Source organism: Manis pentadactyla, chromosome 10 (genome assembly GCF_030020395.1).
Source record: "Manis pentadactyla isolate mManPen7 chromosome 10, mManPen7.hap1, whole genome shotgun sequence".
In the NCBI taxonomy this organism is placed as follows: domain Eukaryota; kingdom Metazoa; phylum Chordata; class Mammalia; order Pholidota; family Manidae; genus Manis; species Manis pentadactyla.
The window spans coordinates 97,633,020-97,703,537 of NC_080028.1; the positions used below are offsets into that span (position 1 = coordinate 97,633,020).

At 43.1% G+C, this 70,518-nt stretch overlaps 3 protein-coding genes and 2 long non-coding RNA genes across 26 annotated transcripts; 1 reads left to right on the top strand and 4 right to left on the bottom strand.

Annotated features, from left to right (window-relative positions):
* Nucleotides 1–1,264: 1,264 nt before the first annotated feature.
* Nucleotides 1,265–14,649, bottom strand: LOC118918324 (zinc finger protein 655). Of its 15 annotated transcripts, none has more exons than XM_057487343.1 (6): nt 12,470–14,648; nt 11,358–11,500; nt 10,105–10,190; nt 9,580–9,706; nt 3,422–3,526; nt 1,265–2,031 (listed from the first exon to the last, which is right to left on the bottom strand). In XM_057487343.1, the coding sequence occupies exons 1-6, from the start codon at nt 12,901–12,903 to the stop codon at nt 1,535–1,537; spliced, it is 1,392 nt and encodes a 463-aa protein (XP_057343326.1). In that variant the 5' UTR covers nt 12,904–14,648; the 3' UTR covers nt 1,265–1,534. The 15 variants fall into 15 exon arrangements, with proteins under 15 accessions (XP_057343326.1, XP_036752910.2, XP_057343320.1 ...); XM_036897015.2 differs by having other exon boundaries at nt 1,265–2,928; nt 12,470–14,644; XM_057487337.1 differs by having other exon boundaries at nt 1,265–2,928; nt 11,358–11,520; nt 12,470–12,592.
* Nucleotides 14,650–15,709: 1,060 nt separating this feature from the next.
* Nucleotides 15,710–23,880, top strand: FAM200A (family with sequence similarity 200 member A). Of its 3 annotated transcripts, none has more exons than XR_005027096.2 (3): nt 15,710–15,825; nt 20,617–20,851; nt 23,533–23,880. XR_005027096.2 is itself a non-coding variant. In XM_036897021.2 (2 exons), exon 2 carries the CDS (start codon nt 18,324–18,326, stop codon nt 20,043–20,045), a length of 1,722 nt encoding a protein of 573 aa, XP_036752916.2. In that variant the 5' UTR covers nt 15,710–15,825; nt 18,230–18,323; the 3' UTR covers nt 20,046–20,610. The 3 variants fall into 3 exon arrangements, 1 of the variants encoding a protein (XP_036752916.2); XR_005027095.2 differs by lacking the exon at nt 15,710–15,825 and adding an exon at nt 18,473–18,599; XM_036897021.2 differs by lacking the exons at nt 20,617–20,851; nt 23,533–23,880 and adding an exon at nt 18,230–20,610.
* Nucleotides 20,783–22,085, bottom strand: LOC130679173 (uncharacterized). Its single transcript, XR_008992215.1, has 2 exons — nt 21,706–22,085; nt 20,783–21,666 (listed from the first exon to the last, which is right to left on the bottom strand). It is a non-coding gene; the product is annotated as an uncharacterized LOC130679173 (long non-coding RNA).
* A 17,101-nt stretch (nt 23,881–40,981) lies between the features above and the next one.
* Nucleotides 40,982–58,763, bottom strand: ZKSCAN5 (zinc finger with KRAB and SCAN domains 5). Of its 6 annotated transcripts, none has more exons than XM_057487332.1 (7): nt 58,618–58,763; nt 57,003–57,521; nt 53,439–53,577; nt 49,465–49,547; nt 49,057–49,192; nt 44,800–45,408; nt 40,982–42,650 (listed from the first exon to the last, which is right to left on the bottom strand). In XM_057487332.1, the coding sequence occupies exons 2-7, from the start codon at nt 57,414–57,416 to the stop codon at nt 41,524–41,526; spliced, it is 2,508 nt and encodes an 835-aa protein (XP_057343315.1). In that variant the 5' UTR covers nt 57,417–57,521; nt 58,618–58,763; the 3' UTR covers nt 40,982–41,523. The 6 variants fall into 6 exon arrangements, with proteins under 6 accessions (XP_057343315.1, XP_036752908.1, XP_036752907.1 ...); XM_036897013.2 differs by lacking the exon at nt 58,618–58,763 and adding an exon at nt 57,855–58,557; XM_036897012.2 differs by lacking the exon at nt 58,618–58,763 and adding an exon at nt 57,779–58,557 and having other exon boundaries at nt 57,003–57,518.
* Nucleotides 58,764–64,167: 5,404 nt separating this feature from the next.
* On the bottom strand, nt 64,168–70,120 carry LOC130679171 (uncharacterized). Its single transcript, XR_008992210.1, has 2 exons — nt 69,955–70,120; nt 64,168–64,760 (listed from the first exon to the last, which is right to left on the bottom strand). It is a non-coding gene; the product is annotated as an uncharacterized LOC130679171 (long non-coding RNA).
* Nucleotides 70,121–70,518: the final 398 nt, after the last annotated feature.

Consider the following 70,518-nt stretch of genomic DNA (forward strand, 5'->3'; position numbering starts at 1 on the left):
AACAGATAATGAAGCGATCATATGGTTAAAATTTTACCAGGAACAGACCTTCCACTCTTGAAATACTCTATATAGAGACACTACATAAGAACAGCAATATCTTTGTTGAAAAGTTGCATTGCCTTACAAACTCTGATTGTTAAGTGTATGTTCTCTGTGTTTTGCCCTATCAAAGGCAGACCTGAGCATTTTGCAGATAACTCTAAATTCTCACATGCAAATAGGTGCTGAATGAAATGTAGTTGGGCCTCCGGAAGTCTGGCTGGCTCCCTGATGTCCTCATCACCTCTTTTAGAAAGGGCTGTGGATGCAGACAAGGCTGCTAAGAACTTTGGCGTTACTTGAAAATGCTTGCTGCCTGCCACACACTCGGGAGACAGGATCATTCATATTCATGGATGGACAGGATGTGGAAATCCAGTTCTTTTAAAGGAAGATGCATCACTTAGGGAAGACACCAGAACAGCAACACCAAGGAGGGACAGCACACCTGCTGGTGAAAAGCTTAAAACTAAGAAACCATCGTTCAAATGTGCCTCGGAAAATGGAGAACTCAACAGGAACCCATGTGCTGTGGCTGGAAAGGAATAGTGAGTAAGGTCCTCAGGAAAAAGCAGGCCTCAGAGTCTGTTTTGGAGAGAACTTGGGCCATGAACAGCAAAAAAGCTAATGAGCTATTTTCAGAAGTTGGTATGTTTTAACACTGGTGTATTAGTGTACCTTAGGGAAGCTATGAACAACAAAAATCAATTCCAGGAAATATAAAAATGTTTATAGGCCACACTGAAATAAAAATAGCTGAAATGAGTCTCTTACCTACTTAAGATACCTTTTACATTAATAAAAGAATGCCATGAGAAAACAGCACTGCGCTCTCCAAGCCACTCCTCAGACTAGTTTCTTCTGTAATAACAATGTCATATACTAACAATGTCATATGCAAATAATCAATTTTCCCTCCAGTATTTTGACACTGAGTAAGTCTGAAATATGGCAGTAAACCATTCCATTTGCATTGTCACATTCTGGCCTGGTGTGGTCACTCTGATGATGTTCAAAGACTTGAACTCCACTGAAAGATCAGTCACATTCACTACACGCATGACTTCTCTTGACCATGGGTTCTTTGATGCTGAATGAGGATTGGAATATAATAGACTCTTCCCCCATGCAAACACATTTATTACGTTCATAGGCTTTCTGCATGAAATGAATTTGATGCTGAACAAGGTAGTTTGTTTGAAGGCTTTTGCACATTCATTACAGTGATAGAATTTTATTCCAGTATGAATTCTCCAAGAGTGACTAAATTATGAAAATAGCCTAAGCATTTACCACATTCAGTAGTCTCAGGTTTTCTCATTGGCATGGGTTTAAAGGTGTCAATTAAGAGTTTAACACTAATAGCTTCCCTACATTCATCACATTCAGAGGGTTTTTCTCTGTGTGGATTCTCTGATGCCAAATAAAGGATAAGCTATAACTGAAGGCTTTACCATTCAGTACGTGAATGATTTCTCCCTGGTGTGAACTCTCAGATGTTGAATGAGGCCTGAACTTGACTGAATGTCTTCGCACGTTCATCGCATTCATAAGGTTTCTCTTTGGTATGAATTCTCGGATGCTGAACAAGGTGTGATCTCTGACTGAGGTTCTTTTCCCAAGCATCACAATCAAAGGCTTTTTCTCTAGTGAGAACTTCTTGTTGCAGGACGAGGTCTGAGCTGTACCTGAAACTTTCCTCATAATCATTACACTCATAGGATTTCTCTTTCCTGTGAATTTTGTGATGCTGAATAAGGCATGAGGTTTGACTGAAAGCTTTTCCACATTCATTACATTCATGTGGTTTCTCTACTGTGTGAATTCTTTGATGCTGAATAAGATGGGAATTCAATCTGAAGTCTTTTCCACATTCATTACATGTATAGGGCTTTTCTCTGAGATGAACTCCTTGATGTTTAACGAAGGTCAGCCCACATTCACTGTATTCATAGGCTTTCTCTTCACAGTGGACCTTCTGATGCTTGCCTGGGTATGAGGTAGGACAGACGTCACTGCCACGTCCAGTACAGTTACAGGGCATCTCTCTGTGAATTCTCTGATGCTGAGTAAGGTGTACACTATGACTGAAGACTCTTTCACAATTGCTACATCTATAAGATTTTGCTCTAGCATGAATCCTCTTATGCTGAATTATGTCTGAGCTCTGACTACAGGTTTTATCAGATGCTTCACAGGATTTATCAGATGTTTCACATTTATAGGGTTTTTCTCTAGTGTGTATTCTTTTATGTCGACTAAGACTTGAGCTCTGACTGAAAGATTTTTCACATTCTTTACATTTGTAGGGTTTGTTTCTAGTATGAATTCTCTGATGTCTAGAGAGAGCTGAGCTCTGATAGAAGATTTTCTCACATGCATCACATTTATAGGATTTCTCAGTGGTGGGAATGCTCTCACATTTAATAAGGTGGGAGAGATCCATTAAGCTTTCCTTATATTCAGTATTCTGAAAATCCTGCATTAGGTTTTGTTCATGTCTACCACCAGCTGAATTTTGGTTTAGGCTCACGTCACACTTATCAGTGTCATCGATATTCTGTATTCTAAGAACTCGCTGATCTGTATCAAGGGTAGAGTCCAGACTGAAGCTTTTTTCAGGTTCATTGCATTCACTGTTATTCTCACTGGTGAAGGTTTTCTTGCTGATTGTTATTTGCCTAAACTCTCTCTCCAAGAAGAGAAATTTCCTTAGGATTTCCTGAAGCCTATCTAATCTGTCCTCAGGTTTATATACTTCTCTAGTCTCAGGAGCTTGGACAATATCCTTTTTGAGTCTTCCTACTCTCACTCTGTATGAATGTACTTCTTCCGAAATTTTCTGCTTAGGAATCAACAGCTTGTTCTCTTCTCTGGTCTCTCCATCTGATTCAATATATAAATAGAAAATGCAAATATAATGTGTACCCTGTGCTTAGAAAAAGAAAACTCAGAGAGAAAACTAAATAATCTAGTATTTACCAGGATGAGAGAAGTTTATTTACTCTGAAACTTAGGCACAAAATCTCAACAGCAGGTATAAGGGCATGAACAAAAGCAGTAAAGCAGGATCCAAATGGTACAGGGTGTGGCAGAAACAGAGGATATATCAGCAGAATAAGATGATAGCCAGTTAAGGTTTTTCAAAGGAGATAATAGGGAAATAGTTCAGAAAATTATAGCAACTTGAACAGGGACTAGTACCACTTGTGGATGACAAGGGACAAAATAAATGCAAAAAAATGAAGGGAAAAGGAAAGAACTCTCCATTCTGGGATACAGACAGCTCTTCATTCTGACAGCTACAGCAGCTACAACTCAGCTGACAACTGGACTTTACTTCCCTACTAATTCCATTTGATTGATCTACCTTACTCACCTGAGCAGTCATCTCTTAAGACTTCTCTATTCTGAGTTTCCAGATCAGAGACTTGTAGATGTTGCTCCAGCTGGGAGATCCCATCAGGCTTGGAAATTGGAAACCCTGCTCACAGAGAAGGAAATGGGATGTGGCGATTTATCCTGGATACTACACCATCCACTTGTTCTTTTAGCTAATGCTTAATGGAGAGAGGAAGTAAATTTTTAGGAGACATTAGGAACTCCTGGAGAGTGAAGAGGCAAAGATCTTCTATGAGGAGGTCATATTTGTCCTCCAGAAAGAGGTGTGTTAAGGGGCAAGTTGATGACTTTTGGAAGAAATATTCATTTAACCATTACCTGGACAAAGGAATTTGTGCATGGGTCTGTACCTGTCCCTGTCTTCATAGGAATTATTATTGTCACTCTTCATCTGTTCAATCTTTGTATTAGACCTGATCTACAAAAATCAGACCTTGTCGAAATTGAGGTCATCAAAATAAAACTGCTGGACAGGAGAAAGGTGAATACTCAAGCACCTGTCTACTGTGAGCTAAACTACAGCAACCTAACCAGTTGAGACTGAATAAATATTCCAAGGACCAACCTCAAGAAACAATTCATTTCAGTGCACCTGAAGAAACAAAGAGTAATATGACACATCCTTACCCATTAGGTGCTTATAATTTTTATTTATTCAACAGACATTTATGGGGTACCTCCTGTATGCAAAGTATAAGGGGATAAAGAGCCCAAGCAGATAAAGTTCATCTCCTCAAGGACTTTACACGCTTAACTGCAGAGACAGATATAACAACTAATTATGTGATATAGTGAGGAAAGTGCATTGAAAATGCATCTTTACATAAAACAGCTTTCACTGGCTTGCATAATGGACTGCTAGGGTCTAATCTCTTTTAAAGGAAAAGTAAGAGGCACTTGGCTTCTGAGGGAGCAGAGCTATTACAGAATCAAAAGGGCCGTGTTTACACATGTTCATCCAGAAAGCTTCTAGTAGCACACATACAAGGTCTAGCTCAAACACCTTGCCTACAAAAGTCCTTTTCTCCACTTACCAAATACCTACAAGATTTACTTTGTTCCCTTTATTATGACATGTCAATATAAACAGAGTCTGTAAATTTTTTTAAACTGATAGCAGTATTACCATCCCTACTTGACTTATAAACTCTTTGATAGCAGAGACTATGTATTTTACATCTTGCACTTTTTATTTTCTTACTTAAGCGCTACATGGAGTGCCAATTTTGTGCCCAAGTGTCAACATATAATAGCCAGTGTTTCAAAGAGGACATTGGGCCTGAAAAGTATTTTGATAAACCAACAGTGCCATCTTGGGATTCCATGTAAGAGCCTATGAGCAGGGAGATCAGAACAGATATAAGAAAGGCATTTACTGTGTTTCTGAATTCCTGCTGGGCATCAAGATTTGATTCTCCTTTTGGACACTTACTTAGTTAAGGTCCTCCATAGCAAATGGAATAGTTTTGCAAGTTAAAAACAAAGTTAGTGTGGCATGGAGCAGCAACTATACTGCTCAGAATTCTGGTAACACAATTTGCAACTTTAACAGCGTTATTTATTAAAGTGTTTTTATTTGATAACTTAAACAAATTTTGGTTATTTACTCTGTATCTACACTTAAATCACATATGTACAACAAAAAAGATCATCTTCATGTGGGATGATGAGTTTGATTTTAGACTTATGTTGAAGGTAATGTAGAACAGTGTAAGAGAACATGACTAGAGCAGGCAGGTAGAGATATAAGGCTACAGTTTAGAAAAGAGAACAGGGTTTAAGATTTTGACTTAAAGTCATCTGTATCATCAAAATAGTAAGTAAGCTAAGATTTATTAAGCATTTGGTAGGTGCAAAGTACCATGCAAGGTGCTTTATCGACTCAGTCACCCAATACTCACCACAATTTTATGAGGTAGGAGCTCTTACTATAGCCATTTTACAAATACCCATTTAAGATTCAGAGAGGTTAAGTAACTTCCCTAAGATCATAATAACTGGTGAAGCTGTGGCTCAAATCCAAACAGTCTTATTTTAGAAGCTGGCTTTTAAATACTCAACTAGTAAAAAGTAATGATGAGGAATGAAATCCATCCCTTCCTCCACAATCTATACAGAAAGAGAACAGAAGACCAACACACAATGGAGCTCCAACAGACAATAGAGCAAAAGGTGAGAATAATAAAAAGAACTGAAATAGTGATTAGAACAATACCTGGATAGCTAGGATCCAAAAGGTTTGGAGTATGTATGTTTTAATTAAAAGGGATCTATGAGATTATTTAGTGTCAAACTAATGAAATCTCTTTATAATAAAAATCCAAACCCCTAGGCAACAATCTGAGCAATATTCAATTTATGGAAAGTCCACTATAAAGAAATCATTTCAATGCTCTTTTGAAATATTTGTACTAAAAAATTGGTCTATAGCTCATATCACTTGCTGCCTTTCAAAAAAAATACTTAACTACCATGAACCAAGTACTTTTATACATATATAAATATATATATAATCTACTTACTTATATATTTTAAATTAGATTTATAAATATATATATAATTTTACACATATATGTATATATGTGTGTGTATATGTAATCTAATTTAATCCTAATTTAATCCTTGGCACAACCCAGAAAGGTAAACATAATTTTTCACATTTTACAGATGAAGAAAATGAAAGTCAATTTAAATAATTTGCTCAATGCATCACAGCTGGTTATGTGGAATCCAAGTCTGGTTCCAGTTTATTCTCTTTCCATCTATCACGCTAAGGGTCACAGAAAGCATTAAGGCAGGTTTTCTTGCAATTGGCCTAAATACCTTTACCCTAAATTTAAGTCAAAACTCCATGCTTTCAAAATATGCATTTGCTTTAAATTTTTCCTATCTAAAATTAATTTTTTTTAACTTTGTGACTTTTAAAATGTAAACCTTGACAGTTTTCTAATTAGATTTTTTATTTAACCTGGTCTTTAAAAATAACATTAAAATTTTACCTCATTATTTGGTTTGTTGCCTGTACCAGTTTTGCTAAGATTTTAGCCATCTGGAAGCTTCATGCCTTTCTTCCTGGTCCTCAATAAATATACAAATAAAATCTCTCCTTAGTAATATTGTTCTTGTATATATATCTCTAATAATGGAATGAACCTCTACACAATATTACTTCTTAATGCATGTCCTTTTTGCTCCCAAGCTGTACCTTATGCCTATCTGTCCAATTTTTCATGGCCATTTTTAATTGTCATCAAAGTACAGAGCCATAAGAATATAAAAACACCATTATGTGGCTGGACTAATTGTTCTAAGGCACAAAATACTGAAAGAGCATGGGCTTCAGAATCAGACCTGAGTCCCAAGCCTAGTTCTGACCCTGAGCAGATCACTTTTCTGAGCTTCCATTTCCTCAAATATAAAGTGGAATAACTACCTGCTCACAGAGTTATGTTAAGAATTAAATGAAATATATACAGTGCCTACTAACACACTGGATTCTCAAAAACTAGTACATAGCTGGGTAGTAAAAGACATTCTATACAAAATCATTGTTGTCCTAATCACATCAACTTCAAATAGCAAAGGGCATGGGGCAAAGATTCCTGATATATCACCTCACTTATCAATTAGAGTTTTGATAAGTATGTTTCTAATGCTATCATCTAACAGGGCACCTGCCAAACTGTTCCATAGGAAATGCAGTCTAGGCCTCTTTCCCAGTCTTAATCTCCAGCACCAAGTCACAGATAACTTCCCCTTGGGTATGACCATCAAGCCAGTAATTCACTCACTGTCAAAAGAATATGCTTCTTTTTAGATCTGATAATGAAATTTATGGCTTTTCACTTACTTTTTTACTCTTTCATTAATCTACTCATACTTATTTATTACTATATAGGAAAACACTTAACTGAAGGACCAAAGTTCTAATGTCCAACAAATACCTCAGAGCTACTGCCATGGGAACAAGATGTGAACTGGGAAGTGGGACCCCTAAGTCAGGGACTGAATTATAAAATCCTAATTTTACAACATTAAGCTAAGTTAATTAAGTGTATAAACTTCAATTCCAGGTGGAGTTTGCTGAACTCACGAATATGAAAATGACTTCCCAAGGACTGTAAAAAATAATTACTAAGGAGATGCTGCTGACTTGGTCACAGAAGTGAGGAGGATTTCTTGTATGCATTCATATGTGGGACTGTTCATGTGTGTCCTGTGTATGTGCAGAGATGACAGAGGAAATGGGATAAAATTCAGTCTAATAGCATGCTGTGCTATTAGGCTGATTAAACTGGTAAGAAGTTTCTTTACTCCAAAAAGTAGACAGGTTAACTGTTGGAAATTATGTAATTAATAGATAATTAACAGTAGTTTGCAATTACATATCACTTAGAGTTTACAAAGCTGTTAAATATACATTCAATTTGATAACCTGAAAATAAGAAAATTTAACTCTTTTGCCCTCCCATTTCCCCTCCATCAAGGGAAAAGCTAAAGAACACTTGATCAGAAGAGGTCGTATCAATGCATCAATCTGTATAGCTCCACAAAGAATAAAGGGGATGAAGGCAGGACCTTTGAGGGGAACACACGGACTTAAAGGAAGAAGACTAGAGTGTTAACTATGAAGAAAGCCCAGGGGTTGCAGGAGAGTTGGGTAACAGAACGGGCAGGTTATGTTCACAACAGAAAAGGAGGGGTGCACAGTGTATTCCACATTCCAAAACAACATGAAAAGATCATAACTGAAGAGCTGGAGTTGAACTTTGTGATTTCTCAGAACACAAGTAAATGACCACCAACTGTGGCTTCTGAACGAACCCAGAACCCAGGGTTCAAAATGCATCTGGTGGCAACAGAGGGGTTCCTTGGCCTTTTAGAAATTTAACAAAGGTCACTTGAGGAGCTGCAATTTTACACAGTGGTGACATCCTGGGGAGCATCTGTTCCATCAATCAAATGTAATTAGTATCTTACAATCGTGGAAAAGGAGTTTCCGAGCGGGGACGAGCAATATCGATGGGAAGCCGATACTTGGGCCATCTCTTGGAGATTCCTGCTGAAAGGACTGCAAGTGTTTCTCCAGAGAAAGCACTTGCCTGGGTATGACTCAGGGCCGGGCAGGAATTCACACTATGAATCCGGGTGGTGGGAAGGCGGAGAAGTATGCCTACAAAGATCAAAGAGCCAGGAATGGAAAACACACTAAAAACCTTCCCAGTGGGCAGCTGCCTCCCCATAGGTAAGACCTTTAAATCCTGAATGTAATCAAAGAGCCAAAGCAACATCTTGGATGCCTCCAGCATAGGCAAAGCAAAAGGAGAGAGAGAGAAAAGAAAAAGTGTGATTAAATACGCACATACATAAAAACAAAATAACAGAAGCAGAGACAGGCCAAACCAGAAAGAGGAAAAGGAGCAATGCTCACATCAAGGGGGCTGCCAACAACCCCACTGAAGTTCTGTATGGCACTACAGGCTGCCTAATCTCAGCTGCCTAGGGTACCACCCAAAGACAAAGGAGAGTGTTTCAGTCTGAGACTTCTGCTGTTGAGGGTGAGTTTACTTAGGATTTACCATCTGGGTGACTCACTGAAATGTACTCACAGTGAGTCATGCCTTTAAACGAAGCCTCTCCAATTCTGCCTGCTTAGAGATGAATTTAAGGAAGGTAAAGGATTATTCAACAAGAAATATTTTAGCCTATCTTTAATGCCTAAAAAAGGCATTTTTTCTTCCAGTGAAAATCGTAAAGTCTCAGACACAGGGGCACTGATATACCAGGAAGGAAAGGGTCTGATTGCAGGTTGGGAGGCCCTAGTCTTTCTCATAAAAAGGGAAAAGGGAAGGTGAAAACTTAGGCAAAGCACAAGCAAGTTTCCTTTTCTAACAGGGAGCAGATGTCCCACAAAAGCAGGAAACATCAGCTGAGGATAAGAGGTAGAATATCTCATCTCAAAACCCCCAGAGGAAACCCACTCCCAGAGGAGATTATCTTAAAGATGGAGGATTCAGAGATTCTAAGACCTGGAATCTGAACCACACTCTACTTTTTCAGACCACACACCTACTCAGAAACAAGGTGTTCAATATCCTATTGGGTAAACTGAATAATAAGAAAGATAGTCCTTACCCAGTGAGACCACGTTCCCATAATTCTCTAACATGACTTCTCTGTAGAGATCCCTCTGAACAGAGTCCAGGCATCCCCATTCCTCTCGAGTAAGGTGCACAGCCACATCCTCGAATGTCACAAACTCCTGAAATAACACAGCCTGGCTGCCCCGGGGAATGAAGCCACTATTGCATCAAGGACAGAGAATGAAGGAGATGACAGAGAGGGTCACCGGTGTGTATTTATGTTGGAGAGGAGGGAGAACCGATTCAAATCTAGGGATTACGTTTCACAACCCTTTCACACCTAATAAATGCCCATCACAACACCAGGGATGAAGAAAGAACAGTGTTTACTGGTGGTGCTGGGAAGATGGGGAGGTGGTTTGTGTGAGGTCCAGATCTCTGAAGAGAATCATTTCCCAAACTGGGATCTACTATTGAAAAAAAATTCCAGGTGAGGTTTACAGATGGGATGAGGGAAGGGTCACACTCAATTAGCAGCAACAGTCCCTGAGGAAAAGCAGAGGGTTCCTCAGCTCACCTGGTACCTGGCTGTCAGGAGTGCAGCCGCCTGGTCTCCTGGGCTTCCCTCATGGGGAAGAGCAGGCACCTGGGGAACAGGTGGCGCTGAGGGAGGAGAAAGGAGCCAAAAGTGAGAGCAGCCCTTCCCCAGGGCTCCCTTACAGAAGAGGGAGTCAGCAGGACCCTTCTTTGCATCGACCTTCTAGTAAAGCCAGTGGATGTTTATCAGATATTGAGTGTGTCTACTCTGATCCTTCTCAGCACTTGCATGCCTTTCCTGCATATGTGTAGACCCCTGACAGAGACATGAAATCTCTTATTTCATTTTATTCTCATGGCATGACATTCCTCTAACATAACAGGAAGCATTCCACCTGTTTTGCAGACGGGCAAAGCAAAGCATAAAGACTTGCAGTGACTTGTCCAGGGCCATGGTTATTTAGTACACTTCTGACTTTCCCAGACACTGCTCCTCAAACTTCATTAAACCTTTCTCTTGTGAATGGGCACTGTCTCTGCAACCAGTGTGTAAGGCCCCCAAAAATAAGGAAGACTCATCTTTTTCCTTGCCATCCTTTCCATGCTCCCACCACACCCCACAGCACTCACACACTGGGGCACTCAATCCGTGTTGCTGACACAAGTTATTTCAGGCACAGCAGTTGGCCACGAGTCACCTAAGACAAAGTTCTTACAAAACAAAGGGTCCAAGATCAACCTGTCTCTACAATACATAAAAATGTTTTAATGTAGTTAGTATCATATGTATATATTCATATAGGTGTTGTGCTCAAGCATTAAATGGTTGCTTTCTTGACCAAAATTAGATTAGTCACAAACACTGCAGCTGCAACAGCAAGGTAGGTGGCGAAGCATGCAAGGTCATCAAGGAAGGAAAAAAACTAAGTGAGGGGAACGGGGGCAGAGACAGGCCCTAAATCTAAGAGGAAGTGAAAGTGAAGCAAGGACTGTGAATGCGACAAAGCAGCACGTTTTAGAAATTATTCTGGATGCAGTAACTCGGATAGAGTGAAGGTTGTATGAATGAAAAACAGGCAGAGCATAGTGAGTGACTATCATTCCACCCACTAAAGAAAAACTGACTTTCCTCAATAGAGGGGCTCAGATCAGGACTGAACTGAGTCCTATCTGTCCCTTCCTTCCAAACCTCCCTCTAGGAATCTTCTTTTTGGGGTTCCTGGCTTCTCTCCTACCAAACCCGAGAGTCCCTCTACAACCCCTTCTCCTCGATGTAAGTGCTCTCTGCCTTACCCCCAGTGAATCCCTGTTCCATGTCGGCATCCTGCACGAACTGAGGCTCTGGGGACAGACTCTCAGACTGGGTCTCCAATGACTGAAACTGGACCCTTGGTGATCCTTCTGCTTCCTGGGTCGGTATTTCCTCCATTCCTGTTCTGGAGGACAATGACCATCACTGTAGGGTGAGATTAGGAGAAATCACTGTAATAAATGAAAGCTGCCCATCATTTTATATCCTTAGGAATTAACAAAGTATCTTACACACTGTAGATACCCAATAAAAACAGTTGATAGTGATTACCTACCTAAATGAAACACGAAGAAAAACAGGAATTATTCAGTTTCAAATATTTAACAACCTAATCATATGGTCCAAGAATGCAGGCTTATTTAAATTCACCAAATCAGAGTATGTGGTATTTTTTTTTAAAAAAGTCAAAGCACAATTTAATTGTGTAAAGGTTTCTGTGGAAAGTCTGAACAGTTGAAATTTACAACTTCGTTCAAGGCTCAACTCTGTACCCAGAAAAATATGCTGGCTACGATTATTATTATTTTTTTTTTTTTAAAGCAGGCCGCTTAGGAATTACTTGCTAAACATTGTCAGCCCACTCTGAATTACTGAATAGGCTTGACTAAGAACAAAATGCCACTTTTGCGGTCGGGCCCTCCGCTAACGCAGACTAGGTGGGCAGGCCTTTTCCCAGAATCCTGACAGTAAGCCAGGGAGGAGCTGCGCCTCAAACAGGTCTGACCGGTGTCCTTCAAACCCAAGGACGAGGCCGGGCTCCGTCCCCCTTCCACAGCACTCAGAAAGGGCCCCGGCGCCCGGTCCTCAGAAGGCCTCGCCCGGCGCTGCCCTCCTCCCACTTCCCTGAGGCGAACGCGCGTCCCCAAAGGGCGAGGCGGGCCACAGAAGGCCAGCTCACAGCAGCCTGGTCACCGGTTCTGACGGCGGGGCCCTCAGTCCGCGGGGCATCGGGGCGAACCCTGACTGAAGAGAAACAGGCCCTGGTACCAAGGGCCCCGTCCGCCAGGGCTCGGGGCCGCCTCCTCCTCTTCCCCGAGAAGCTACACAAGGGACCGCAGCCACCACGACCCCAGGACGGCTTCCGGGCACTCACCCGAGGCAAGGGGCGGGCCAAGCGGCCGTCCCGTCGCGGACACCCTGGCTCGCGAGCCGCCCCAGCCTTTCGAGTGCCGCTCTAGACCTCTTGGAGGCCAGCGCGTCTCTGTGGCACTTCCGGAGGCGGAGTCCGATGAGAGCCCTGAGGGAGCCGCCGAGGTTTGCTGGAGTAAGTTCCGTATGTCCTGCCTTCACCGCGCTCCCTGCTACCCCCGCTGGCCTTTCCGTAGCTCCAGCCAATCCTCGAGACTCCCCGCGGGGTGGTGGCAGCCCACATGGGCGGCGAGGAGGAATGGCAGACCTAGTGGTCCGACTTCCATGAGCCCTCAAGTCAAGAACAGCACAGGGGTACAAAACACAACTGATTAGAGTGTGGATTGAAGAAGCTACGGTGATATGAGGACCACAGAAAATCTTGAGAGGAGGGGCCATTGAGTAAGCTGGAGGGGAAGAGAAAACTGCGTTCCTGGTGGGAAAACTGGACTGTGCAGAAACAGAGATAAAGCACGGAGCTCGTGGACCGGCGGGCTGAGCGCTGGAACAGAAGCCCTTAGGACATATGACCTTCTGGCTCCAACATTTACAGTTAAATACAAGAAAAGTCAAAAGAGTGACATTTATATGCTTTTTCAAACTACGTCAGCCTCTTGATGGTTCCTTCCCTTTCCACCTTGAGTATCACTGATCTAATGCAACTTCCTACTATGACACAATCTAGTCAACAGTATCCCTATCAAGGTGGAGCCGGCATCACAGATAGGAAATGTACAGCTTAGTCAATTGCTTGGACAGGTCCAGTTAGAAACTTTGTCTTGCCTTGAACAAAAATATACCCCCAGGTGATGTCTATTGCTCCTGTTGAGATCCCAGGGACAATATCTGGCATATTACTTCCTCCTTTTCATTAACAGTTCTAGTATTGTAGGATAGCTAGAAGTTTAGAGTTCTTTCCTAAGTTGCTATTTCCCCACAAGTTGTACCTATTTGTAGAATGCTGCATTTTTGCAGCAGAGGTGAGCAAACTAAGGCAATGGTGCATTTGTGTCTAAGTTTTAGCTGACTCAGGCAGTTGGCTTCAGTCAGAGGAGCACAGGAGACACCCATTTAAGAATCCACTTCCCACCACTAAATATCAATCACTGACCAAAAGTAGTAAGAAAGAGTAGTTACTATTGTGCTGCTGAGCAAAATTTTCTACAGCTCTTCAGATGATACAAGTGGAAATTAACACAAAATTTGTGATTAACACAAATTATATTGCTGTAAATAAAATGTATAAGCAAATATTCCCAAGGGACTGAGCACTTCATTAATCTTTCTCATATGCCCACCATTGTACCAGGCATGGATGGATAACAAAAGAAGTAAAATACCGTACCAGAATGATACATGCCCTGAAGCTGGGCTTGTGTTCCCTGACTGCTCTACCTCCAACAGCACCATCATCTGAGAGTTTATGGAATGAATACCTTGTCCACTGGACATACCTTAAACCAAGGAACCCATTGCATGATCAAGGAGGTGTGACAGTGTACTCAGAACCACAAAATTCGTGGTGCTTACTCATCATCCCAAAGCAGCTAGCCTCATGGAACTGTGGGATGGCATGTTGAAGACAGTTAAATCACTGATACAAGATGCTGCACCTTAACAAAGTTGGGGAGCTGTCCTCCAAGGTACAATATATACATTGATGTGCATTGAACCAAGATATGCATTGAACATATATGGTATTGTGTCTCTAATAGAAAAATTACATAGGTACAAGGACCAAGGGGTCAAAACAGAAGTGGTCCCTATTACTATCATACCCAGTAACCCACTTGTGAAATTTGTGCTTTCTATCTCCAAACCTAGAATCTGATGGATTATGGTCCTGATTCTCAAGAACATTTCTTCTAGGAGGTACTTGAAGTGTTCCACAGAACTAGAAGCTGAAAATAGTACCAGGCCACTTTGGGTTCCTTGTGTCAGTAGATCAGTAGGCAAAGAATGGAAATATATATATGTTACCATAGTCCCTGCCATATTTTGACACTACATAAGTACAAAAACATACCCGGTCATCTGCATTCAATAACCTACCTTTCCTGGACCCTTTAGGCACTTTAACATAGGAATGGAGGGTGGGGTAAAAGGAGAGGGCAAGTTTGGACAAAAAAATACAATGCATAACAATGTAATGGCTCTTAGAGATAACTTGGAACACTAGAAGGAAATATGAAGAAGTGTCTAAAAGAAGTTCTGGGAATATGGTATCTTCTAGGAGGACCAGAGGTCAGCAAGCCAGCCAGTGATAAAGGAGCAAAGACCTACTCAAGTGGATTATTGAAGATTCCTGGGGACGTAGAAAGACAAAACAATGGCAACTGCAGTAAGGTCAGAATTCACAAGGCTTGGAACTTTATTTAGGGCTTTGAAGGTTACTCAGAGTATCACCTGATCCTCATTGTAGCCTCTGTAGCAGGTAAGCTGTTCCTTTTGTGGGCTTTCCATTTTTGTTTAAACTTATCTCATAACTTAGAGCCATGTCACAGTCATTCAAGGTCTCAGTTACTGTTCTATAAAACACTGAGTTTCTTGATCTCATGAAGTAATGTTTTGTGATAACAATTTTTATAATTACTGTAATGACATTTATCAGCAAAAATGCCTCAAATTCGACTTACTATAGTAATTCCGTTATTGTCACTCTGAAAACTTCCTGGATATATTAGCCAAGCTTAGAATCACTATCGAGTATTGGAAAGAATGTCTGTTGCCCAAAGATCGAATATATGAACATACTGCCCATTCAGGTAGGAACATATAATCAGCGTCCCCAGAGAAGCAACTCCCTCGTTTTTGTGAAACCATTCGTTATGGAGTTCACTTTGATCTTCCTCTGTCTAGGTTTGTTTCAGTTCCTCTGCCACAGACATGCAATCACTAAATATTATTATTGTTTGGTAACAACTAGAATTATTACGATTATTGCCATCATCAAGAAAAAGTTGGAGAAACGTATAAGTATCCGAGCAGGTAGGAATCGAGGGAAACTTAACCTGCCTTTTCCTGGACAGGAAAGCTGAGCTGAGGAGAGATTTCCCCAAAACCGGACCCAGAGATTGCGGAACAGGGACGCAAAGTCCTCCCGCGCTCCTAGAGAGGATCCCCACGCCCAGCCCAGCCCCGAAAGGCGGGCGTGACGCACTTCCGGCTTCTGCGATACAAACAGGCATGCGCGCGTCCACACACTGTTATGTTGCTGGGTTCTTGAGGGCGGAGGTGTTGGGTCTAGTCGCGCTGCCTTTCACTTCCCAGAGTCGCCTCCGTTTTCTAGCCCAGCACCCCCAGACTTCTCCGGGGTTCTCGGTGAGACGTGGGTCCGGCTGGGGAGGACGGGCGGGGACCGAGGTGTATGTGCATGGCTGTGTTACGCGACCCGCTTGCCAGGACCGCCTCCGAACAGGGTGGAGGAGGGCACATGTCGCCCCATCCTGCATCCCAGCCTAGGCCTTGGGAAGCGCCGTCTCCCTGCGGAGACATCCCTAGACCCAAGCGAGAAGGGAACAACGCTTTGGTTTCCTGAGTAGGACGAGATACCTCCGGGACCGGGAAGAGGGAGTCTACGTGCCGCCCCCACCTCACCCCAAGGCCCTTTCGTCCTCAGTTTTTACCCGCCAAGGGGTCACGGACAAAATGACCCTCGTGTAACTTGTATGCCTCTCGGTTGTCCCCATTTTTTAAGCAGACAAGTTTGTTAAGCCTGTACTAGTGTTCGCAGATCATCTGCTCACACCAAAACCCACCACCATTAGTGGTGGTGATTAAAGTTTGAAACCTAGGGAATAAAGTGATTTGGATACAGTACGAAAAGATTGCATGCACTTACCCCTTCTCAGTTTCTGAACTTTTTGACTGCTTTTTACATGTATGGTTTCAGACATTAGGTGGATTTTTCATTTGTCGAGGGGGGAGGGGGTGGTAACTGGCTTGGACCAGTGAGTAGTGAAGGCAGTTCGTGGTGGTGCAATGGAAAGTGTGTCTGGCCATTACGAGACCAGTTGCCAGTGCTCTCTCTGCCACTGATTAGCTGTATGATCTTGAACAAAACACCACTAAGTCTCCATTTTGTCCTAAGAAGAACTAAATTATCTCAAAGGGCCCTCGAATTTGGAACTTCATTAATAGAATGAATCTGAGAAAATTGCAACTAGGCCAAACCTAATACCCTGTCTCCATTTCCTGCAGTGACACTAGTGTGTAGAAAGATACTTTCATTATTGAGAGAGACCATTAAGAGGCATTGGACCAGAGGTAACAACTCATACAGACCAGTCCTAAAGAGATCATGTACAATCAACAAATTGTGGAGAATACATTGACAGCAAATTGAAGAAGGTTTATTTGCTGGAGAAACAGGATGGTTACACATTGTAATGGAAGATATTTATAAGTAGCTTACCCATGGACACATAATTTCTGTATTTTTAACTTGTGCTGCTATAATATTCCTCTAGTCCTAATTCAGGTGTTTCATCAATAACCTGACAGTTGCAATATAGTGAAATCTCTTTAATTTATAAATGACAAGCCCTTCCAAGTATTGAAATACCAGGCCTGTGATGCAGTTGTTGAACTTTTTACAAATAGGCAGAAAATGTTGACATTAAATTCATTTGAACAAATATTTTTTAAAACTGGGTTGCAAGGTTTCTGTTAAGTGACAGGGCAACGAGGAGTGCAAAAGACAGTATTCATAAGTCATATTGTTGAGATAAAGGATGAAAGCATTAAAAATTAAATTTCAGGGTAAAATCTTTCAGTATATTATATACCAAACTAGTGATGGAGACAGTCTAAAGTCAACAGAGGACTAGGTGCTGAGATCATTCAAGAAATGCAAAACAAAACTCAGTCTCTACTGCTATTTGCCCAGAATATGAGCAGGAAAACACTCCAGGAGAGCCTTCCCAAGTCATGGAGAAGTGACTGTGTTACTGACCTGTATCTCTTGAGTTTCACTTCCTTGTAGTCCCTTCATTTTGATGCATATTGCCAATGTGAAAAGAAAGGAGGCCTCTAAAAATGTGCCACTCCCCCTTCCCCATCTTTAAAATTTTGACCTAGAACCAAAAACCAAGATTTCCTTGATCTTCTTAAAAGAGCTAAGACAGAATGAAATTTTCAAAAGATGTATCACTTAAAGGGAAATGAGCAAAGAAAATGCAATCATTGGAAGATGAAGTAAGAACAGCAACACAAATGACAGAGACCATAAATGCTGGAAGATGGAGACAAGGGTGGTTAGAAAAGTTTAAATGGGTTTCAATATTTTTTAAATAAAGTTTAATATTTTTTCTCTGTCCTCAGTGGATCATCTTGCACACCCTACTTTGGTGGTCCCTTTTTAAGAGTGACCACATCACTTTTTTGAGGGTCCGGATGGCAGAATAGCAGCAGTTAGGAATCCAGTCTTCAGACTTGGGTTTGAGCATTGAATCCCCTACACTATGTTGTTACCCATGGTATTTAATCCTTCTCAGCTTTTAAAATCGGAATAAGAATCATGAACTTCATAAGGTTCCCATGGGCATTACATGAGCTGTGTATGTAGTGTACCAAATGTGCCTGGCACAAAGCTAACATGAATGGCAGTTAGTATTTACTGTCTCACCATCGGTTTTAGTGAATTGTCTTCATGAATACCTGTATTAGTAGCATAGCAATACAGTGTTACCTTTTCATACTGCTATTAAATTTTTCTGCCCTGCAGGATAGCAAAAACGGATTTCATTGAATATCTAGGGCAGAACAGTCCTGCAGACAGGCGGTTTGGATCAAGCGAGCCAGTTCTCTGAACCTGAACAATGACTGCTGAATCAAGGGATACTACAGATTTCTCTCCCCAGGCTACCCAAGAGATGGAAGGCATAGTGATAGTGAAAGTGGAGGAGGATGATGAGGATGACCATTTTCAAAGGCAACAAAACAACATAGAAGTATCACCACAATTTCTTAGTCGTTCCACAACTATGAATGAGAGAGCCTTACTATCATCCTATTTAGTTGCATACCGAGTGGCAAAAGAGAAGATGGCTCACACAGCTGCAGAAAAAATTATTCTCCCAGCATGTATGGATATGGTACGTACGATTTTTGATGATAAATCTGCTGACAAATTAAGAACTATACCTCTTAGTGATAATACAATATCTCGTCGAATCTGTACTATTGCAAAACATTTAGAAGAAATGCTTATTACACGGCTACAGTCTGGTATAGATTTTGCAATCCAGCTTGACGAGAGCACGGATATTGCAAGTTGTCCAGCACTTTTGGTTTATGTCAGATATGTGTGGCAAGATGATTTTATAGAGGATCTGTTGTGTTGTTTAAATTTAAGTTCACAAAGAACTGGATTCGATTTATTTACCGAATTAGAAAAGTGCATTGTTGGCCAATATAAATTAAACTGGAGAAACTGTAAAGGAATTTCCAGTGATGGAGCAGCAACTATGACTGGAAAACATAGCATAGTTATTGAGAAATTGTTAGAAGCAACCCATAACAGTGCTCCTTGGAATCACTGTTTTATTCATCGGGAAGCTTTGGTAGCCAGTGAAATTCCACCAAGTCTAATGGATGTACTGAAAAACGCAGTGAAAATTGTGAATTTTATTAAAGGAAGCTCATTGAACAGCCGACTTCTTGAAATACTTTATTCAGAGATTGGAGTTAACCATACCCACTTACTGTTTCATACAGAAGTTCGTTGGTTGTCTCAAGGAAATGTACTGAGTAGAGTATATGAACTCAGGAATGAGGTTTACGTTTTTCTCACTGAAAAGCAATCTCATTGGGCAAATATTTTTAAAGATGACATTTGGGTGACAAAATTGGCATATTTAAGTGATATTTTTGGCATTCTTAATGAATTAAATTTGAAACTACAGGGGAAAAATTATGATATATTTCAGTATCTTGAACATATCCTAGGATTCCAAAAGACATTACTGTTGTGGCAAGCAAGACTTAAAACTAATCGCCCCAGCTACTATATGTTCCCAACATTGTTACAACACATTGAAGAGAACATTATTAATGAAGACTGCTTAAAGGAAATAAAATTAGAGATACTGTTGCATCTCACTTCTTTGTCTCAAACCTTTAGTCATTACTTCCCAGAAGAGAAATTTGAAGTATTAAAGGAAAATCTTTGGGTGAAAAATCCATTTGCTTTTCAAACCCCAGAATCAATCATTGAGTTAAACTTGGTGCCTGAAGAGGAGAATGAGTTACTGCAGCTCAGTTCATCATTCACACTGAGGAGTTATTTTAAGACACTAAGTTTATCTGCATTTTGGATTAAGATTAAGGATGGATTTCCATTGCTAAGTACGAAGAGTATATTGCTGTTACTACCATTCACAACTACCTGTTTGTGTGAACTCGGATTTTCGATCTTGACACGATTAAAAACAAAGAAAAGGAATCGGCTCAACAGTGCACCTGACATGCGTGTGGCCTTATCTTCATGCATTCCCGATTGGAATGAACTTATGAACAGGCAAGCACACCCATCACATTAAATACAATCTTTACAAATTTCTTCGTACTTTTTAGGCTTCTTACTGTATACTGTATTTAAATATTAATAAAATTATACTTGCAATTTAATAGGTTTCATTTTCCAATATAGGAAGCATTGTTTCATGAAACTTGTTTGAGCTACATGAATGTGTGTGTACATGTATATAGGATAGTGATGTAAAAGATATTTCTATGAATTATGGTCAATTTTTAAAAATAGTGCTTTTCACACCCTTAGTTTTATACTCAGATCTGTTCTGTCCACTGCCACTGTTTGTCCAGAACCCCATTCTGGTTCTCACCTTCTATGTCTCTGTGTGCTCTGCCTTTTTTGTTCTAACTCCAGAAAGCGAGTCTTGATGCTAATCAGGGGTTAACATCATCATCATCACCGGGCTTCTGTACACATGGGTGTGTGTCGTAATTGTAGCTAATGAGATATGCAGGACAGTCTGTTGGAAGGTTGTTGTGAAGGTTCCCCCTACTGTCAATAAAAGGGCACAAGAGAGGAGGTAACACTGACGGTAACATAATTTCTGACTCTCCCTAAACTGTTCCTTAAAAACACAGAGCAATGAAGATCGCAAAATGGAAACCCGCAGATGTCATCTACAACAAAACAAGGTGACAGCACCACTGACAGAAAACTAACATGGTCTCAATCCATTGTGTAAAGGAAGCAGAAGCAACAATCTGACAGGTTTGAAAAACACAAAATAACCAGCAGGAACTCATACAAAGTTTCAGTGAGCTATACTGAGAACAGCAGCTGAAACCAGAAGGAGTTTGCCCACTTCCACTGAGAGTAAGTGTTAGGGGCTGGTGGTGAAGTCTGGGGGCAGCACAGGCTCTGACATAGAATCCAAACTGACCAAGATGGAGACAGAAGAGACCAAGCCTTACCTTTGTCCTTGAGGACTATTTGGTTTGGTTTCCTTTACCCAGAATTGGGATCTGTTTGGCTCCTGATTGGGGATGATTTGCTTTTGGCCAAGTTCCACCTTGGAAGTTTGCATAAACACTATCTTTACAGACCATGGCGATTTTCATGGGGTCTCTTCTATCTAAAGTCCTGGCTCTTTTGGGTCAATACCTGCTTCCTTCATGTTTTTTCACTGTAACTAGTATGTATATCCCACCAGTACAATTTCCCCAGGGACAATTTGGAATTGTAATGGCTACTTTGAGGAAACTTGACATTAACAAGATAGTTCATTTGAGAAGTGCCTTTAAAAAAGGAAGAAACCCTCCAGTGTTTCTGTCTTGTCTTGCTTAATGTATGAAACGTGTCCACTGCTGCTCCCTACTCTATTTTAGGGCTTAATAAGCACTGCCTTCTGAATTGTAGGGTTGTTTATCTAAACCTCATTCTGCCTTATTTTTTTCTCTTTCCCTTTCATTTACCCTGTGTTGGGAAACCATTAAAGATTAATTGACAAGGGAAAATGAGATTGTCACTTTCTGTGTACTCATAAAAATACTAGATAGTTAAAAGTTAAGTATAAGTAAGGAAAAGGTATTGATATATGTCTTGCTTTAAGAAAAAAATTTTATGTATTAGTGATTACTACTGAGGGCATTTTTATATGAAATTATGCATTTTTTATGAATAATACCTATCTTTAATATTTCTCTTGTGTGTATTAGTCTCTTGCCTACTGCATATTGCGCACTTTCTTCGTGTCTGTTTTAACTTTGTTTATCCTATTTTTCCTGTACAGAAATTTTACATTTTTTATGTAGTGAAATCTGTCAGTCTTTTCCTTTAAGACTTCTGGGTTTTCTGTCATAATAGTACTTCTCTATACTAAATATATTAGAGGAGGCTAAACTGCCAAAATAAATAGGCCCAACATGTAAGGGCCCAAATAAAATAGAAGTTATTTTGTTCTCTTTATCATCCAAGATTGTTGCTCCAGACTGGGAGGAGGTGGGTTCAAATGGAGTCATTCAGGGACCCAGACACACTGGCTCTATCACCTTCAATATTATGGTTTCCAAGGTCACTCTGGCTATGGAAAGTTTGCCTGAAAGGTTTTACAGGCTAGAGCTGCAAGTTGCATACAGACTTTCTGCTACATTCCTTTGAAAAGAACTTAATCATATGACCACATTTAATTGCCAGGGAGGGTGGGAAATGTAATAAAGCTGGCTGTATGAAAGAAGGGAGAATGAGTTGTGGAAGTCTAGCACTGGCTGCCACAGTTCTTCCCTCTAGCCACCAATACCTGTCCCATACATGAAATACATTTACTTCCCTGAGAGAAAGACCCCAGATTGCAGTTCAGATACCACATTCAGATCAAAGTCCAGGGACTCTGGATGATGTACAGTCCTCTCCAGCAGGCCTGGATGTGATTCCTTTTGGTCCAGTGACCTATGAACTAAACAGGTTATCCGCTCCCTTTCCCCAGCCCCAGGACACATCCAGCCTACAACGCTGGAGCAGGGATGGGGTAAACGGAATAGAAACTCCTGTTCTAAAGATGAGGGTGAGAAGCACAAGTCATTGGTCCATAGCAGTCATGGAACTGTGCTAAGAAGAAAAGGGACTCCTTTGATTAGACCATAATTCTACTCCCTTAAGTGTAATTTCCCTTTCCTGGTCCATGGTCCCTGGGATTCTCCCCTCTGGAGATTCTACCTCATCCTTCATCTTCTATGGCCATATCTGAACAGGATGTTGGACACTGTGTTTTCTTTTTTTTTTTTTAATTCAGTAATTTTTAATGTATTCACAGTATTGTACAAGCATCAGCACTAATTGCAGAACAATTCCAAAACCCCAGAAAGAAACCCTTTACTTCCCAATTTCCCCTTCCCCCATCCTATGATAACCACTAATCTACTTTCTGTCTCTATGTATTTACCTGTTCTAGACATTTCATATAAAAGGAATCATACAATATGTGACCTTCTGTGTCTGCTTCTTTCACTTACAATGTTTTCAAGGTTTATCCATGTTGTAGGATGTATCAATACTTAATTCCTTTTTATGACTGAATAATATTTCACACTATGGATATAACATCTTTGTGGTGTATCCATCAATTGATGGGGTTTTTACTTTTTGGGTGTTATAAATAATGCTTTCATGAATATACTGTACACATTTTTCTATAAATGTTTTCAATTCTCTTGGGTATGTACCTAGATAGAAATGAAATTTCTGGGTCATATGGTATACTGTCTCTAACTTTCTGAGTAACTGCCAAATTGTTTTCCAAAGAGGCTGTCCCATTTTACATTTCCACCAGAAATGTATGGGGGTTCTAAATTCTCCACATTCTTATCAACACCTATTTTTTCTGTTCCTGATGTTGTTTTTTTGAACTATCTTAACTGTCTTTGTGGGCATGAAGTAGTAGCTTCCTTGCCCTTTAATTTTTGTGTGACCCTTGTAAATAATATAGAGCTGAAGTTTGTTTTTGTTCCCTTCTCTGACAACCTTTTTTTTTTTTTCTTTTGACACTGTGTTTTCCTAAGGAATGGAAACTTTTCCAGGGGCCTCCTGTGATGGCAGGTTGAAAAACCCACCCAAGGTACTGGCATAAGAACAGAGCCACAGACCAGTGGAACAGAATAGAGACTCCAGACATTAACCCAAACATATGTGGTCAATTAATATACGATAAAGGAGCCATGGACATACAATGGGGAAATAACAGTCTCTTCAACAGATGGTGCTGGCAAAACTGGACAGTTAAATGTAAGAGAATGAAACTGGATCACTGTCTAACTCCATACACAAAAGTAAATTCGAAATGGATCAAAGACCTGAATGTAAGTCATGAAACCATAAAACTCTTAGAAAAAAACAGGCAAAAATCTCTTAGACATAAACATGAGTTGTCGTGCGCCCCGTCCTCGCCGGCAAGAACAGCACGCAACAACAGCAGGATTCTTCTGCAGAAAGCTTTACTCTTCAGCTCTTTGTGAAACAAATGTGTCGGGCAGGACCCAGACGGGAAGAAAGGGTCTGCTTATATATGCCTCATGCTCTACGCTGATTGGTGCTGTTGCATAAGCCTTAATTAGCATGACACTTTGGCCTGATTGGTTCATATGCTCAGACTCAATTTGCATGGGTTTTTGTTGCACAAGAGGGTGCCATTTTCAGGGTGCGGCAGGCGCGGCTACCAACATCTCCCCCTTTTTTGTTTTATAGAAACTCAGAACGGAACATGTCAGCTGAGGCGGAGATAGAGGCCTGATCTCCAGAAACATTTGATGTCCTATTTTCGGAGAGGGGTTTGTAGACATCTACCCCTATGCAATCAGGCATGTCTCTCAGAGGGGTCCAAAACCTCTTGCAGTGCATTGCCTCGCATCCTCTAGCAGACGTTGGGACCATCTGATGCAAAGGGTCTGGACCTGTTCTTTTTGACCCTCTTGCATCATGAGTTTCTTAGTGAAGGCTGCAGCTAATCGATAAGGTACCTGGGCCTGGTGCAATGCCACGAGGGCTCAGGGTGCAAGGGCTACCTCAAGCTAAAGCTGAGCTTCTTTATTGAGCATGTTGAGCCATACTTGGGGAGAGGCGCCAATATCTACCGCCATTAAAGCTTGAGCAAGGATTACTTTATCTTGCCTATGTTGGGCACGGAGCCTGCATAACAACCAGAGTAGGAGCATGAGACCTCCAAGCATGAATACACCCATCCCAGCCATGCCCGCCCACTCTTTAACGTGGGAGAGAGCTCTGTGGAACCAGGAAGAGAGTCCTTCTGCTACGGAGATATCTAGCCGGGTGGAGTTGATGTGGGTTATTTCTCGCCGTAGCTCTTCCAATGCTCCATCAAAGTCTTGGGACCAGTTTCCTGAAAGATACTGGGACAGGCTTTGTGACAGATTAGCTGCTCGCGTAAAGTTCTCATATTGTATGCTAGTAATGCAGAGAGTGCGAAACTTTCGCTCACATCCTAATTGGGCTAACTGCCAGAGCACATCTAGTTGCTCTTCCACTAGATCTACTCGCTGATTGAGGACCATAATTCCTCCTTTCATCTTTCCTTCAAGTGAGGATTGGCGGTCCAGAGCAGTGGCTACTGAATCCGCAAGATTATTCAATTCTGCAGCCGCTTTAACAGAGGTGTCCAAGGCTATGGCAGCTGCTGTGGCAGCGACGGCGGAGAGAGAGATTAAGGCCACTATGGCGGCGGTGACACCAAAGTCACGTTTCTCGCGAAACAAGGTCATGGAATCAGGTGAATCCACTGGGACAGGGACCCAGCGAGGAATGCGGGCCACTAAAGCATTGGAATGGACAGTCATATTCCAGCACTGAGACAAGAAACAGGTGTCATTGGAGCAAGAGTCAAAACTATCATTGGATAAGACAAACAGAAATGGGGGATACACGCATACTGGAGTTGGAGGGAAGTTAGGAGAAGAGGCGTTTAGCTCGACAGATTTGCATGCGATACTAAGTCGCATAGCGTTTTTATATTGGGCTTGTAGTTGTTGCCAGTTGGTGGTACCGTTGGGGCTGGGTGTTGGCGTTCTTTGTGGGGGATTCTTTTTGAGCCTACTGTACTGACAGGAGACGTTCATTATACCAATCCCTCCTCCCTGAAGGGCTGTAAGAGGGGAGAGGTCAGTGCAGGAGCCGTTGACTCCACATAACATCCATTTGTGGAATGGGTTCATAGATATATCTTGAGGGAATTCTCCAACAGCGTTTGTCCACTTATGTGCCCTAGTCATATCTGGTGACACAGTAAACAAAGAACTATTATCTGCCCAGGTTGCTGCATTTGACTGGCACTCAGTCCAGGGCCACATTTCCCCTTCATAGTCACCTATGCAGTGAGGAGCATATTTGGGTTGGCGGGGGCTAGAGATGTAAGAATTTGGTAGGCCTCTGGGGGGATCTATAAATGTGCCATTGATCCAGAGAACCATCTGGTGAGATGTCTGGTTCCACCAACGTTCTGTGGAGCGTGTGGTAGAACTGCTATTGCTACCGTAGTGCACCCCCCAGCCGACGTCATCACTGAACCATCCATACTTCTGTTGTCTGAGGGAAAGGCAATCTGAGTGGTTGCTAGTGGTGAAGCATAGAGATCCCTTACTTATAAAGGATCGGTTTTCTCCTAGAGGGGCTGTCTGAGTGTCTTCTGCTAGGTAGGGTAGATTCATTCTGGAGTTGGTGGTAAAGAAACGTGGAAAAACCGCTGCATTATAGCGAACGGGCATGGGTTTAGGGAAGGCTGACAATATCCCCCATCTCAGTACTCCCTGAATCGGGGTTCCCATCGACAAGAGCAGGATCCACAGGCACAGAGACGCCATCTCCTTTGTTCAGGACTTTCCTGGTCAGGCGTTCCGGGATCCAGAAGGGGTTTTCTTCACCCTGGGGGAAAACACATACAGCTCCCCTGGATCTTATTATAATTGGATCCGGGCCTTTCCATTGGTTAGATAATACATCCTTCCATTTCACTAGTTCCTGTGGGTCTTTTGGCCACTGATTATGGCGGTCCGCCGCTGTATGGCCTTGAGCATCCAGGTTCAAAAAATTTAGAGTGAAAAGTGCTAGGGCTATAGCTGTTTTGGGTGTGGGGGGTATGTCCTCAATTCCCCCTTTTTGTTTAATTAGATAGGATTTGAGAGTGCGGTTCGCGCGCTCCACAATCCCTTGACCCTGTGGGTTGTAAGGAAGACCAGTGATATGTTTAATTCCCATGTGATGACAAAATTGAGCAAATTTGGCAGAAGTATAGGCGGGACCATTGTCTGTTTTGAGGATTTGGGGTAACCCCCATGCGCTCCAAGCCTCAAGACAGTGGTGAATGACATGGGAAACTTTCTCTCCAGACAATGGGGAGGCAAAGATGACTCCCGAACAAGTATCCACAGATACATGTACATATTTCAGCTTCCCAAAGGAAGAAATATGTGTTACATCCATTTGCCAAACCTGTAAAGGCTTAATACCTCTGGGATTGATCCCAACATGAGGTGTGGGAAGAAAACTGCAGCAATGTTGGCAGCTAAGAACAATGTTCCTAGCTTCAGCTCTGGCTATGCCAAAGCGCTTGCGCAATGTTTCAGCAGTGACATGGAATTGTGAATGGAATTTTGAAGCTGTGGCGACAGGGTCTAGCAGAGGGAAAGCTATACTTCTAGTTGCAAGGTCTGCTAAGTGGTTGCCTTGGGTCATAGGCCCGGGAAGGCCTGAATGTGCTCTAATGTGGGTCATATATAAAGGAGAGCGTCTAAGGAGTAATTGTGATTGTATTTGTTTGAACAGGGTAGCTACCGAACTTGATGCTTTGATCAGTCCAGCTACTTCTAGGGAATTAACTGCATTAACAACATAACTAGAGTCTGACACAATATTTAAAGGTCCGGGAAAGGTTTGTAGTACTTCCAAAACTATATGGCATTCTACTATCTGTGGAGTATTGGGTGTATAGTTTTTTGTCACAACTTCGCCATTATGGATATAGGCACCTGTACCTGTCTTGGATCCATCTGTGTAGACTGTTTCTTCATGTGGCAACGGGGTTAAGCTAGTGACCCGAGGGAACACTAGGGGATGATTTCTAGCAAAATTGATGAGGGGATGTTTTGGGAAATGATTATCAAAGGTTCCTGAGAAGCTATAAGCAAGTATGGCCCAATCATCATTCATAGCACATAATGTTTGTATCTGCTCCATATTGTAAGGGGTTATGATTGTTGCTGGAGCTTTCCCAAAATGTGTTAATGAGTTTTTTATTCCCCTCAGAGCGAGTTTGGCTATGGCGGCCGGGTAGTATTCTATCGTTCTAGCCTGAGAGGCTTGGGGATGGATCCAGATCAGTGGACCTTGCTGCCACAAAACTGCAGTTGGCAGTCCTGGGGTGGGAAGGACGCATAACTCAAAGGGTTCATTTAACTGCAACCTATTTAATTGTGCTGTCATTAAGGCCTGTTCTACTTTGTGGATGGTCTGCACCGCCTCAGGTGTAAGGGAGCGCGGTGATGTTAGTTGTGAGTCTCCTTCTAGGATTTTAAATAGTGGTTTCAATTCAGTGGTAGGTATCTTTAAAAATGGCCGCAACCAATTAATGTCTCCTAGGAGTCTTTGGAAATCATTCAAGGTTCGCACCTGATCATGTCTTATCTCAAGCTTTTGGGGGTAAATAACATCTGTGGAAATAGTGGTTCCTAGGAATTTGCTAATACTAGACTTTTGGACTTTCTCACTGGCTATATTCAGTCCCCAAGTTTCTAGGGATTTAGTGAGCTTTACATAGGCCTCTTCTACCTCTGCTGGTTGTGGGGAGCAGAGAAGGATGTCATCCATATAGTGAATGATTTTTAGTGTGGGGTAGTTTTTACGAATCGGTGCCAGCGCTTGCTGAACATACAGTTGACATATGGTGGGGCTATTTGCCATCCCTTGAGGGAGGACTTTCCACTGAAATCTGGCGTCTGGTTGCTCATGATTAATAGCTGGCAGGGTAAAAGCAAACCTTTCCCTATCTTTGGTATTTAGGAGTATAGAGAAAAAACAATCTTTGATGTCTATTATGATTACTTTCCATTCTCTGGGTAGAGCAGAGAGGAGTGGCAGTCCTCGCTGGACAGGTCCAAACAGCCTCATTTGAGCATTTACTGCTCTCAAATCATGAAGCAATCTCCAGGATCCTGACTTTTTTCTGATTATAAATATGGGCGTATTCCATGGAGATACAGAGGGTTCTAAATGTCCTAATTGGAGCTGTTCTTGTACTAAGTGATGAGCTGCTTCTAATTTCTCAGAGGACAGAGGCCACTGAGGTACCAATATGGCCTCCTCTGTAAGCCAAGGTATGGGCATGGCATCCTCAATGGCCCCTAGGAAAAACCCAGGCCATGACGGTCATTTTTTACTTTGGGAAGGATAGGCTCTGTGCGTCCCTGTTGGTGTTTCCCTAGACCTTTACCAGGGATATATCCCATATCCATCATCATGCCTTGGGCAGGGGTGGAGTATTCATTAATGAGTTTAAGGCCTAGGCCTTGCATAACATCTCTCCCCCACAAATTGACTGGCAGTGGGAGCACATAAGGGGTAACTGTACCTTCTTGCCCTTCAGGCGCCTGCCATCTCAATGGTTTGGCACTAATGGTAGGACTAGACTCATATCCTAAACCTTGTAAAGAGTGTGAGGACTGGGTTACAGGCCATTTGGAGGGCCACCAGGTTGCAGAGATAATACTTTTATCTGCTCCAGTGTCTAGGATTCCTTCAAAACTCTTTTCTTCTATTTTGAGGGTCAATTTTGGTCTGTCTGCTAAGTCTAATGCTATGAAAGCGGAATTGTAGTTAGAGGAGCCGAAACTCCCTTCTCCTCTCTCAGTGGTGGTGGCAGGATAATTGGCATGAAGACTAGGCAGCACTAAGAGCTGGGCTATGCGGTCTCCTGGGGATATAGGGTAGATTCCTCTGGGGGCTGAGCACATAATTTTTACTTGTCCTTCATAGTCCTGATCAATAACTCCGGGGTGGACTACAAGGCCTTTTAAGGCAGCAGAAGAGCACCCCAAGAGTAATCCAACTGTGTTTGGTGGTAAAGGGCCTTTAAAGTCTGAGGGGATGGGTTGAACTCCCATCTGTGGAGTTAACACTATTCTGGTGGTGGCACGGATGTCCAATCCCGCAGAACCTGGAGTGGCTCTCCTTGGGGGGCTTTGTTGCTCCCGAAGGACACTTGTGTGCTGGTTGCCCCATATATTTGTGGGCCCTGACGGCGGGGGCCCCTCTGGGCGTTTTTTGGCAGCTCTAAGGGTTTCCCTTCTATGTCTTTAACAGATCGGCATTCATTGGCCCAATGTCTGCCTTTTTTGCACTTAGGGCACAATCCAGGGGTCTTTTGGGTCGTGTGCTCTAAAGTTGGGCTTCTACATTCTCTCTTTATATGTCCTAATTTCCCACATTGAAAACATTTAATATTTTTATTAGTAATTCTGGCTTGTTTGTGGCTTTGTAATATAGCCGCGGCTAGGCCCGCATTGGTGAGTGGTCCCCCTATTTCTCTGCAGGCTTTTAGCCAAGCAGTCATCCCCTTCTGTTTCCAAGGTGTAATCGCTTGCCTGCATTCTTTGGTACACTGCTCGAATACTAATTGCTCCACTAGGGGCATAGCTTGCTCTTGGTCCCCAAATACTCTACCCGCGGCCTCCATCATGCAAGCGACGAAATCTGAAAATGGCTCGCTCGGCCCTTGGATAATCTTTGTCAAATTGCCTGACACTTCCCCTTTGTTAGTGAGGGCTTTCTATGCCTTAGCAGCGCACGCGTTTATTTGTGCGTACACTTGTGCGGGGAAGGCGGTCTGGTTGGCCACCCACTGTCCCTGACCTGTCAACATGTCATATGACCACACGGGTTGCCCTTCGGCAGCATTTGCACGTGCCTGGGTCATGCTGATATCATGCCACAATGCTTTCCACTCTATATATTGTCCCATGCTAGTAAGGCATGCTTTAGTTACATACTGCCAATCTGTAGGTGTCATAGCTGTCTCTGTCAACCTTTCAATCTGCGCTAAGGTGTAGTTAGCACTGACTCCGTAAGCCCGAACGGATTCTGCTAAATCTTTAACTTGTTTATGACTCAGGGGCTGGTGGGAGCGTACCCCATTGTCTTCAAACACAGGGAACATTTGCTTAATTGCTTGTATGGTATCTGGGTGACAGAAAGTATGTGTACCGCTCACATAAGGTGGCGGAGCAGTGGGCGACGGAGAGCACCCTGCTTTCATTTTCTCTTTGGTCTGCCTTTCAGCCTTGCTGGTTCCCTTACTTCCGCACTTCGCGGTTCTAGTCTCCTCCTCCTCTTCCGAGGACATTAGTTCATCTTCTGATTCCCTATTGGAAAGTTGGAGTTCCCTCAACTCTTCCCAGGGGTATTTGCTATTTTCTCCGAGGCGGTCGTCACCTGCTTCTCGGGGCTCTTTCGCTTTTGCCCTGGACGGGCTCTCTCCCTCACTCTGGGGCTTTTTAACTTTCGTTTTAGCGGCCCTTTTTCGGCCATGAGCTAGCTCTGTCTCCCGTTCCGTTTCTGACATACTTTCTTGGATGTCTGACAAGGCTCTCTGACCTGCCTTTATCACCTTTTCACACTTTTCATCCTGCAGGCAAGCTCTAATCAGTTTCCACAATGGTCTAACGCCTCCCCTCAAGCGTCCCTCTTCTTCCTCTCTATCAAGATCTTTCCCTAACTTGTCCCAGCTCGGGATGGAGAGGGACCCTGAACAGATAAACCAGGGGGCAACACGGTCTACTTCTTTTACAAACGATCCTAAAACTTTGGCAGAGACCTTCAAATTTCGCTCTTTGAGAACTGCCTGTAGTGCTGAGACTAACGATGGTGCGTTTCCCATGGTGCCTCTTTATTTACAGAGAACCATCAGCCACCACCCTTAAAAGCGCATCTCTCGGAACTTACCTCTCCGGGCTTTCTTCTGTCCTGCAGTTCTGAATCCTCTCCAGATGTCTGAAGGGTCCTCCCTGTGCCGGCGATGTTCTGGTTCCCGGGTTTCGGCACCACTTGTCACGCGCCCCGTCCTTGCCGGCAAGAACAGCACGCAACAACAGCAGGATTCTTCTGCAGAAAGCTTTACTCTTCAGCTCTTTGTGAAACAAATGTGTCGGGCAGGACCCAGATGGGAAGAAAGGGTCTGCTTATATAGGCCTCATGCTCTACGCTGATTGGTGCTGTTGCATAAGCCTTAATTAGCATGACACTTTGGCCTGATTGGTTCATATGCTCAGACTCAATTTGCATGGGTTTTTGTTGCACAAGAGGGTGCCATTTTCAGGGTGCGGCAGGCGCGGCTACCAACAATGAGTGACTTCTTCATGAACATATCTCCATGGGCAAGGGAAACAAAAGCAAAAATGAACAGGTGGGACTACATCAAGCTGAAAAGCTTCTGTACAGCAAAGGACACCATCAATAGAACAAAAAGGTGTCCTACAGTATGGGAGAATATATTCATAAATGACAGACCTGATAGAGGGTTGACATCCAAAATATATAAAGAGCTCACGCACCTCAACAAACAAAAAGCAAATAATCCAATTAAAAAATGGGCAGAGGAGCTGAACAGACACTTCTCCAAAGAAGAAATTCAGATGGCCAACAGGCACATGAAAAGATGCTCCACATCGCTAATCATCAAAGAAATGCAACTTAAAACCACAATGAGATATCACCTCACACCAGTTAGGATGGCCACCATCCAAAAGACAACAACAAATGTTGGTGAGGATGTGGAGAAAGGGGAACCCTCCTACACTGTTGGCGGGAATGTAAATTAGTTCAACCATGTGGAAAGCAGTATGGAGGTTCCTCAAAAAACTCAAAATAGAAATACCGTTTGAGCCAGGAATTCCACTCTAGGAATTTACCCTAAGAATGCAGGAGCCCAGTTTGAAAAAGACAGATGCACCCCTATGTTTATCACAGCTCTATTTACAATAGCCAAGAAATGGAAGCAACCTAAGTGTCCATCAGTAGATGAATGGATAAAGAAGACATGGTACATGTACACAATGGAATATTATTCAGCCGTAAGAAAACAAATCCTACCATTCGCAACAACATGGATGGAGCTAGAGGGTATTATGCTCAGTGAAATAAGTCAGACTCAGAAAGACAAATACCAAATGATTTCCCTCACTTGTGGAGTATAACAAGGAAGGAAAACTGAAGGAACAAAACAGCAGCAGACTCACAGACTCCAAGAAGGGACTAGCGGTTACCAAAGGGGAGGGGTGTGAAAGGGCGGGTGGGAGGGAGGGAGAAGGGGATTGTGGGGTATCATGATTGGTGCACATGGTGTGTGTGGGGTCACGGGGAAGACAGTGTAGCTCAGAGAAGACAAATAGGGACTCTGTGGCATCTTACTACACTGATGGACAGTGACTGCAATGGAGTATGGGAGGGACTCGTTAATAAGGGTGAATGTAATCACATTGTTTTTCTTGTGAAACCTTCATAAGAATGTATATTGATACCTTAATAAAAAAGTTTTTTTTAATGGGCAAAAAGAACCCTTGAATTCTGTTATTCCATTTCTTCCCCACCTGTGAATCTCTCACTCTCTCTTGGTTTATTCCTGTGGGTACATGAACCTTGGTTGACCCCCCTCTCCTCTCACAAAGTCCCCTCTTTGCCCCTTACACACCCTTTCACCTGCCACACTTCACCTCTTCCCAGTGCTGCCAAACACCTCAACACAAGTGATATGAACTGTCTTTACTGTCATTCTTCTGCCTGCTCCAATCTAGATTTCTCTCACACCACTTCTTAGCCCCTAGTTTCCAGGGCACCAAACACAGTGATGATTTTTTTTCCACCCTCCGATTTACTGGACTTTCCAATTGCCTTTCAGATGACCATTCTGTCCTCATCAAAATGCTTTCTTGTCTTAGCTGTTTTCTACTGGGTTTTTCTTTCCTTACTGGCTCCTCTTCTTCTACCCAGCCTCCAAACATTGGAGGGCTACAAAACTCAGTCTGGGGTCCTCCTCTATCTTTTAATTCTCCCCACAGGTGAGCCCAGTCATTCATATCACTATTAATTGCTTACCATCTGCCCAGTTCACACCATCTGTCCAGAGCTGTCCTCTGAGCTTAAGATTCTGTGAACTGTCTACTAAATATCTCCACCTGGATGTCTCTCATGTTTCAAAACATAACATGGCTAGAACAAAACTCGCTGTCTTCCTACACCCTGCGCACACCACCTCACTTTCATCCTTGCACCTGCCCCACTCACTCTAGCCCAATAACCAGCCAGCAAGAGCTGAAGCCAAAAACCCAGTAACCAATGTTGGCATCTACTCCTCTCACTGCTCCACCTCTATCCTGTCTATTGTTAACTTCTGGCAATTCTATTTTTTGAAAACAGCGTTCTTGAGGTATCATTTACATACCATAAAATCCAGCCATTGCAAGTGAGAAAAGAATGATTCCACTTTAAATAATAAACTGACTTAGTCTGCATCTCTCTGCCCCACTCCCACTAGAATCCCAGCCTCCACATCTGTACCTTAAGCCACAAGGGGTGTACCCTACGTGATCCTCTATCTTTCTGCTCTCAATGCTCACATTCTTCAGTCAGCAGTTATTAAAAATATAAACAGGACTATGTCTCTCCCCTGCATGAAGAGTAAACTCTAATTCATTACAAACCCCTGGATGGTCATCCCTCCCCTCTAGTCCACGGTGCAGCCACACTGATCCCCTTTCAGCTGCCTCTGCCCAGGATGGACCACTTCAATCCATTCATCCGACTGGCTCTGCAGGAAAAAACAGAGACCACCCAAATAAGGCATATAAAGGCTATTCAGAGCTTGCAAGGTAGTGAGCCCCCAGCACTTGTATTTTGTCAGAGACTCAAAGACAGGAGAAGGAGTGAGGAAGCTTCACAGTGGACAAAGGGGACAGATTCAGGTAGGCCCTGATCAGAGGCTGTCGGCCTGGGGAAGCTACAGACCAGCTAACTAGGAGCAGGACAGCCTGTGTGACTGCTTAAGGTACATATTTGGCTTTCTCTGGTTGCTCCTAAGTTTGAAGCTAGGGCAAAGATTAGGGAAGCTGTCAGTTATTAATCAAGTCTTGCTTATTTGGGGACTGCTGTTACAGGAGGTATTGTATGGCTTCCTGAATTGGTTGCTAGAATGGTCTGACTTCCTGCAAGTCTGACTTGTAAACCTCAGGGCTGGCTTCCTGAGCTGGTTCCTGTAGATGATAGGTTGGTTTCCCAGGCTGGATGCCGTAGATTGTGAATCAAGTTCTATTTTTTATTTATGGTCTGGCCATTGTCTGGTTTTGTATGCAGTCTCCATACCTTCTTTCTGGTCTCAGCTTTAAATCTGACCTCCTTAGAGGTCTCCTTGTCCACCAACTTAAAGTAGATCCCCTTTATAATTTATTTTCATTATACCCTATCCACCTTTGTGATATTTCCCCAAGTCTTAAATTATTTGTTATCAATGCTTTTGGCCAGTGTCACACATAGTAGGTCTTCAAGAGATGTTTGTTTAATACAAGGATGAATGAATGAATGTAGATCAGAGTCTCTTTTTCCTACTCCTGTTTGACTCTGAAGGGTCACAGAATATAGCGGTAGAGCTGGAAGGGCCCTTAGAGGCTATTTAATCCAACCACATCCCCTTTCACATGAGAAAAAGAAAAGGCCCAAGAGAAAGCTGTGGCCTGCTCAGAACCACAGTTAGTGGGACAGCCAGAGCAGAAACTAAATACCCTGGTTCATGGTTCAAAGAACATTCCCCCTTATCACAAAGCCAAATGATGTAGGTGTTGGGGCAGGCCAAGTTTCTTCACCCTTCTTTTTTAGAGGTTCCTAATTTTCCTGTTTGAAGTCACCACTATAGTGTTAAGATAGACTTTTAAGTTCCAGCCCTGATGATAGATTGGTAATCTTGGATAAGTTATTATGTTTTTCTGGGTCTATTTATAATACTTGCACCATTTTTCTTACAGGGAAACTGCAAACCCAAAGTGAGATAGTGGATGTGAAAGCGTTTTATAATCACTAAAACTGTTAACACGCCTAAAAAATAACAAAGCAGAACTTCCCTACTGAGATACAAGTGCACAGAAAAGTGTTGGAAGTAAACTGATATTCTCAACACATGCTAAGCTGACACTATCTTTGCTGCTCAGGGTTTGGGAAATAGAAGAAACAGACAAATACCCCTCCAATTAGAAAGGATTGTCTCTTTCCTAAGAAAAAGGTTGATGTTGAAGTTCAGACACAATGAGAGAAAAGGTGGTTCCATAACCCTAAAGTCTGGAATGATGTATTAACAATCCACTCTCCACAGTGGCTTCTGCGCTGACTTGTTCAGGCTGCTTCCAGAAAAGGAGAATCAGAAAGCTGTGAAAACATCATATAGAGGCCTTCCTTTCTCTCACTGTGGTGTACAGCACTATCAGGTAAGGATGCAGGAGATCTCAGCTCCAGGCTCTATTTCAGAGATAACTAGTTATAGCCAAATTCTATCTCTATGCCTCCATCTCCTCATCTGCTAAATGGGACTACACTGCTTGCTTTCCCTGCAGAGCTTCTGGAGATCACATGACGATGTTCTAGAAACTCAAAGAACTCAATAAACGGAGTGTACAGCTCATAGAAATGTGTAAGAAAAGATACTCTTACATGCTGCAGAGACAGAACTCAGGCTTCAGAGCTGGGCAGATTAGGGTTTCAATCTCAACTCTACCTCTCACTACCAATCTGACCATAGGCAATTTATTAACTTTCTGAGCCTCAAATTGCCCAACTACACTCCTAAGGAATTATCATAATACATGATAAGGACTGTGGTACAGACTGACTTGTGTGTTATGGACAGAATAGTGTTCCCCCAAATTTTCTCAATGAAGCCCTAGCCCCCAGTGTGACCGTATTTAGACACAGGCCTGTAAGGGATACTTAAGGATAAATGAGGTCATAAGGATTGGCCCTCGTCGATAGGACTGGTATCTTTACAGAAAGAGGAAAGACACCAGAGGCACCCATGCACACAGAAGCCACGGAAGGACACAGGGAGGAGGTGGTTATCTACAAGCCAAGCAGAGAGACCTCAGTAGAAACCAACCAACCCTTCATTTCCAGCTTCCAAAATGGTGAGAAAATACATTTCTATTGTTGAAGCCACCACATTTGTGGCATTTTGTTATGGCAGCCAGAACAGTCTAATACACCAAGTAAAGTACTTAGACCAGAAATAAACAGATTATCAGATGCACAACAAATACATTTTTCTCTTTGAAACAAGATTATAACCCCAGTGGCATGTTATTTATCTAGGCCTAGAGACAGTTGTGCCAATCGTCCTACGCACTCATGATCAGTGATACATACTTGTAATACTTCCAGCCGCAGATAAAGCAGTAGTTGTATTATATCAAACTCATGACTTACTATGCTCATTCTTCTGCCTGTCAGAGATACCAAGGGACAGTTGTGAGGCAGTAGCACTGCTGCTGACATCAATTCCAACCATCCTAGCTCCTCCATTTTGGTGCTCATCCTTGAATGTCCCTAATTTTTCATCAGCTATAGTTTCTGTATCTCCGTAGGTACTTCTTTATAGATTATTACCCTTAATTTCTTCTCCTATCATCATCCTGATTTCAAGGAGTATCTCTTAGACCTCCTATTTATGATTTGGCAGGTTCAAATCTATGGTCACTCTCATTTGCGGAGTTTCTTTTTTCTGGAACTGCTCTGGGTTCTGTTCTTCCTCCTTAGGTCCAAAGCACCAGAGCTGCACTTACTGGTGAAGTCATCATAGGATTCTGGACAAGGGGAGAATGCTAATGTCTTGTGTTTTGTGTCCAGTGCCTTTCCTAAGAGACCCCATCATTTAGGTTAAGTCAAAGCACAAAACTGGGCTGGGCAGGGGGAGAGGAAACCATAGGAGACAGGCTTCAGCCCACTCGCCCGAGGGCTACATGCCCAGGCCAACTACACAGTTCGCAGCCCCTGCAACACCAGCAGCCGTGAACTCAGAGCAGTGGAGTCAGGCAGGGCAGGACAAGCAGAACATGGGCCCTCCCGGACAAGTGGACCAAGTCTCCCAAAGTGTTGAGTCCCGCCCCAAGAGCTCCACCTGCTCCAGGTTTTCTAGGAACCCAGGTCTCGCGGTCTCGGGGACTTCTTGAGCCTTCCTCTGTAAGTCTAGGGGAAGAATTGGGACTGATGTAATTCTAGCCTCCTGGGTGAAAAGTGCAGGTCACAGTTTTGAAAACTAGCACTGGTGTGTTTTTCATTGTTCCTTCTGCAGGGAAAGGACCCCAAGCTCATGCCCGGGGCCTGGTGGCACTCAGATGGCTCTGGTGCTGCTATAAGAAACAAAAACTTGAAAGAATCACAGGCTTCATCCTGCCCCAGCTGCCCTTTCACTGATGTGATGGGAATGCAGATACTAGGGTTCTCCATTTGCCTTTAGTCCTTTCCAACATTTTAATGTCAAAATGGATAAGGACGTAGCAGCTTCAGCAAACAAATCTTCCTCTAACTTGTCCAAACTTGAGGAAACAGAATATATGACTCCACGCTTTGTTTCTCTTTGCTTCTGGAGGTTTGAAGGGAAGGCTCTGATGGTTGTGGTGACTGAATGGCAGCAAAGAGCTTTTCGGCCAAATGTTCAAATCATAAAACTGTGTTAATTTTTTTTCTGCAACTAGGAGCAGTAAGAGAAATATGTAAAACTGAAAATCAACCCAGTTTTCAGCTCAGAAAGACGTTCCTAGCAATCAGAGCTGTTTTAAAATGGAAGAAGCTGCCTTGGGAGCAATGAGCTCCCCATCGCTAGAAGGGTTTCATGCAGAAACTGGACACGCTTGTTGCCAGGAAATGTTTTCTTCAAACAGTTATTACACATCTGTTATGTGTACATGCCTAAGAATTAATGGGAATGCCTCCACTGAGTGGAATGCTGGGTTTGATGATCCCATGGGAGCCATGACATTTTAAGATTCTGTAATTGTACTATTTTATAACTTGGATCAAACTGTTTTCCACACAGATGACAAGAACAGAGTTTCACCACTTTGTAATGTTTGATGGTTAACAATACAGATCTTCCTCAACTTACAATGGGGTTATGTCCTGATACACCAATCATAAGTTGAAAATATCATTTAAATAGAAAATGCATTTAATACATCTAATCTACTGAACATTACAGCTGATGCTAGCCTACCTTAAACATGCTTTTAACACTCACATTAGCCTACAGTTGGACAAAATCATCAAACACAAAGCCTATCTTATAATAAAGTGTTGAACAGCTCATGTAATTTTATTGAATACTGCACTGAAAATGAAAAGCAGAATGGTTGTATGGGAAAGAATGATTGTCAGTGTATTGCTTGCTTACCCTCGTGATCCCGTGGCTCACTGGGAACTGTGGCTCACTGCCACTGCCCAGCATCACGAGGAAGAATCTCACCAAGTATCGCTCACCCAGGAAAAAATGGAAATTCAAAATTCAAAGTAGTTTCTACCAAATGCATATTGCTTTCACAAAATCATAAAGTCAAAAAAATCAATTAAGTTTAATGATGGTACGTTGGGTATCATGTGCATAAGACATGGTATAGTTTATTGCTTAAGAACTTAGCTTTTGGAAAGCAGAGTGATCTGGGTTCAAATGCTAGTTCTGCCACATATTGGCTCTGTGACTTTGGGCAAGTGAATTAATTGTTCTGAACCTCAGTTTTTCCCAACTATAAAATGAGGGTGCTAAATGAAACCACCTCATAATGTTGTGAAGATTAAGTATGATGACCTACATAAAGCACTTACCATAATGTTTAGAACATAGTCAATGCTCAATAAACATTAACACCAGGCTTTACTGAAGTTGTCACTCTCAGTTAAGGCGTACACTTAACCTTTAACTCTGTGATTGTTTGCAGGAAACAAGTCTCCTTAAATGCTACCAAAGAGGCCCTCAGACACTCACACTTTGAAATAAGTTGTTATCTGTCCTGGGTGTGTCATTTCTCTCTTCAAACAATCAGTTGCTTTCAATAAGAACCACCCAATTCCATAATCTTGGTATTTATTTCATACCCCCCCTTCAAACCTCACACAAATCAGTACATCCCTCTGCACCTGTATCCCATCCCAGTTTACCACAGTGAGTGTCTCACAACTGGACAGCCACCACATACATAACTGGGACTACCAATACTCTGCCCATCAGGACAGGGTCCTTACTGCTGCATGGTGAGCAACCAACTCCACAATCTATTCTTACAGTCAGCCTCCCAGGGCCACTCATGACACCAAATGTCTTCGATCAGGCTCCCTAAAGCAGAGCCTGAGACAAGGATTCAGGGCCATGTGACTTGTTGAGGGTGTGCTCTTCAGGAAAAATCTTGACAGGAAGTAATGAAACAGGATAGAGAAAGGCAAGGGCTGAGCATGCATGTAGTCTCAGAGAAGTGTAGCCTTGGCCTGATCCACAAAGGGACGATTCTGGAGCACAATCTGCACCAGAGTTTCTCTCCCCCATTGAGGCATCAGTCTTTTGTACCCCCGTATTAGTCAATGGCTGCAGGGGTGGACTGGGCAGAAAATTCCTGGCTGAGGCAGCTCACATCACCGGAGGACAATTCCCCAGAGTTTCTAGGGAGGGGGCAGAGCTGTACTTCTCAGCCAGAACTCAGAGCAGCTGAGGGATGAATGTGCCAGCTTGGTAAAGGGGATCTAGGCAGGGCACCACTATACAAGACATACATACAGTCAACAAGTATTTATTGGGCATTTATTGTAAGCCGGGCAGTCAGCAGAAGCAGGACTTCAGCAGTGCCCAGAAGCACGCTCTCCCTCTCCAGCAAACAGCTCAATTTAACCCTCTACTCAGTCTCGTCATCTTTCCTCCACAAACTCCTACCCAGACCTTCCCACAAGGCAGGGCTACCCAGACCATGTACCTTTCTGCTCCTGTTTACAGTTCACTTTCAAATCCAACTGCAACTCAAACTGACACTATTCTACATGCAACTATCCGGTGGAGGAGGTCTGTCTCCACAGCAACTAGGAGCTGGGACAAATACTGCTTGAACCCAGATTCTTAATTCAACCTGTTCCAGTTCCTTCCATGGGCATGGCTGCCTTCATTCTTGTGGTAAGAGAACAGACACCAGCCCAGTTTGGCCTGACTTCTCTTTTCTACTCCCCTAAGGTCCCTTTCTTTCTCCTTCAGATGTGACTGACCAACAGTTTCTCCTGAACTTACAGATTTAACTCCTGTTTCTCTCAGCTACCCGGGATGCTAGTAGAAGCAAACCAATAGGCAGAATCCATTTCACAGTGAAGCTGTAGACTGAATAAGGCTGCAGGAACACATACCATCCAGCCTCTGAACCCCAATTTTTCCCAAATATACATTCCTTAAGTCAATTTATTTTCAAAGTGTTTAATACTCAAGATAGTACAATGACTGGAGCATTCTAGTGGCTGGGATAATCATTTCTAGAAAAGGTTCATTGCTGAGGTACCAAAACAGGTATCATGCTGAAGTTTTTTCTTTCACTGTGCTCTTCCCTGAATAGATAAGCTGTCAAATGAGACAGAAACTACAAATAAAGTTTATTTCTACTGTATTCACGAGGCTTTCCCAGCATCAATGTTGAGATTCAAATGAAGAGTACCACCTGAAGACTTTTCCTTCATCCCCATATCCTAGGTTCACTCTCGTCTGGCTTCCCAAGTGTGAAGATGCCAACAAAAGCACTTATCAGTGGGAAAAAGCAAATGAGTATTTATTGTGGATTCTCCAGTGCTCCTAAGTTCTAACTGACAAGAGTTCAGTGCATCTGTAAGGTTGATGGTTAAGTTGGAGAAAATGCTTACCATTGTTATCATATTCATTGTAGGAGTAGGGTTTCTCTCCAGGGAGGCTTCTCTAAAATTGAGTAGGAGCTGTTACTCAATGGAAACATCTATACACTCAAGGTGTTTATGGGATCTGTCCTCTCATGACTCCTCAAATGTTTAAAGAGGCTACAACTCCAAGTGAAACTCATGCCACATTCTTTACACTGATAGGGTCTCTCACCAGTGTGGATTCTCTGATGTTGACTAAGATGTGACTTCAGAGTGAAGCCTCTGCCACATTCATTACACTGATGGGACTTCACGTTGGAATAGGCTTTCTGATGCTGTTTAATGTGGGAACACTGGCCAACATTTCCTCTACAGGTATCACACTTATGAGTCTTCTCTGCTGTATGAGTTCTGTAATGCTGAGTAAGGTCAGAACTGAAACTAAAGGCTTTGCCACATATATCACACTTATAAGGCTGCTCTTGTAGCTCAATCTTCTTATCTTCAATCACTGTTAAGTTCCAACTATATGCTTCCTCACAAATTCCATTTTTGTCATTTTTCTGACCCACGTGGAGCACCTGGTGCTCAATGAGGCTGACATACTGAAAAAAGATTTCTCCACACTCATGGCACTGATGTGATTTCTCTCTAGAGTGGAGTCTCAGATGCCCAGCAAGGTGTGACCGCCTCCCAAAGCCTTTCCCACACTCATTACACTTGAAGGGCCTTTCTCCACTGTGCACACTCTGATGCTGAACCAGATGGGACCTCACTCTAAACGCTTTCCCACATAAATGACAGGTATAGGGTTTCTCGCCAGTGTGGACTCGCTGATGCTGAGTTAAGTGAACACGTTGATTGTAGCTTTTCCCACATTCCTCACACCTAAACGGCTTCTCCCCAGTGTGTATTCGCTGATGTTGAATGAGATGTGCACTCTGAATAAAGCTTTTCCCACACTCATTACATTTATGTGGTCTCTCTCCTGTGGAGGATTTTTTGTGGACACAGGTGACTTCGTTAAAACTGATCCTCTTGGAAGAGGGTTGTCCGAGTATCTCTTTCATGGGAACTCCCTGCTTCCTGTCCAACATGCCTTGGTGTTGAGGGCCTTCTCCAATATCCTGAACTTGAGAAACATTTCTTTGGATTCTTCCTGATAGTTGCATGTCTGCTTCTGAAAACTCTGGAATTTTCTTCTTAACATTCAATTTTGTATTCTTACTTCTTTTGTCACTGCCTGAAAAAGTAAAGAGGAAATGTAGATGTCATCAGTTCTTTAACAGAATTAAAATAAACTGTCAGGAAAAAGAAGATAATCAGATGAAACGATGACATACAGTGCTCAAGTAACAAAGGCGGACACTTGCATACACTCGATGCCAACAAGACTGAAGAGGCACCAGACAAACAAAAGACTTCCTTAGAAGAGGTGAGGAGGACTGAGGGTGGGCAGTCATAGTGCTAGTACAACACTTTATTTCAAAGGGAGGAGAGGAACTCGGATACGTAGAGGAGGTGGGAAATGTGGGTGGGACCACTACCCCAACATGAGTTAAGCAGTCAGGAGGAGATAGGAGGAGACAAAAGTACACAGAGCTGGATGGTGAGAACAGACAGAAAGTGGAGGATGGGAAGTAAAAGATTATGAAGAGGATATGGAGTCAGAAGACTACCTGATTAAGAGCCCGGAAAAAAGAGAAGTGAGGCAGTGAAAGATATTGTCAAGAGGGTAGGCAATTGATCAATCTCTGCTCTCTTTGCCCTTAGCAGACACTCAAGCTTGTTTCCCTCCCACAGCACCCAATACTTCTCCTTTGGGGATGGCCTCCACCTTTAATATCTACCATTCCCACAGACCATCAGCCCACGTGGGCAGAACTGTATGTGTTCTGTTTATGGCCAGATCCCAAGAACCCAGCACCAGAGGCTCTCAATAAATGCGGCTGGAGGGCAGACAACGTATCCTTTGGTCAACAAAAATGGGGGTTGGTGAGTGAGTATTAACCAGGGAAACAGTCATAAAAACAACTGCAGGGAAGACAGAAAAGACACTATTTTAAAGCAACTGCTTTCCAGAGTTGGATTTCTGATAAATGGATTTCTCTTATGAAGCCACCACAAAGCAGAAATGGAGGAGACTGGCTGAGGAATACAGCTCAGTTCAACCCAGAATTTCAAAGATGCCGTGTACGTCATAAATGTCTATTCTGTGATGGAAGAGGGGACAGTGGGCAGTGACAGTTACTGCGAGTGACAAGTGGTTGGTCTTGGGCACATCAAAGGCATAATTAAAAATAAATATTTTGGCCAGTTCTAATCAGAAGAATATCAATAAGAGCCTTTAAGTTCACAGTAGTTTACGGTGATCACATTGTTGTATAAGCTTAATATCACTTGAACAGATAAGAAAAAATAAATGGGAAAACTGCTCAATCTTACAACCAAATAAATGAAAATGGATACAGCAAAGAATTCTCTTCTCCTTACTTGATTTGTTAAAAATTTTGTAACAACCCTGGAAGAAATTTAGTAAAGCTGATGCTCTCATAGATGGTATGACTGTTTTAAAAAGCAAGGTGGCAATACATAGCAAAAGCCATAAAAATGTCTTTGGCCTGTCATCCATCGATCCCATTTCTGGGGCATCTATTATAAGGAAGTGATCCTAAATATAAATAAGAGGCATAGGCATAATTATGAGGACCAAAGAGAAAAATTATAAGTTCAACTGAGGAACAGCTGAGTAAATTGTGATGTCTCTACACAGTGATGGGCTCTAAAAAATAACAAAGAGCAGGGCAAGAAACACCATAAATGAGTAGGTCTAATTCTGAACTGTACCCTATGAGCACACCTATATAAAAATAGGCTTATGGCAAAAAAGATGGAAAGACACTGAACAATAATAGCTCTATTAGTTAGAATGGTAAGATTATGGGTTATTTTTTTTCTTCCACTTTCTTTCTTCCATACTTCTTATACTATTACTATTTTATCACTTTAAAATAAAATCAGTGAAACTGCTGAATTGGGAAGAGGGAAAGAAGCATTTAAGAGTGCCAGAATCCTCACTACAATAGAAAAGCAACAGATAATGTCAAAAATTGGTGAGTCAAGCAACAGCAGTATTATTTTAAAATATGGAATTACCCAAAGAAACAGGTAAGAGGGCTGAAAGCAGGCACCTCTGGGGAAAGGTAAGTTGTGGAGATGGTGGAGAGGGCATCGGGTTTTGCCTGCTCATTTGACAATTAAAGTACAAATAATAATAAAACAGACTGTAATCTTTGCTCCTACTGCTCCCAGCCCATCTAGCTGTCTGTGGTTCTAAGCCTGTGAAACATTTTTGTGTCCAATTATTCTCCAATTACAAACCCAACACGTACATCTTTGGGATTTCTCTCGGAAGTGGCGCTTCAGGTGCTCGATCAGATGGGAGTGCCGCCCAAAGCTCTTCCCACACTCGGTACACCCGTAGGGCCTCTCCCCGCTGTGCACGCTGTGGTGCTGGACCAGGTGGGAGCTCACACGGAAGGCCTTCCCACACACCTGACACTTATAGGGCTTCTCGCCGGTGTGCACTCGCTGGTGCTGAGTTAGGTGCACGCGCTGGTTATAGCTTTTCCCACACTCGCCACACTTAAATGGTTTTTCTCCAGTGTGGATTCGTCGGTGCTGAATGAAGTTTGAGGCTTGAAGGAAAATTTTACCACAATCATTACATTTGTGACCTCTCTCGCCATTTGTGTTCTGCTTCCGATTCACATCTCTGATGGCACCTGGGTCTCTTTTCAGGGCAGGGCTCTGCCTTGACTTCCCCACAGTGGGGTTTACCTGCCACCTTTCTGCCATGCTGTGGAGGTCACCACCTTCTCCAAACTCTTGACTCTGGGGAACATTTCTTTCAGCACTTCCTGATGTCATCCAGTGGGGTTCGGCTTCATCGGAAATCTGCTTTACTATGAGGTCCATATTGTCATCCCTGGGCTCATAATCTGAAATAATAGGAAGAAAATGAGCTAGTCCCTGCATTAGAAGAGAGACAGTAACAGGGGTATAGAGTAATTAAACCAGCATGTGCTAGCAATGCACGACTTTGTAAAGTCATTTGCAAAAATACAGGGATGGGATAAAGAATTTTTAAGCAGGAAGTTGGGAGAGATTAGGGAAGGAAAAGCTGGCAAGAATGGTTCAAAGGGATGAAACTGGGAGAGCAGTCGCTCTCCTTAATGAAGGTGATATCCTTTTGGTATGGTATTTACAAACAATAACTGTTTGTGAATACCTGTGCAACATTAAATATTCTTAATAAAATTTGATATTGGGTTATGCAGCTAACCCAGTCTTCACCTTCCTCTTACTGTTTATTCATAGCTTGGAGAAGACAGATGATCTTTCTATCTTTTTCAGTCCCCAAAGAATCTCAGTTAGGTATGAATTGGTCAAATGAGAAAAAAGCATTCTTTCTATACCCAGAGAAAAACCTACTACTGTCAAGAGCTAGTTTAACACTCAATAATCACTGATGAATATAGATGTTTAGGAGACTGAAAGTGGTTCCCTCTGTAACTGGAACAGCAACACATATTTTACTCCAAACCTGACATTTAATATGGTTTGCAGAGAAGTCTTCAGTAGTTAACAAAAAACAGGCAATGCATTACCCAGCAGCTGGGCATAGCATTGAGCAAGGAGCACAGTTCTGTCAAACATACAAAGAAACCAGGAGGATCAAGAGAGAGCTTGTCATGTTCATGGAGAACGGACAGGAAAAGAGGGAAAAAGCAAATCTGTAAGCCAGCTGGCATAACACCTTGCACAAGTGCCTTCTCTGGAAAAGAACGGTTGTTAAGAGCCCCAAAGAGGTTATCTGAGCTGATCTGATTATTTTCAAATTCATCCCTGGAAAAAGAAAGCCATGAGCTTGTTCGACTTATTAAATGGGAGGGAATTCTAACAAGAACAAAACATGCGAGCATAAGGAGATGTGAATGAAAGAGAAAAACCTCACTGGAGCCTGTCTGGTATTCTGTTTCTAAGGTTAGCTGCTTTCCCCATTCATTTTTGTCTGTGGCTACATCAAAATGCCTCCACCATGATCTCCAATGTATATCACTGTATTTAAAAGCAGATCAGTGTGTATGATGTGCTATCGTTTTTGCGCAGACTTGTAAATACAGAGATACAGTCAAGAAACTGGTAGCAGTCATTTCTCCTGTGAGGGAAACCAGGACACCAAGGATTGCAGAAGGTGCTTTTCACTTTATACCCATTTACACTATTTGAATACTTTTTACTATATGTATGAGTGACCCTTCTAAAACCAAAATTCTCCACTGCATTCAAACTTCTACTCCACACCTACTCACTCTGAACAGGTGACTTTGTCTCCTATTTCAGGGAATGTCAAAACTACTATCCAGTCGAGAAGTCCTTGAACATCCTACAGCCACAATGGCACACCTGCTGCAGCCTTCGGCTTTCATCCCCTCCTGTCTCACGATGGCAGAGCTGTCTCTCTTCCTAGCCTAGGTCAATCCTTCCTCCTGGACCCTGGAGCTCACTACACCATCCTATTTTCCAGAGACCTCCCTACATCAACTATCTGTTCTTTCTTGTTCCAACATTTAAAATGCCCTCTCTACTAGTTCCAGCAGCATGTAAGTATGCTTAAAACTTCTTCCACTCATCTTGCTGCACTGACGGACAGTGACTGCACTGAGGTATGGGTGGGGACTTGGTAATATGGGTAAATGTAGTAACCACATTGTTTTTTCATGTGAAACCTTCGTAAGTGTGTATCAATAATACCTTAATAAAAAATTAAAAAAAAAAAAACTTCTTCCACTAAAAGAGAGAACACACAAGACTCATCATACCTAAACCATGTGCTCTTTCAGTGGTCAGCCCTCCATCTCTTCCCCTTCCCAGACAATATTCTGGAATGTTTACCTACAAAAGCTTCCTCCTACTCCTCCCCTTTGCAATCTTCAAAGAAACTGTCTCTATTTCCCCAGCAGTCCAGCTGCTCCACTGCAATGGTGGTCTCCAATGTTCATTTATGAATTTTTTTAAATCTATGGATACTTTAAAAATCTTGACCTTTTCTGATGCTGTTAGGAACCCACAGACATGAAAATAACCTAATGTGGTCTTCTCAGAGAAGTTAAGGAGGTAGAAACCACTGAAATAGAAAAGTACACTGAAGTTGTAAAGATGTTATAATGAAGAGCTGGATAATGAGAAAAAAAATCAAAGTATGAATTTAAAACTGCTTGAAGAATGGCATAGAAAAGAACTGGGTCAAGTTCTGAAACTCTGAAACCCATTAAATGCTTATAAAGTCATTGAAAAAGATAAAACATTTCTAACAGACTCAAATACGACAAGTGAGAAATTAATTTGAAATTAAGTTAAAAGGATGAGAATGAAAAAATTAGCATTAAACAAGATAATGTTTATACTATAAAAATAATTCCTTGGCTGAAAGACCACCACTAAGATCCCAGTGGATAAACAAGCAGAGGGCATGTACAAATAAATCAAAGAAAAGGAAATATAAATCTGTATCAATAGTAATAAAAGAAATGGAAAAGTTTTAAGAGTAGGAGTCAATTTTACTTTTTAAATAAAAGCCTGTGTGTGAACTAAAACCCTTAGATAAGTAAACTGGTATAATGCTTTTCAAGAGGAATATGGCATTATATATGTATATCCCATAAACTCTATTAGTATGCTTGATATACAGTGGTTCTTCTAGAAGAATCCATTCAAAAGAAACTAAAAAAGGTAAGCTTCAAAATGTTTCCAATATGCTAAGATTTTTATAATTGCTCGAAGCAACACAACCAAATATTAGTTTCCATGATCATTTCTTAAGTTACAAATATGTTCAAAATCTCACTTGGGGCACAAAATTCAAGAAAAGATACGGTATGTAAAATGTAGATGCCAAGGGGAACATCATAAAATAGGTACCAATGAGTATAGCATAAGGAATATAGTCAAAATATTGTAACAACTTGGTATGGTGATAGCTGGTACCTAGAATTATCATGTATATAAATGTTGAATCACTGTGTTGTACACCTGAAACTAATGTAATACTGTGTGTCAACTACCCTTCAACAAAAAATAATTATCTAAAAAAAAAAAAAAATAGGTACCAATGATCTGAGAACAGTAATGAACAACTGGCCACGCATCAGAAGAGGAGGAAACAATGCACGCTATGGAGATGTTGTAGTTACAACTATAACAAGCAGTTATTCAGCTATGTCTGAGGTTTTACAAATGAGAATTATTCAGTTAACAGGTATTTAATTTGTCAAGGAAGAAGGTACACTAACTACTAAAAACTTGCTAGAATCCAAACCCTTTGATTTTAAGCTCTTTTATTTTAAAGAGATAACATTTGCTGGATGGTAAATACTACCCCCGAAAAATTATCAGTCTTCAATCATACCCTTATTATGAAGGAAATAATCAGAACAAACTGAAAAGGGGGTAGGGGGGAGAAGAGAAGAAAAAACGGTAAGTCACAGCAATTAAAACACATGCTTTTTACAGAATGTGCTAGAAATATTCTTTATAAAATAAAGAAATTAAGATGTGCTAATCCATGCAGATGAAATAATTCTTACCCATGGAGGTAATACTCCCATAATTCTCCTTTCTGTCATCCCTATAGAGGGACTTCTGGGGCTGGTCCAACTGTTCCCATTCCTCCAGGATGAAGGATACAGCCACATCAGCCACATCTTCAATTTTCACCAACTTCTGAAACGAGATCTCCACTAAATTCCCACTCCTTGTGTTCAAATTTGGAGGGGAAGAACTGAAAGCATTAGGGAAACATATAGTGGGAGGGACTCTGCCTCAAAATGGACAAGGGAGTACTGGGTAGAACCCAAGACAGGTAAATACAACCCACGATGGGCCCAGTCTTCGCTTAAAGAGACAGACCTCCTGATAAAGACTCAAGATTAAGGTGGTTACTTGTCCCAGAACAGACAGGGGTCCTCACTGTGGGCACAGGGATGCCAGCTCACCTGGGACCCGGCTGAGAGAAGTGAGGCTGTCAGCTCCTGGCTGTCCTTCAAGGGAAGAGAAGGAACTTGGAGAGCAGGGAGTGCTGAGGGGAAGAAAAAGAGGCATCAGTGCCCAGTTTCCACTGCCATCATATTCTGCTTTTGCTCAACAATTCAAAATGGTGCCCTGGTGCATCAAGGCCAAATTCTAATGCTTGGCTCCCAAGACCCTCTACCTTCTGGCCTCCCCCACACCTACCCTATACTCACCCTTCCCCCCAAACTAGACTCTTTACTTTGGTCAAGCTAATCCCTGCTGCCAACCTCAGACTGTGCCATTCCCCTGTACAGGATGCACTCTGCTCTGCCACGATCAAATCTAGCCATCTCAGAGAACCACAGAAGTCTCCCAACTTCCATGAGGCTGAATCAGCACTTCCCAAAGCCCGGGCTTCTCAAGCTTTAATGTACAACCACCTCTGGGTCTTGGTAGAGGGCAGATCAGGCTCAGCAGTCCTGGGATGGCCCCCATATTTTGCATTTCTAAGAACCTCTGAGGTGATGCTGTTCCCTGGACCACACTTTAATTAGCAAGGCCTTAGTCCACATTCTCTCCCTTCAAGGAGTCACTATGGTTGGTTTATAGTCAGCCAACGAGTATGTATTAAGTGCACTCTGCGTGTTGTAAGAATAGGCAGATAAAACAATGCTAGCTTTCCAGAAATTCACTATCTAATGGTGGGGGCAGCCATATAAGCCTTACTTCCTTCCAGCTCAGGATAAAGAGTACTATACTTGAGGTTTACCTAAGTTCCCATGGGAACACAGAGGCAGGGGCACCTACAGAGTGGAGAGTGGGGGCAGGAGCATCGGGAAAGCCTTTCCTAGGAGGTAGCTCTGGGATGTAGGAGTGGGGTGGGGCAGGGATGAGGGTGCTTCAAAGCAGAGTGAGTTACATGTGCAATACCCAGAGGGCCTGATTTCTAGATGCTGGTGACCATCTAACCCTCTGCTACAACCTTTGCTGTTCTTTGTCCAAGATTCATGGTGCATCTGGATCCCACTGTCTATGTGTGCCCAGACCTGGTACTAACCTTCAACCCAAAGGATTAGACCTGGCTATAGTTTCCCCAGTCCTGGAGATGTTATGTGCATATACAGCTTGTTTGCATCCGAGGACTAGGAAGTACTGAGCAACAACATAAAAAGGAGATAATGGTTGGAGATGAAAGCCAAAAACAGAAGACGGATGTGAAACCAGGAGTATAACTAAGAGTCAAGGGCTTAAAGAGAGGGGCTTGAAGAAAGGGGTGAATGTAGTCTATACTCAAACACTAATTACAGTATAGACTATACTCCAATTATGATTAGAGTAATTCTAATAATTACATTCCAAATAATTCCACTTATTTTTGAGGTGCCCATGAAACCCATTGTTTCTTTAGGCTTTAAGTAAATGACTTTGCCCTTCTGAAGCTCAAATTAGTCCCTGAGACAGAAAACCAGCCCTCAGTGCTACCAAAGGCTGGAGAAAAGCAGTGTGTAAAACAAAAACAAAACCAAGATAAAACAAAAACAAAAACCCAGTCATTCTGTTGGAATGAAGAAACTGGCTGGGGTCTAGCTAACAGGACAGAGAAGAGAAGCAGCACCAGGAACACACGAACAGAAGAGCTTGCTCATGGGAGACTCTGCAAGTCAGCGGGAAGAAGAGGGTGATTTAAGGACAGGATTCTGCACTTGGAGAGCCTGGTGGTAAAGCAAAGTCAAGAGGGCCCGGAATGGGGTAAAAGTGTAGATTTAGAGTGGGCTGCTTGGGTCAAAATCTCAGCTCTTTCACCAAACAGCTTCATGACCTTGAACAAATCACTTCCCCTTTCTAGGCCTCAGAAGATGAGGATAACTACAATACCTCTTTCATTGGGTTAGTGTGAACATTAACCCTCAGTATTCCAACTAAGTCTATTAGACACAATTTTAGGCTTTAGTTATTTGGAGTTTTTTTAAACAGTTTAAACTATTTTTAAAGACTGGAATTACACGATCTTTATTTCTTTTATTACATATTTTTATTCCTTCTTCTACAGTTCTTCTGCAGAACAAAAAGAAAATTTATTTTAGTATTGTTAAGAAATAGACCAAAATTCATTCTATCTTGTAATTTCTGCATGGATCCATTGAACCGTTGTACAAATCTAGGATACATTTTGGGATCTGAGTGATCTTATTTTTCCTAGATCATGAACATTGTTTCCATTTTATCACCCTCAGAATTATTTCATTTTTACTAATCACTAGTCATTCATTACTCCCAACGATAACAAAAAAGACTAAAATAATAAGAAAATGGGAAAATGAAGGAAATATTTAGGACCATACAACCATGAAATAAACCATTATTCTTTACTATTCTCAAGGTATTTAAATTGAATGCATTGCCCAGGGTTCTGCTTCATCTTCAAGAGGAAATAAGACTGTCGATATCTACTTTCAGCTTTCACTGAACACAGCTGAGAATTTGGAATTTTTCATTTTCCACCCATATTGACAGAGATGAAAATCTGCAGTGGAAGATGTTTTGCTGTTCTTAGGTGAACAAGGAAACACAGAGAGCAGTGAGCTCTAAGGAAAATGAAGAAACTGAAAGGGTAAGGGAGATCTTAGGATGAGTCCACACAGGGGGCTGTTCCAGATGAACTTTCTCAAACAAATCAGTGACAACCACTCTATTTCTCATTTCGAAAAGGAAATACGACATTCTCATTCAGTGAGTCATTCCACAGGGAGGACTTTATCACACAGTATTTCCAACATGATTCTGGGCCATCCCATTTGGCTAAAAGAATGGCACTCATTTTGCTAAAGGGACAATACTGTGTAATAGTTTTCTTTCATTTTTTATGATGTTTGTATTGTCAAAATGTACTTGATACTAAGAGGTTTAATTCTTATTAAATTTTCTTTCAAAATTGTTTTTCATTAACCTTTGGTGTTTCTGTAAATTACTCATAAAATGACTTAAAAATACTTGAGAGAACAAAAAGGATCCACTGGCCCCAGCTGGTGAACAGTGAAGACTACTTTTCCCAGTACCCTGAGGGCTCACACAGGTGAAGCACTCTGAACAGTTCCTGACCCGTTATAAACACTTTTATGATCACAGCGAAAGGAAAGCTAGGGCAGAGCCTGGGCATGTCAAGTGGAAGACCTGAGCACTAAGGGGACTCCAGGAGAAAGCCTGGGGCCAAGCAGGAAATACGGGTTTGCAATTCCTTATCAGGATTCTGAAATGCCAAAGGCCTTATTTTCATTAAGTTATCTACACTAATCTGACAGCAAAACCTGACCAGAACTGAGAAGAAGCTATTTAAAGTTTTTATTTCATCCACTTACTGTAAATATGTACACATTTCATTGCTGCAATATTAAGATGTGCAATTTTGGGGTACCAACTCAAATCCTGTTGGTAGTGTAATGTACAGTACATAAGTCACATTTCCTTAATAAATCTGAAAACTTGTCAATTCTAAAATCTCTCTGACAGCAAAACCTTCTGATTAGGGATTGCAGACTTGTGGACATATGTCATCATAAATAAGATACTCAGATGTTCATTTTTCTTCCTTGATACATCAAACACAGGTTAATAAGGAGAGAACAAATGCTCTAGTCATGAAGGACTGGAGAGCTTTTTTTACATAAGCATTAAGACAGTAAAATCTATGAGGAAGAGTTGGAGAACTACGGCAGAACAATTACGATGCTTGAGTAAAAGACTCCTGTAGATATTCTGACAGCACCTACACTTTGTCACCATCTGCAGTAGTTCCAGCCACCCTACAGCTGACCTCTCCGGGGACTCATTTCTGGGTCCCCAACCCTTCCCAAGCTCCAGATCCTGCTGACTTCACAGAGGCTGCCCAGCCGAGGTCTCGCTCTCACAGATACCACTTCCCCACAAGCCACATCTGTTCCACTGAGTCACAGATCCTCACCATTTTCCTCGAGAAGATGAGGCTTCTGTGGCTCTTGTTCAGGCTGGGGGTCCACAGGCAGGAGCTGGTGACCGAAGGACTCTTGCACAGTTCCAGGTGGCACCATCTTCTGAGGAAGCACTTCAGGACACACCATGATCTAACAACCACAACCACACCAATCAGCACATTACAGAGAGGGCAACGGAAGAATCCAGTAAATTCACGTTGTTCTTTCATTCATTCCTTTGCCAAATATTTAATGTGTGTACAGTGATCCAGGTCCTGATTATACAGTAGCTTAATAAACACTGCATCCATCTAGTTGACTATGCCCATTAAACATATCAACACATAAGTAAGTACATAATTACAAACTGCATTACATGTTAGGAGAATAAAAGTGGTGTCATGAAACAGAACATGAGACCTGCTTTAGACTGGGTGGCCGAGGAGGGCTTTTCTGAGGAACTGTTGCTTAAGTAAACACCTAAAGGATGAAAGAAGCCAGCCAGGAGAAAGTGAGAAGTATCTCGAGTACAGAGAACAACATAAGCAAAGACCCTCAGGCAGAAAGCAGGTGTTTGGTAGTCAAAGAACTATAAGCAAGCCAGTGTGGGTCACGTTTAGTAAATGGGGACAGAGGTCAGAAGGAAGGTTGGAAAGGTCCAGAGTCAGGAAGCCACACTTCCTGGTTCTCTAGCATACCAGGTTCAGGTAGGAGACCCAACACCAAGACCAGAGCTAGCTCATGTCTGGCATGCTACAGTCCTCCATCTTTCTATTCTTGGCTGTTGCTCAAACCTTAGGGTACACAGAATTATTCTGCCACAGCCAGTCTCTAGAATCTGCGTTTTCTGGAATCAGCAGCCTCCTAGCAGGTAGTAAGATCCCGCATAGATCCTGCATAGAGGAAGAGATGCCAGTCCCCCGCCTCCTCATGTTTCAAAGCACTTTAAATTTTAACCTTCCTAGTACTGGCAAATGTGGTATAGGAATTACTTCAAGAGGCAACTGCAAAACAGTCATGGCAAACATCACTCTGTGTAGAAGTTTGTGTGTCCTTGTGGATCTACTCAGACCAAGCATTAGATGATGCCGAGTATGTCAAAGGGCACCTGGCCACCAAAGAAACAAAGCTGCCCTTGAGGTCCTGAGACTAGGGCAGAGAAACCAAGAAGAGGGCAAAGGGAAAAAACCTGGGAAAAGGCTCACTGGAGACAGGAACTCCCTTGGAGATAAAGTAAGGTACAAGGTCAGGGATACAGAAGGCAGAGAGAAAGGCAAACAGACTGAGCTGTGGAGCCCTTGGAAAAAATCCCCTCAGTGGGGCTTCAAATCCCTGACTACCACTATGAAGTGATTTTTCTGTGTCCCTTCCAAAGATGAGCTGCATGTCACAAGGTAAATATGTATTATCTGCTGTAAACCTCTTTTTTACAAATGCTTTGTTTTAAAGTCTGCTTTTGAATGTTTATTACTATAAAACATTAAAAGTCTGCCCATTAATGTTCCACATTAGGTTTAAAAAAGGAATGACTATATGTCACCATGAAACTTTGTTTTCTGTCCTGACAGAAACAATATGGGTCCAAACATTCCCCTCTGCAGGACAATCATTCTGTCCAGCTGCAGGGTCTGGCCACCAGTCAGTAGAAATTCCCTCTGCTGCCCACTTGCCTCATGGAGGCAGCTAAACCAGATGAAGAGCCCAAGGAAGTTCTGGAATGTTGAAGAACCCCTGACCCACAGGTGAAGAATTATGAGACTGGTGTCACACACTGAAGTTCAAGGGATCTAAAGAACAAAGGAAATTCTCTGACTAGCTTCAAACTCTTGTAGACCTAAGGTTATTTTTTGTTTCTTTGTTACAAGAAAAAAATTAAAGTTTAAAAAGACTGTGAGCCTAGCAACAAGAAGAGTGAGTAAAAAAGGACAAGAAGACATAACCTAAAGTTATCGCTTTTCCATAATGTATGATTTAATACAATACCAACAAAAATACAGCAGAATTTTTGGAGTTGTGGAAACTAAACAAGTAATGACAGAGTTCATAAGGAAAAAAGAAAATATTGAAAAGGAATTTGGAATTTGGAAAGTGGAAGGGTAGCCCTATCAAAAGTGAAAACGCTTTACAGAGCTCAAATAATTAAATACTGCACTCATAAACAGTAAGATCAACAAAATAGAATAAAAGGACTGAATACGTGCAGAAATTTGGTATATAATAAAGGGAGCATTTTAGTTGGAGATGGAAAAAAGGGATTACTATACAAGTTGCTGGGGCAACTGGGTAGACTTACAGAAAAAAAATTAAGTTGTAACCATACCAAACACTCTACACCAAGTGGATCAATCATTTAAAAGTGTAATTTAAAATCTTTATTTTAAAAAAGAATATGAGAAAAGTTTCTTATAATACTATAGTGGAGAAGGCCCTTCTAAGTATGGCACAAAACCCAGAAAACATGAATTAGAAGATTTAAACTGATTACATTAAAACAAAAAAACTCTGCAAAGCAAAAAAACAAAGACAGACAACAAAGTGAAAAAATAACAGATACAGTGCTTATCTTTTCTAACAGGTAAAGAATATAACCAGATAATTCACAAAGGGTATATACATAGCCCTTTAAAATATGTACTGTAGTCAAACTCACTCATGACAGAAATGCATATTGCAACTACACAGAAATGGAGTAGTGTAATGCATCTTTCCAACTAGCATAATACCAAATACTGAATAATACCAAATCATGGTACCAGGCTATGGACAAAAAAGTTCTCTCATACGTTGCTGCTGGGAATATAAATTGGTAGAACATCTATGGACGGCCATCTGTGAACAGCTGTCAAAATTACAAATGCATATGGCCTCTGAGCCAACAATCTGACTTCTAAGCATTCATTCTACAATTAATGCTGTATGTGAAGAATATTCACTGCAGTAATGTTTGTTAGAGTAAAATTCAGAAACAATCTAAAGAAACAAGGTAAATGGGCTTCAATAGGAGTGAAATTACGGAATGTCCAAACCATGGAAAACAAAGCAGTTTTAAAGAGTGAGGTGGCTCTACTTGCAGATACAGAACAAACCTAGATATAAGAAAAAAGCAAGAGAAGACGTGCCCAGTGATTTAAAACCATCTGTTTTCTTAAAGCATGTCATATGCACATATTCGTATACATACAGAATGCAGTGTATCTGTGAGAATATACAAATACTATGTACTGGCGGTTGTCTCTGCTGAGGAGCACTAGGCAGCCTGAGAATAAGGGGTGAAAAAGGGAACTTACTTTTCATTACAACCTTATATGCCTTTGGAATTTTGTATCCTGCCATTCAAAAAATGAATATAGTAATATAAAAAACAAATAAAATCGTAGACTGTCTTCTCCAAGTTAACACACTGGATACTGCTTCTCTTTGCTGGAGTGGCAGGAAATCTCCACAGTGTACCTAATCCCAGGAGAACAAAAGAATAGGAATGAAGCACCAAAGTGCTAAGGATACCTCACCCTGCTCAGCAGCTCCTTAACTTTCTTCCTCTCCTTCCTCACTGCTCTGTTTCCCCATCCACTCACCTGTTGTCTGCGTTCTTCTAGCTCTCTCTGTATATTTTCTACCACAGCCACAGCCTCTTCTCCGCTTTCCGGGTGATGTTCCCTCACCCAGGTCTGGAACTCTTCCGGCAAGATGCTCAGGAACTGCTCCAGCACCAGCAGCTCCAGGATCTGCTCCTTGGTGTGCAGCTCGGGCCTCAGCCACTCACAGCAGAGCACCCGGAGCTGGCTGAGTGCCTCCCGAGGGCCTGCTGCCTCACGGTACTGGAAGTCCCTGAAGCGCTGGTAAAAAGTCTCAAACACTGGCGGATTGTACTCCTGCATCCAGGTGCAGTCTTCTTCTTCCACCTTCACTATTAAAAGGTCTTCTTGCTCTTCTGAAGTGTCAGCCGGAGGGTCCAAGTCTATAACTTCTCCAGATTCTGTCATTATCATTCCAACTGGGACGGCTGTTCTCCAAGTTAGCCGAGTAACATTTGATCAAATTTGGTTTCTGTTCTTTAATATCTTCTGAAGGACACTTTCATTAGTGGCAACCTACTGATATAATGGGCATCGTTATTAGCAAAGAGATGACAAAGAGGTCACCTATACTAAACATGACCACTCAACAGACATATTTACTTAAAAATATGGATTACAAGACAATTGTCCCCCCACCCATAAAACGATTACCAGTAGATAATATTTCCAACATTTAAAATATAAAGGAGAGCAATAAAAATCTCCTATCAGGCCTAACCAAACACAATTTTAGTGAACACTAAATTTCATATAAATAATAGGACAAGACTTACTAACTAGTCCAGGCGTAGCCGCTCCTTCTGCGTTAAGTCAAACTAAGTCAGAACACGGCGCAAAAACATAACGAACCTGGTCCTGTCTTTCAAACCACAAGAGCTTGACAGACCGACAGGACATTTCATGGGACCCGAAGAGAAGCAGGGTTGTTAAGTACAGGTAAGGACCTGGATTCCTCGGAACAGCCCGGGACCCCGTAGGCACGGACCGGGCCGGTCAAGGTTAGAGACAGGACCCCCATTTGGACACAAAGCCCATTCCCTTTCTGCAGGCCCCAGTCCCGGGGAGCTCTCCTAGAACACTAATCTTCCGCAGCCAAGGTTCAAAAGATGGGTTTCTTCTTACTGACAGAGAAAAAACCGAAGCCGACACTTGGCAACATTTGCTCGCCGGAAATAAGCATGTCCAACAGGGTTGAGCCATAAATCCCGCCCCCGAGAGCACTTCCGAGTCCTCTCTAGGAATCCCGGAGGTCCTCCCCTCGCAGCGGGGCGTGGTGTTTGCCCAAGGCCCCGCCCCTGGGGGCTGTGAGCCAATCGGCGGGGAGATGGGGCGCCGGCCCAGGATCCCACCTGCTGCAAGCCGGCCGTTTCCACCCACCGAGCGGTTGGTCCTGCGTCACTGTCGCGTGTGTGGAAAAACAGAGCCGGCCTTTTCCCCACCCGACTCCAAAGTCATTTAAACAGCCGGGCTTCTCCCTTTTCCTTGGAATGGGGACGGGACCTTAGGTGTCCCGAGTGGTTGCTAAGACAACAGTTGTTAGTGTCTGATTGGCCATGGAACTTGAGCTCCCTCACCCCCAACTTCTGCGCCCCAAGTCGAAGTAGGTCGGTACCTTTCTGCGAGCCCGCAACCCTCCTGTCTCTAATTTTGGACCTTTCAGTTTCTTCATCTGAATCCTCGCCACTCCCCACTCCGTCTCCAGACACACCCACTTCTTCACCACAGCGGTCGCTCTTGGGGCGAAATCTCGTACGTCAAACCCGCGAGTCGCGTGAGCTAGTGGCTCTCGGGACTACACCTCCCAGGAAGCGCCACGCGGGCCACGCCCCCAACCAATAGGGCCGTGGCTCTCGCAGGCCTATCAGGATGCGGGAGGGTAGGGAGGCGGATCCTTGGGCGCCCCGCTGGAAGGCAGGGAGAGGAGGAGTGGATTGCCCCCTGGTAAGGAAGAATGGGGCTGAAGACTTGCATACCTGGGAAGACCAGGGAATCGTTGGTGCAGGGCAACTCTAGCCAAGGGGATGCCATCCTTAATAATTCATTTTTTATATCCGTTTGCAAAGCTGCTGGACAGGCAGGACAAGAGTTACGGTCGCCTCTCTTACACGTCGCGAAAATGAGGCCCACCGACTCCACATTGAATATGAAAGCACATACCCTTGGATATACTCCAGGAGAGTTATTTTTTAATTTACAAGAAGAAATTTCACTCAAATCAGGGATGGGGTTTTGAGAATATCTTGCTGGCGCTGGGGTCTACCATATGGGAATAGAGAAATTCGGAAAATTCCTTAATATCTGCAGGCAGAACTTTAGCTGGAGAGGCTTAAGTTGACACTGCGATATGTTCGGTTCATGGTCGTATTTGTATAGTTTTACTTTTACATTGCATAGTTAAACTTTTAAACATTGAGTGTTTGGTTCATTCAAAATTACCTAGGTGTATGTAGTGTAGTATAGATCCAGCTTTATCTTTTTCCAAATCATTATCCAGTTGTCCTAACATTTATGAAAAAGTCTTGTCTTTATACCCCCACCCCATTGGTTTGTGACACGGCCTTTATCATATAATAAATTCTTAAATGTTTTTTGGTCTATTGTTAGATTTTCTATTATTTTGCATTGGTGTATTTGTCCATGCATGTTATAATACTATGCTGTTTTAATTTATTGGGTATTAATTGGTTTTAATATCTCTTAGGGAGAGTGCCCCCAATTGTGTTTCTTTTTCAAATACTCTTTATTTTTTCAAATTAACTATTAGATTCAATTTTTCTAGTTCTAGAAGAAATCTGAACAGGCATCATTTTTTAATATTAACTTAGGGAGAATTGACATTCTCATAAAGCTGATTTTCCTATCCAAGAAAATGGTATGTTTTTCCATTTGTAGGAAAAAGCCTAATTTTCTGAGTGTTGATGGGGGATTTGGGGGGTGTGGAGCCTTCAGGAACATTTAAAAATTTCTTTATACAGGTTTTGTACATATTTTGTTAGGTTTGTTTTTAAGTCTTTTATCTTTTGTTGGTAATATTGTGAATTGAGTTGCTCTAGTTTTTTTAAGTATATCTGTTAGTTTTTGTTGCATAGCAAACAACCCCCAAACTTTGTCACCAAAAAAAGCAGCCTTTTATTTTGCTTATGACCCTGTGGACTGGCAACTTGGTCTGGGCTTAACTGAGTGGCTTTTTTTCTGGACCCCTTCTTTTGTCTGTGGTCTGCTGCTGGTAAGCCAAGCAGTTCTCCTTCTGGGGATTGGCTAGTTGCCAGCTGGAGTGACAGGAGGAAACTGGTGCGCAGGTCGCCCATCATCCAGCAGCTAGCTCAGACTCATTCACGTGGTGGCAGCAGGTTCCAAGAGCAAGAGACCAGATATTTCGAGACTTCTTGATACCCAGGGTCAAAACTCACAGTGTCACTTAGGCCACATTCTTGCATTTGGTCAAAGCAAGCCACAAGGTCAGCTCAAACTGAAAGGGTGAGAAAATAGACTCCACATCTTGAAGGGAAGAACTGCAGAGTATATTCCTACACTTGATGTTTTATCTTTGTGGCTGTTTTTGCAATATACGTTAATAAAATATATTATCTTAAGGGGAGAGAAAAAGTGTGATGATCCAATTAGTACTGGGAATGGACCTTTCACATAACTATGAACCTGCATGGCCCAGTAAAAGATCCTGAAGGTGCTACCTTAGGCACTTTGAAATTTCTCCTTATATTAAAGCAGACCTTCAGAGAGTTTAATATTTAAAACTACATTTCTTTCTTCCTTCACAGGATCATCTTTTTTGAATTGTGCTTTGATACCTGGGCATCAGCTGACATTGAAGGGGCATTAAAATCTATTAATTTTATTTACTGAAGTCATCTTAAGATATTATCCACTATGTCACATGTGCTGTTTTCCAAGGAATTCATTGGAAATTTCTCTTTCCCTTTGGTACCAAGAATAGCTAGATTTCTCCTAAGCCAATATTAATAGTTTGCTTTTACCAAAGATACACTGCAAATCATGTAACTGACCTTGTTTTCTTGCATTGGCTGCTCAGGTTTTTCAGAGCTAAATTGTGGGATCTCTTTTGTTGGTACACAGGAGCTTATGGTAGGCAATTTGTAATACCATCTTATTCCTACCTCCATCTTATTTATCCCTGTCCTATTTTTCTTTTAACACTTAATTTTTTTAAAGTGAAGTAGTATATCATGATCAGAGCCCATGGTCACACACCCAAAGAACAGGAGTTGGTAGAGCTGGCATAGTAATCAGATGGTGAGCAGACAGAACTTACAGTCCCTCTTGCTGGGAGGAGGTGAAAAATGCTTGTACTGCTCTCTCACAGTACTTCATATTCTCATCTAGATTCCACAAGTAGTTATAAAGTGAATAGATCTCTGGATAGGATTGCCTATTACTATAAAGAATTCTCTTACTTAGGAATATGCATGTTGTCCTTAATTCCCTTGCCCATCTGTGACCACATGACCCTAGTTGAAGCCTTGTCCTGTAATCCTGGGAAAAGAACTTTTGACTTTATGCCAGATTACAGTAATAATCCCACAAAAATGAATAAATAGACTTGGATGAAGGTTTGCCCTCCAGGGACTTTCAGACCATTTGGAGAGATCACATGTAAACATATATTTGGTTATGTCAATTAAATTATTATATATATTGCTCCAAATTTCTAGGGCGACAAACCTGAATCTTGAGAATACCAAAAGTGGATTTGCCATAAAAATTCCTGAAAAATCTGCTTCTGCCTGTTTCATACCTTGTTAATGTCTAATCAGAATGGATCACAGCAGACTAGTGCAACCATTTAGCTGCTAGACCCTAAAGTAGGAGTTGACTACCTGTACTTTTGCACAACTTTTGGATAAGTTGTTAGTTTGTAATTTAAACTTTAGTCCATAGAGATGTCCTATGGAATTCTGACCCTGCCTGGGATTTTGCATTCATAGATCAGGATATTAATTGTACTCATTTAAATAAGTGAATTTACCTACAACGTAAAATGGGAAAATTCTTCCCTGGTTAAATAATGCAGATGATTTAATGTAAATGTTAAGTTAATATATAGTGTTCTTCATTTCAGTTGCATTATTTTCTGAACATTGTTGAAATATAATGGATGTAAAACATGTAAAAAATGCCTTATTTTTACTATATATTCTGTTTCTTGAAGCAAAAAAACACAAGAAAAAAATCTACCATTCAAAAGCTAGATTATTATATGCTCCTGACTTCTGAATGCAAAGGTTCAGCTATTTCCATATTGAATAGGTATTTGGTATTTTATATTTTCAGATATATTATAATTAAGAGTTACAGTCACATATAATAGTCCTAGGGCTAAAATCAAATATCATAAAATATTTTTAAACGAAGTTTAAAGTATGGCCAAAATTACAATTTCTCATTTGCTCCTTTTGCAAACTGAATTAAAGCTTAGTTTCAAATGTTTGAACGCAGGATGCCTGCCATGGAGCCTCATTCCTTCCAGATTTTCCTATGGGATACAACTCTGCTTTACAGGGTCATCTCACAAAATATTCATGTCTCAACAGCAGGAAACTGCAATACAGATAAAGATCGTGGATATGGCTTATGTATGCCACAGTCTATATGTACACAGTATTTAAGTTTTGTCCAGTCAGAAAGGTTATTGATTACTGCTGTTATGCCCAGAATTCGTGATCCCCAAAGACTGCTAGGGAGCAGAGTCTGATGCAAAAGCAAAGAGCCTTTATTCAAGCTAGCTCAAGCTCAGTCTCCTATCTGCACCTACACAGCGGTAAGATGCTGCAGAGAGCGAGTTTCAAAAGCACAAAGGTTTTATAGGGGTCTAGGGGCGGTTGGTGGGGTGATGGGCGCTTTGGCTGATGGGTTGGGGAGTTGGCGGGCTTTTTGCTGACTGGTGAGGGGAGAATCCGGGTCCCAATTGGCTGGGGGAGGATCCGGTCCCGGTTTGCTCTTTAGTTCCCCGCTTGTCATGTTGCTTACTGGCCGAATCATGGGACCAGCTGCATTTCTATTTGGCTTTCTTCTGTTCCTAGGGGCTTGTACTGGGCACAGTGGACCATTAGCTGGATGGCCCCCATGCGGTCCCTGACAAACTGGACTAGCCTGTTGATGATACACGGCCCAAGGGTTAGTAGCAGGAGTCAGAGAACGAGGGGTCCAGCGAGAGCCGAGATGAGGGTTAACCAGGGAGACCAGTTGAACAGGGACTCATACCAGGACTATTTTGCTCTCTTTCTAGGTTTCATTTCTGCAGCCTTTCCCTTCTGAGGGCCATAGATTCTTTTACGACCCCTGAGTGATCGACATAGAAGCAACATTCTTCTCCTAGGGCTGCACAGTCCTCCTCGTTGCATAAATAGTATGTCTAATCCCCTTCTGTTTTGGAGTACTACTTCTGATAGAGAAGTAAGGGATTCCTGTAAATGAGAAATTGAGTTTTCAATTCTATGTCTAGGTCAATGGCTGCTCTGAGGATTCCATAGTTTTTGTCCTGGATGACAAGTGAGGACATTCCCCTGCTAATCCCTGCCCCTGCTAATCCGAGTCCCAAGAGTGCAGCTAGAGTTAAGGTTGTAATAGGCTCTGTTTTACTTTGGGGGTTTGCTGAGCCTAACATGTTAAACATTTCCTGTCCCGATTGGTATGCTAGCCTGGGGATTAACTGCACAAGTATGCAGAAGCCTTCTTTCGGGGAGTTAAGGAGCTGGGATTGGAGGCTGTTGTATAATTGCCTTTAATGGAAATACCTTCGTAATATGGTGGCTGGACATCTAGATAGAGCCAACAGGACTTGGTCAGGTCGGGGCTGGAAGTGTTTAGAACATGGTATGCCCCAATAACTATGCTCCACAGGGGGTCTGTATCAGATGGTAAGTCACGACCTGGAGCAGGAGACACAGGTGATGCTCCGGTGTGGGTAGGGGATGCAGGGGGCCGTGAAGTTGGGGCCTGGGTGTTTCTGGGTGGGGCCACCCGGGCAGGGGTAGGCCAGGGAGCTAGTACCTGGTTGGGTCCTACCACTGTGGAGGATTGTAGGACGGGGGTGGGGGGTTGCTTGCATTCGGATAGTAAAAAGGCCACCTAGGTCAAGGTCCTGAACTCTGAGTGAAAGGAAGGGAGCGACACACAGCAGCAATTTACCGGAGAAATCTGCTTTATTGGGGAAAGGTGCTGGGTTATATAGGAAGGGGCATGGGGTGATTGTGGTGTTACTTCTACGGGGCTGGTGGCTATTGGCTAGGTGCTGGGAGTGGGAGTGGGAGAGAGGTGATTGGGCTTCAGGTGGCACCGTCGGGAACCGAGGACCCGGAAGAGAAGCCGGAAGTTTGCCATCTTACTGGTGGGGGCCCTTCATTCCCCCCTTTCTCCTCTATGGGGTTGTGGACGTTGCTTTCTGTCTGACTGCTTCCTGCTGAACGGGGGCGGAGAAGGGAGTGAGGGCTTGAGGATTGGGGGGAAAGGGTTGATAGGACTCCCCACAGTAAGGACGAGTAGATGTGGACTTCTTCAGGTTGGAAATCAATGAAGGTTCCTTGTAACTATAGGTCGAGGACTTATTGATTGTAATGGTGCCAAGAGGATACGGGTGCCAGAAGCCAGGCATCTACGGCCATTGTTTCCAGGAACAGTTTCCAGCGGAGAGAGGGGTCCATCTCAGCGTGTGGTGAGGAGGTTACGTGAGGGTGAGGGATCTTCTGTGGCCAGAAGCTGATAGTTCCTGAGTAAAAGCTGGTTGAAAGTTTGATTAGACATTTTTCCGACTTGGGATTTGATGAACTTTATTATACAGGGTAAGAAGAGACAGGCGAGAAGAATGATTATTATGGGGCCTGCAATGGGCCAGAGCCAGGTAAAGAGGGGTTTGTTAGTATTGAAGAGAATGGGTTGGAATTGGAAGCAGAGTGGAGGCTGGAGGCAAGGTCAGCGAGTTTGGTAATGTCAGTTTCCACAATGCCGGATTTGTTGATGTAATAGCAGCACTCCTCTCGAAGGAAGACGCAGGTGCCGCCCTTTTCGGCTGTAAGCAGATCTAAGGCCCGCCGGTTTTGAAGGGTGACCCTAGCTAGCGAAGTGACCTGTCTTTGGAGAGAGGCTAGGGAATCGGCAGTGGATGTCAGGGCTCCCTCAAGTTTGTCGTTGAGATTTCTAATTGCCCATAGAGAGTGACCCAAGGCTCCTCCCGAAAACCCTGCCCCAATGGCTGAGGTGGTCAAAGAGATACCGACCATGATGGGAAGGAAAGCAGCCCTTTTTGTGCGCGAGGGCAAGGGAGGTTGGAGCTCAAGAAATTCTGCCATGCTGTAAAGTGTAAACTGTGGGATTAGAGTGACAAGAATGCAGGGTATATCGGAGTTGGGAGGCAGTGAGTTGAAAAGACTGCCATTATACCAAAAGAAGTGTCCCAGTTGAGTGAAAGTCTTAGAGCCGGAGGTAGGGGTGTAGATAGAGAGGCAATGAAGTGCGCTGGAGGGGGGTGGAGCTGGGCCTACACAGTGGTGGATGGTGAGATTATCTGCATATTCTGGTTCCCATAGGGGTATGTCTGCCAGGGGGCGGAGGGGTTTTCCTTCTGCATGGAAGGACTAGTTGGAAATATTAAGGGGCACGGCGGCCAGCAATGGGCGCTGTAGTGATGCGCACAAGAAACAATTGGCAGTGTTGAGGGTGTGATTGAGAAAGATGGTGGTGTCTTGAACAAGCTGTAACCAAGAGTAGGAGGAATAAGAAGATGAAGAAGTGCTGTCAAGAGTTTGGATAATGACTTTTTCGGAATGTCCGATATCTGATGCAATTTGAGAGATCTGGGAGTGAGAGGGAACATACTCTCAAGAGATATGAAGGGTACCGTGGGGGGTCGAGGACTCCCCATAGTAAACTAAGACTGTGACCCCGGCGGCTCATCGAGAGTCCTAGGGATCTGGGATTGATAAGGAGAATGAGCCGTTGGGGTATTTCATGAAATGGTTGGAGGAGTAATACTGTGGGTACTGGGAGTTACTCATGTAGTGAATGGCGCAAGACCAGTAGGGACATCCCCCGTAGGTGTCTGGCCATCGCCTGCAATAGGCTTGTCTTTGGTCATAGAGGAAGCAGAGGTAGGGAGAATAAAGGTAGCTGCTAGTGAACACTTCGGTGGAGGGAGGAAAGTGGAGGTATAAAGGCTCGGAGCAGCCTTTCAGAGGGCAGTCTGATGTGGCAATGAGGGCAGTAACTTTTGTTTGATGCTGTGTGTAAGTCTGTCTTACTTTGAATCGCCATACAAAGGAGGCTGGGGTGGGGGAAGACAATAGGAATGAGGAGAAAAAGCAAGAGAGCGGTAAAGGAGGAAAAAGTCATGATTCGGGTATGGATGACAAAGGGGGTGAACGGGATTGTGGAGGAAAGAGGACAGGAAGGTCAGGAGTCTGGAGGGAGGGAGAGTCTGTAAACTTTTGTAGGTTAAGAGATCTTTTAGGTGATGTGGGGACAGAATGGTAAGGGGTGCCCCGAAAGTTAGTTTATGAGCTTCTTTTTGCAAGAGCTGCCCAGCGGCTAATGCCCGTAGGCAGGGGGCCCATCCCTGAACTGTGGGGTCTAATTGCCTGGAGAGATAAGCTACTGGGGCAAAGGATGGGCCATAATATTGGCCTAGGACTCCTAGAGCTTGACTGGACTTCTCATGAATGTGTAATGAGAAGGGCTTCGACAAATCAGGAAGATGGAGAGCTGGGGCTTCCACAAGGGCTCAATGGAGCTTAATGAAGGAGTGTTGGGGTGAGGAGGATAATGGTTCTTCACGGGGACCCTTGCTGAGGTCGTATAGGGGTCTTGCCAACAGGGAGAAGTTAGGGATCCACGCTCTAAAATACCCAGCCAGGCCTAGAAAGGAAAGGATTTCTGTCTTGGTTTTCGGAATGGGCAGGTCAGAGAGGAGCTGTTTTCTGTCTAAGGTAATGGACTTTCTTTGTTGAGATAGAAGAAATCGGAGGTAAGTGACAGAAGGGGAAGAGATTTGAGCTTTGACAGGGAATACCCGGTAACTTCTGGAAGCTAGAAGGTTAAGTAGGGAGGCAGTGTCAAGTTGAGACTGTTCCCACGAGGGACTGCAGAGTAGAAGATCGTCCATGTATTGTAATAAGGTGGACTCAGAAGACTTGTGGCAAAACTGTCCAAGTGAGTTGTTCAGAATGTCTTGTGTATGGGTCCGTCCAGGTGAAGGCGAAAAAATCTTGGGAGGAGGGGTCTCGGGAGGCTAAGGCAGGGCAGTAATAAAAGGGTGTATGGATTTGGGACTAAGGGATGGATAGGGACGATGGCCATGTTGATGAGGCGAAGGTCTTGGACGAGGCAGAAAGATCTGTTGGTTTTTTTAACAGCTAATATGGGGGTATTAAACAAGGAGTGAGTGGGCCTGAGGTAATTTTTGTTTAAAAGATCTTGAATGATGGGTTGGAGGCCTATGAGGGCTGAAGTGGTTAGGGGGTTTTGGGCCTGACAGATATACTGAGAGGGGTCACATAATTTGAGAGGCAGGAGGACATAGAGCTACGGAGGGGCTTGTAATGTCCTAAACTCTGGGATTTACAGGGTGTATGAGGGCGGAACTGGAGCTTTCATTGGGTAGAGGGGGGTCGTCGGCTATGAGGGCCATCAGAAAGGGAGTACTGGGGGCTGTGGGAGTGGATATAGTTATGGAAACATGGAGGAGAGAAAGGATGTCCCATCCTAGTAAAGGGATGGGACACTGGGGCATAACCAGGAAGGAGTGGGAGAAAGGTATGGGATTGTCCTGGATTGTGCATAAAAGGGGGGGGTTTAATGGGAAAATCTGTTAACCTCCTACCCCGACTATAGGAGTAATGGCAGGCGTGGTAGGGCCCCGGTATTCCCGCGAGACTGAGAAGGTGGCTCCTGTGTCTAGGAGGAAGGAGATGGGGCGACCGTCTACTATTGAAGTAACCCTGGGCTCCTGTTTGGTGATGGAAATGGTCGGGCGAGAAGCCCCCAGGCCCCGTCAATCTTCTTCTGCCAGCCCCACTACGGAGGGCTTAGGATGGGGGTTGTTCGTCCAGCCTCCCCTTCGGGTGGCTTGGCAATCAGACCTCCAGTGGCCCTTTTTGTGGCATCTGGGGCATGGGGTGGTAGCCCTTGACCAATGTCCTTCTTGTCCGCACTTGAAACAAGCTCCTGGGGGGTGCTTGTTGGTAGAGAGGCGCCCAGGTTGTGGTTTTATCAGGGGGGCCAACATTTGGAAATTGGCCTGATCAGCCTTTTGTTTACGGCGTTCTTTCTCCTCCTCCCGGTTATGGAAGACTTTAAAGGCCACTGTTAGGATCTCAGTCTGTGGGGTAGCGGGGCCCTGTTCTAACTTTTTGAGTTTAGCTTTAATGTTGGGGTAGCTTTGAGCTAGGAAGTATGTCATAAGGACATGTCTCCCGTCAGGCGTTTCTGGGTCCAGGCTGGTATACTGTAATAGGGCTTGAGTGAGTCTGTCTAAGAACTCGGAGGGAGCTTTTGAAAATTGACTATTTGCGAGCTGCTTTTTTCAGACCTGCTATTAAGCAGCAGGTGAAGATATCTCGAGAGCGGAGACTCACAGTGGTGTTATAATCCCAGTGTGGGTCTTGTTCGGGGACAGCGGTGGGGCCAGGGGGATAGGTGGGGTCAGTCCTGTGGGTTTCGGTGGCGTGCGTTTGGGCGAAGTCTTAAACTCATCTATGCTCTTCAGGAGGGAGGGTATTGGCCAGGAGCATGAAAATGTCATGATGTGTGAGGCTGTATGACTGGAGGGTCTATTGAAACTCTCTGATATATGTTGAGGGATTAGTGGAAAAGGAAGTTAGGCGTTTCTCAAGTTGGGCTAAATCTCTTAAGGAGAAAGGGACATGAATGCGCACGATGCCTTCGGATCTTGCTACTTCTCGGAGGGGGGGGCGATAATTTTGGGAGGCCCTCGGGACCGAGTATGAGGGGGACTAAAGGGTTCTGGCTCAGTCTGTGGGGGAGAAACAGGTGATGGGGGCAAAGACAGAGGAGGCTCTTGGAACTTAGAGGGGGGCTGAAAGGCTCAGGCTTGAACTGCAAGGGGGGTGAGGTGGGGGAGGAGATGGTGGTGGAGGAAGGAGGAGGGGTTGTAGGAGAGGAGGGGGAAGGGAGTGAAAGGGAGGCTTTTGCGGGGGAGACGGCTTGCAGGCTAGGAGAACTTGGGGGTGGGCGGGGGAAGGAGGCGGAAAGCTTCAGAGTAGGGAATCTCCTTCCAGTTTTTCAGGTGCTGGCAGTAAAGAGATCGCAAGTGATGTTAGGATCAAGAGTTTCCCCTGCGGGCCATTGGTTGTTATTGTTTAGGGGCTGTGTCGGCCAATCTTGGGAGCAGTATTTGCGGAGAAGTTTTGGTTTTATATCAGACGTCAGGGAGAGGGTGGCTAGATACTTGAGCAGGCATTCAAGAGGTGAACTTTCAGGGATGGATGACGAGGCTCCCATGGCTAAAGGACAGGGAATGAGACAAACAGGGGAAGACGAACGGAGATCCTCAGACTGGGAACAGACCCCAAGGAGACAAAGGGCGTCCCCGATGATCCCTGGTGGTCTGCGGAAAACTCGTATACGAGTCAGTTTCTTAGAAAGTGTGGGTCGTCACCCAGACTTCTCTAAGAAGGCAGAGTGCCGGAGTCCGAGGTACCTAGTACTAGGAGTTTTCGGCGGAAGGAATTTTCGGCAGAAGGAACGGAAGGCGGTGGGGGAGGGAGCGTTCTCATCCGCAAAGGAGTCACCTCGTTTATGGCTGTTGGAGGAGGGGCCTGAGGGTCCGCCGCAGCCGTGAAGGCCTAAGGCGGGGAGAGCTCCCTCCTCGTCCCCTAGCGTCAGGGCCTTGCCGGACGATCACAGTCAATGGCGCTGCGATAGCTCGGGGAAGAGTGGCCCGCTCCAGGGGAAAACTTACCTAAAGGCCAGAGAGGAGTGGTGTGATGAGCCAGCGCCAGAAAGAGGACGAGGGCAAGCTGCTGCTGGTGTCGGGGGAAGACGGTGCCCAGTTGGGGTGTCCCATCTCCCAGGTTTCGGCACCAATGAAAGGAAGGGAGCGACACACAGCAGCAATTTACCGGAGAAATCTGCTTTATTGGGGAAAGGTGCTGGGTTATATAGGAAGGGGCATGGGGTGATTGTGGTGTTACTTCTACGGGGCTGGTGGCTATTGGCTAGGTGCTGGGAGTGGGAGAGGTGATTGGGCTTCAGGTGGCGCCGTCGGGAACCGAGGACCCGGAAGAGAAGCCGGAAGTTCGCCATCTTACTGGTGGGGGCCCTTCACTGAGCCTACTTTTTTTTTTGTAGGTAATTATTTTTTATTGAAGGGTAGTTGACACACAGTATTACATTACATTAGTTTCAGGTGTACAACACAGTGATTCAACATTTATATACATGATAATTCTAGGTATCAGCTATCACCATACCAAGTTGTTACAATATTTTGACTATATTCCTTATGTTATACATTATATCCCGG

Excerpts from the sequence above, each read along its gene's own strand:
- LOC118918324 (XM_036897015.2), bottom strand. The coding sequence starts at position 12,903 with ATGGCCCCTCCTCTCAAGATTTTCTGTGGTCCTCATATCACCGTAGCT. Across the intron at positions 10,191-11,357 it reads GGAACAGGGATTCACTGGGG|CGCCACCTGTTCCCCAGGTG; the intron begins GTAAGGCAGAGA and ends CTCCTCCCTCAG. Across the intron at positions 9,707-10,104 it reads TCCTGACAGCCAGGTACCAG|GAGTTTGTGACATTCGAGGA; the intron begins GTGAGCTGAGGA and ends GTGTTATTTCAG.
- FAM200A (XM_036897021.2), top strand. The coding sequence starts at position 18,324 with ATGACTGCTGAATCAAGGGATACTACAGATTTCTCTCCCCAGGCTACC.
- ZKSCAN5 (XM_057487332.1), bottom strand. The coding sequence starts at position 57,416 with ATGATAATGACAGAATCTGGAGAAGTTATAGACTTGGACCCTCCGGCT. Across the intron at positions 53,578-57,002 it reads TAGAAGAACGCAGACAACAG|ATCATGGTGTGTCCTGAAGT; the intron begins GTGAGTGGATGG and ends TGTGGTTGTTAG. Across the intron at positions 45,409-49,056 it reads TGGGAGTATTACCTCCATGG|ATTATGAGCCCAGGGATGAC; the intron begins GTAAGAATTATT and ends CTATTATTTCAG.